A 60,948-nucleotide genomic window follows, 5' to 3' on the forward strand; every position below is an offset into this window, starting at 1 on the left:
TTATCCCTGTTTCGTACAGCAGGAGTTCACTCTCATTGCCCTGTAGATTTCTCAGCCTCAGCACTCTTGGCGTAGGGACTAGACAATTCTTTGAGCAGGGGGCTGTCCTGTGCATTGTACGATGTTAAGCAGCATCCGTGGCACTACCAATTTGATGCCAACGCACCTGTTGTGCTACCCAACTCAGCCGTGACAACCAAAAATGTGTGCAGACATTGCCAAATATCCTCCAGAGGGCAAAATCACCCCCTATTGGAAACCACCGAGCTAAATTAATTAAAATGATTCTATTCAAACATTTCCCACTCATAAACGATATTTCAAGGTCTAAACAGCTATGAGAGCTAAAGAAATGTGAAGAAGGAGAGGTCACTTAACAATGTCTAAGAAGAAATCTTCTTTACCTCAAATATGTTTAAGTTATCTGACTCTGCATAGAAGATGAGGTAACATGATCCAACCAAGCTTATGCTTTATTTTCCCAGATCTCTGTTTTTTTTTGTGTGTGTGTGGCTGTTTGTCACATTCTGGTAATTTTTTTCAATGTTTTTGATGAAAGAATTTTCATGTTTTCTAGTTCAAAATGTTGCTAGATTCAGGAGTCTTTTCTAATTCTCCCTTTCATTTTTCCATGCAGAATAATATTAAGTAACTCAGAGTGAAATCCAAAACAAAACAAATCTAAACAAAACTTCTAAACATACTGCCTTTTGTACAATATATTTATCTCACAGAGACAGGGTTTTCTTGGGGTCACAGAACCATCATGGCCCAAACCAACAAGATAAGATGGGGGGGGGGGCAATGACAACAATGACAATGGTAACAGCAACAAATTGCTTAGTAACAGGAGCTCACATTCACAGAATCATGTTTGAGCACTGTGGGATGGACTTCCCGTCTTTTGTTTTACTAGGTCAAACAGCCAGGAAGCTGAGAGCGGAACTCCCTGACACCAAAGCAGGTGTTTTTAAACGTGACTGTGTTTAGTCATTCACTGGGTATGTCTTGAACCCTGATCATGTGCTGGGCACTGTGGAAAGTACCCGGAAGGCACTGAGGATCCTGTGATTAGCAAAATTGTCAGAATCCCTGTGCTGGTGCTTTTATTTATTTATTTTTTTGATCGAAGTTAGACATTAACAAATAGTTATATCAAACAATGTAAAAACTTCAATTTCTGACAAGCATTGTAAAGAATGAGTGCAGGGGGTCAGGGTCAATGTAGAGGGGAGACCCAAGTTAAATAACCTGTCAGAAATGTCTCCCTGAGAAAAATAATTTTTAATAAGAGTGCAACTAGGAAATAAACTCACTGCCTGGTGAGTTCCAGGCAGAAGGTGAGTTTGTGCCGAGTTGGTCCTGAATGAAGGTCCATGTGGCAAAGCAGAGAATATAAGATGCGCACCAGGTGACATATGGAACTGTCCTATCATTATATTGTACACTGGAAACTAATATAACAGTGTATGTTAGCTATCCTGGAATGAAAATAAGAGCTTTATAAAAAAGGTAAAAAAAAAAATGATTAAAAGTCACGACATCCATTCCGTCTATGTATCTAGGTGAGAAGCTGTTAATGAGGGAAAGCTGTGGGAGATCTGTGAGGCAGAAGTAAAGCCAATGCCATTATGCTTGGGTAGTTGTGGCCTCCTTTACAGTGTTGGTTGGATAGAGCAGTTCAGCAGACTTCTCTGGTCCCACTTTGGCAGTCTGACAAGCATAGCCTTTTGGACTTGTTCAAAGCTTCACTTTGTCCATCCTCACCTGTGCTTTGGGCTGATGCGGTTAGTGATTTTAATCCTTCAAGTTATCCCCTTCCAGACCTTCACATGCCAGTTTTCCTACCCATTTTTGTCACTTATAGTCATGTAATTCCTACATAAAAAACATTCTCTCTGTAATGCTTGGTAGTGGCTCTGTTTTCCTGACAGAATTCATACCAATTCACCAAAATCGTATGAGGACAAAATTCTAATAAAGAATAATTTCAACATTTTTTAAAGTGTTTACTGTCCCTTCCCTCTACATTGTTCACATAGTACGAGCGCTGGACAAAAACAGATGAATAATTTCATTAGAATATGGTGTCTATAGATCATTTTTTTTATAAAGCCATCTTTTTGTTATACAGAAGCAAAACTCTAAGGCCTCGTATACATTCTAATCCTGAAATAGACATTTTTGCATGCATATAAAGTAATAAAAGAGAAAGTAAATATTAATAGGAACAACATAAATGATAATACATTATTACAAATTTTGTGCCCTGAAAATTTTCCTAAAGGGAGCATGTATTTAATTAACAAGATCAAGAAATGTTTTGATTTTTTAGAGTTAATTAAAAGTTACCAATTTTTAAGTGATCATGATAAGCTTGATAGGTGGTAAGTCTTTTATATATATTATCTCAAGCCTCACGAGTCCTTATGAAGTGGGTATTAATGTACCTATTGAGAAGATGATGGAGGAGGTCACACAAAACTGAAAGCTGATGAAGGGCAGTTGATTTACGTAAGTGTTATGTGGGCAGCTCCTTCTAGTGGTTGTTTTTCCTCCACTTTCTTTTTTTTTTTAAAGATTTTATTTATTTATTCGACAGAGATAGAGACAGCCAGCGAGAGAGGGAACACAAGCAGGGGGAGTGGGAGAGGAAGAAGCAGGCTCATAGCGGTTTCCTCCACTTTCTTAATTTGACAGAGTTGTGAGGTCGATTAGATGCCCTTCCTGCTCCTTATTAGGACTTCTAGATCATTTATCCCTTTTTTTTTTTAGCCCCCCCCCCCCAGCCCTCCCATAAAAAACACAAAATGACAGAACAATAACAAAACACAAAGTATCTTTGAAGCACATGTCACTAGACTTCTATTAGTCATTACTCCCTCTTATTCCAGGGGTCCTAGATCTCACGATCCTTTCATTCACTGAAGATTTTAGCACCTGATTCTTCCCCACTTTACTACTACTCTTGCTGTTAATCTTGGGGTCTTTAGCATCCAGTAGATAGCCATCTAACACCCTGACCTCTTGGTCCCTTGACTCTCTCATATCCAAAGTCTTGTCAACCATCTCACCTCAGCCTAGACATTTTTCCACTGGTAACTAAACCTCCCCCATAATCTCAATTTCAAGCATCTGACACAATCAGTCCTTCTCAAGACCTCCTCCAAGCTGCCAGAGCAAGTGGTCAATTCTCTGTCCTCATTTTATGTTTCAGCAACACTTGACAAAACTTATCACCCCTTCCTTCCCTTCCTTCCCTTCCTTATTTTATTTTTCTGGCTGCTTCTCTGTCACACACTCCTTGTTTTTATCTCACAAGTAATTTTTTTCAGCTTCCAATTCCATATTCTCTGTTTACTTTTTAATTTGTAAATACTATAGCTTCTCAGTTGTAGAGACTGCTTTTTAAGATTTTTCTTTCTTTATTCGAGAAAGAGAGAGCACAAGTGGGGGGGGTGGCAGTGGGAGAGGGAGAAGCAGACTCCCTGCTGATCAGGGAGCCCCCACATGGGGCTTGATCCCAGGACCCTGGGATCATGACCTGAGCCAAAAGCAGATGCTTAACCTACTGAGCCACCCAGGCATCCAAAGACTTTTATTTTCTTTATCCTTGGAATTCAGAAATTCCAGGATTGGTCGAAGTTTTGTCTCTTATGATGAAGAAAATTTTCTTATAGTAGTCTTTGATTATTGTTTAGATTGCTTTTGCTCCTGTTCCTCTATCTGGAACTCCCAAAATGTAGATAATACACCTCCGGGACCACTCTCGGTGTCTATTTTCTTTCATGTTGTCTCTTTGTTCTTTTGCTCTGCTTTCAAAGACTCCTTGGTTCGATTTTTTCTTTTTTTTTTAATTTTTTAATCTAAATTTAATTAGCCAACATATAGCACATCGTTAGTTTCTGATGGTTTGATTTTCTTATTAGTAATCAGTTTTAAGCAGTATCCATTCTTCCTCTTCAGTACCTCCTTTCATTTTATACGTCAACATATGCATCTTTTTATTTTGAGACTATTTTTGTGTCACAGGATAGTCCTTTTTCATGACAGCATTCTCTTCTCATTTAATTAGAGCAAAGGTACATCCATTCTCACTAAGGATGTGAATTAGAATTTCCTAAATTGCTGTTCTACTCCCCACATTCTCCTTTTTTCAATTTTGTGTATTAACCCTGATTGTTTAGCATAGTCAAACTCTTTTGAATTATTGATTCACTAGACACGTCTAAATATATTTTTGTATGTTTGGTTGATCTATTCTCTCATCATGTCACTGAAAATCCAGATCAGTGGTCCTTAATCAAAGAAGCACTACTGAATTAGCTCCATTCAGGTGCCCACCATTGAACCAGGGAACTGTGGACAGTGGGAAAATGACCTATGAAAGGTTATAATTCAATCAGCCATCCATCCCAAATTGGTATCACATCTTACAAATATTATAGATACCACAGGTTATTTGTTCATTCATCTATTTATTCACTCATTTAATCAGTATTTATTGCTTTTATGTTATGTAGCAGTTGAAGTGTTAGGGATACAGCAGTGAACAAACCAGGTACAAAGACCCATTGCATGGCTCATTCTAATAAATGAAGATAGGAAAAAAAATAAACATATGAATCAGTAAAATATATCAGATGATGATAAATGCTCTGGGGGAAAAAAAGGGGAGAGACAGAAATTTAGGTCAGAAAAAGAGGGAGGTTTTGTAAATTGAATTAGAGAGTAGCTATGTAGATATTTAAAGGAAGAGCCCTGCATGTAAAAGGAGCAGCCATGTACAATGTATTGAACCAGAGCACTTTGGCATGTTCAAGAAACAGCAAGAAAGCAGCAGCGTGTGCTGTGCAACAGTGTGCAGAGGAGTTGGCGAAGAGAAAGGGAGCCAGATTTATTGAGTCAATATAGGAACTTTGGTTTTTAGAGGTCTTTTAAAGATTTAGCGAAATCACTGAAAAATTTGAGGCAATGGAATTACAGTATCTGACTTATATTGTAAAAAGGATAACACTAGATGCTGACAGGGGGCAAGAAAGAAAGGGTGGAGGCAGAGAGACCTATTGGAGTTTCTTCAAATAATCGACTAGAGATGATGATGGCCTGTACCAGGGAAACAGGTGGAAAAGTGCTGAAAACAGATTCTGGATCTATTTTAAAGGCAGAGCTGTCATTCCCTATATACATGTCATTAGATAAATAAGCACATGGATGTCTAATATGGAGAGCAAAGTTGTTACTAGAAGTGAAAGAAATTGGAGGTAGAATGAAGAGAAGTGAGAAAACACCCTTAACCCAGTTTGGTAAAGTTTATCTAATATTGGTATACTCAGATATCTAAGATAATAAATTCATGTTTTCTTAGCTTTAGTTTCTCTAAAAGCAGAGCCTGAAAATAACAGTTTGCTCACTGGTGCTTTAAGTGGGAATATGATCCTAGGGAGCGGGAATGAGAAACAGAATGAAATAGGGAAGGGAGGGAAGTCAATAAAAGAATGGGTTATCAAGCTGGCAACTTCTAGTATAGAGCTGTCTGCTTCTACTGGGGTCTTTGAGGAGTGTTACAAAATACATTTCAGAACTGTTATCCCAAGAAGTTGAAAAAGGAAAGCATTTACCCATCAGCACCCATCCCTTATTGACGAAAGAGGTCCCATAGGTGTTATCTTCCAGTTTGTACAAGAATGAGTGCTAAGCACTAAGGTAGATCCAGACTGCAGCATCAAAAAAGCCTCGGGGAAGGAAAGAAATGGCATAGGGTACTGGCCCAGGACAAATGCTCACCAACATGAAGCCTGTCCCAGCCTATGTGGAACTGGTTGCAATAACAGGACCTGATTATGAGGCAGAGCCATGAGAAATCTGAAGTGGTACAAAAGGGCTGCCTGTAAAACTCACACCACCATCTGACACACTTGCCCTCTCCATTAGGATCAGTTATACAATCCTCTTCAAGGTGTTCTTGGCTGGAAACTGCAAGGATTTCATAAAGCAGGCTTAGTGGGAAAAGCTATCTCCTGCTTAAAACAGCAGGTTTTGAGAGCATAATTGATTCTTCACCTCCTTCTTGTACCACTCATTCTAGACTTCTTTAACCCTCAGCCAGCACTTCGGATGTTCTAAGCTGCTTGTGGGGTGAGCTAAATTTCTCTCTGGGAAGTATGAACCCTTAGTTAGCGTGATTACCCTTTGTTGGGTAGTGGGTGCTGCTATTGCAGTATGAAATCAGTCAGAAAAAAAACTAAGCTCTGCTCTATGTTCCAAATGTACTCCTCTATGTACCCATTATATAACTCCAGCTCCTCATCGTAATTAGGGTAAATTATTCTGGTTACATATTTCTGCTTAAAAAGTTATCCTAAAACTTAGTGGTTTAAAACAACAAACATTTTATTATAGCCAATGATTTCACAATTATCTATGTCAGAAATTTGGGCCAGGGTTGGCTGAGTGACACTTCAGTTCCAAGTAGTTCCAACTGAAGATACTCTGGTATTCAGCTGACAGATGGTCTAGAGGGTTCACGATGGCCTCACTCACATGCCTGGGTCCCTCTGGGAATGTCAACTAAAATGTCTACATTAGTTTCACCTCAGCATAGGTGTATTAATACGTTGTACTTCTTACATGGCATATTAGGGATCCCAAAGAACACTGTAAGCCTGTTATTTTTTCTTTTCTTTTTTTTAGATTTTATTATTTATTTATTTGTTTGTTTGTTTATTTATTTATTTATTTGCGAGAGCATGTGGGGGGGGAGGGGCAGAAGGAGAGGGAGAAGCAGACTCCCTGCTGAGCAGGGAGCCTGATGCGGAGTTTGATCCCAGGACCCCGAGATCACAACCTGAGCCCAAGGCAGACACAGCCAACTGAGTCACCCAGACACCCCTATTTTTTTCTTTTCCTGGGTTTCTAAGCAACTAACAAGAGTCAGCAATTCCAAAAGTCTTGTAATTTCATGGAGCCATACTGTTTAAAACCTCACAGCATAAACCAATGCTCATCTTCCATCCTGCATCTCATCTTAATTCACTTACATGTTAGAATTTATTACGATCCCACCTATCACCACAAATAGACCACTTATAACTCTCTGATGAGTTAATGATCCAGTATGAATGCCACCATGAGGGCTGCTTGCTACGATTTCCATTACCAGCTGTCTTAGTCTGGATTCCCCTAAATTCAGAGCCTGAGACAAAAGCCTGAGTGAAAAGAGCTGTTTTTAGAAAAATGATCCTAGGAAAGGCTATAGGGATTAGGACAGAGGATCAGGGGAATAAAACAGAAAAGGAGGGAAGGTCAATGAAAGAACAGTCAATGAAAGAATAAATCTTTGTGTTAGTCACCACTGTGAGTAATTGCTAACTGATCTCATCAGAACTCTCTGAGATACTTGACAAAAAGCATCTCAGAATGGAACACACAGAAAAAAAAAATAAGAAAGCATTTCCTCATTGGCTTCCATCCCTATAAATGTACATTTTGGGGTTGTACACGAAAGAGTATGGAGTAAACCTTCATTAGAGCCCGACACTGTGAAAGCACAGAAGATGAGAAGCACCAGCCCAGGTGAGAAACCACCAGTGACACCTATAAAAAGCTACTGAAATGGTAACAATGTCAGAGGCTAGAGTAAGATATGAGACAAAATTTTGGAATCCTGTGTAAGAAATTTTCAATACATCTGAGAACCTCAATTCAGGGTATGAAATTTTATGACTGTTCTAACTCCAGTGTTTTGGTTTTTCTATTTATAAAAATCAAATTGAAAATGTATTGCTGCTGCATGTAGGGATGGCCCAAAAAGACACTGATGTAGAGAAATCTTGCCTGTAGATAGAGTTTCAAACAACAGGCTATCAGTTTTGTATAAAGGAAAAAGTGGTCTGAAGTAACCATATACATAGAATCCTGAGCAGTGGCAATGGTTTATCTAGTTGGCCACAGCTTAGAAGGACCATCACTGGATAATGAGAGATAAGCAGGTCTGTGGATTCACCTGGAGAGTGGGCATACAAGGTCTGTGGATCTTTATGTCAATATTCACCAAAGACTATACACTCCATAGAGACACTGAGCAATCAGGTGGCTAGAATGACCCATCCGGTAGATTTGAGTTACTTTTTCTCCTCAGCCACCCATTTCTTCAGAGTAGACTTGGTAGCAGGGATAGAGGCTTCATATGAACACAATAGTCTGGACTACGTCTCACCAAGGCTAATCGTATTACATGTTAATGTCTGATCTAAAGGCAACAGAACTCAATGCTGAGCCTTGAATGTGTTACCATCTATTCCGGATACCAGCCAGCCAGTGAATGACAAGGTGATCACACCAGTCCCTTTATACCCTGAAGGAGGGAACAATTTTTCTTACTGGAATTAATGTGAATTCTGGATATGGGCTTGCCTCCTCTGCTTAGAGTGCTTTGGCTATCACCTGTTCAAGGACTCATAGTGTCTGGTTTGTTGTCATGGGATCCTATTAAACATCATCTTAGACAAGTTCCTGACTTTACAAGAGAAAAGTAAAACAATATGAATGTAACCACAGAATCCAATAGTCCTTTCTTATACATTATCCAGAAACTGTCCACCTAATAGAACATTGGAACGGCCACTTAAAGATGTAGCTATGACACATTGAGATGCTCGGCACTGTCATTCAAGATGCAGTATATAATTGGTGAACTAATGTCCACTGTATAGCACTGTGTCCATAACAGCTAGCTAGAATAGAGTCCGGAACCAAAGGATGGAGGTAGGAGTGCTCCCAATGACTCACTTGGAAATTTGTGCTCTACTGACCCACTACTTAAGTCTCTGATGGACTAGAGGACCTGGCTCCCAGGGTGAGAGGTTAGCAGTAGTTCTACCAGGGATCACAGTAAGGTTCCACTAAATCTAAAACTATGGCTGCCACCTGATCATTTTGTGAAATTCATGCTAGTAGATTACCCAGCAGGCAATTAAGCAGATTGCTCTGCTGTACGCTTAAATGACCATTTTCATGCTAAGATGGTACATAATGGAAGGACAGAGTAGATCTAGAACTCAAAGGATTCACTCGGATACTCTAGGTGTTTCCATGGCCTATTGAAATGCACTGGCAGCAACCACAGCCTAATTTGAGCACAATAACAGGTTTTATGCTTCCTCAGGAATAAAAATGTATATTCCCCCTCCAGGAAAGCAACCTAGATCAGCAGAATTGCTGACCAAATATGAACAAAATCTAGAATGGATAGTAGAGGGGGAGACACTGAATATCAATCATGATTGTGAAATCAGTTGTAAAGGTGAGGACTGTATCTTTGACTATTGTGTGTGTGTGTGTATGTATGTATGTATGTTGAAGAAGTCATGACTGGCCACTACACTGAAGAAGCAATGATGTAAGAGAGTCAACTTTGTACGAGATATGAGAGGATATGAACAGTGCAAAATACAGCCTTACAGATACTGTGGGTGCCCCATCCATGGCCCCTTATCACTCACCATTTCTGAATTGCCAGTGGAACCTTACTATATAACCTGAGACCCTCCATCTGAGGGTCTGCTCTTGACCTTCACATGGGCCAGGCCAGGGAACTCACAAATTCCAGCTTCTCCTGGAGAAGCAAAGGATTTAGACCCCACTAGTGCCCAACTTTTAATACTTCCACCTAAGAGATCTATGCCCAAAACACCTAGCTTTAAAAGCCACCAGTGCTTTGTATCCATGAGAACCACAGGCTATAACAAATTCAGAGACGGTTCTTAAATGGTTCAGGTGAACTCAGCATGGCTAACTCCCAAGGCCCAGTGCTGAGGCAACAAACTGAAATGCACCAGTCTTTCCATGAAAGAATCCTATTAGTTTATTCTAAAGCTTAGGCCTCAGGGGCAGGCTTCTAACTTGAAACACATCTAGGGGCTGATTACAATACTCTCCAGAGACTATGGAGGGCAGTAGATGCCATCTTCACCCTCTCACTCACTTCAAGTCACAGGTATCTCCCAGAAATGGGCTTCTGTACTTGTCTGGTGCCCGTTTTTGCAGCTACTGCCCAGAGGACACTCATTGATCACTTGGCTCTGGTGGCCAGCAGAACTTACATTCATAGATTTTCTCAAAAATCGAGAAAAAGTTCTTAATTGGATACTCTCCCACATAGTGGAGCACAGAGACAGCAGACATGAACGCCCAGTCTTTCAATGAAAGAGGGCTATTTGCTAATATTAAAAGCTCTAGCCTGAGGAGCAGGCTTCTAATTTAACATACTTCAAGAGGCCCGCTGCAATCCTTTCTAGAAAGCAGGAGGCAAGCAGGCACCACATTTGCCCTTTCCTTCTTACCCTGTCCCAAGTCAGTGGTGTTCCAAGAAAGGACCTCGTACATGTGTCTGGTACCCTGGCTTTTGTGGCTGCCACCCAGACAGAGGACGCATTCCTTAATAGTCTGGCTCTGGTGGTCAGTTGAGCTTATGTTCATGGAATCAACAGGATGGTATCAAACAAAGAAACAGTTCTTAAGTGGCTATCCCCTCAGGGCTCAGTGCAGAAGGAGCAGACAGAAACACCCATCTTCCAGCATTCCCCTAAAAGAAGTATACATGCATACTTTAAAAGCTTCTGTTTGAGAGCTTGGCTTCCAATCAGACTGCATCTAGGTGCTGACTGAGAGCCTCCCCTTTGGGACACTGACAGGTCTTGGCACAACCTCAACTACTGGAGCCACTAAGAAAAAAGAAGGCTGCTTAGACAATCACAAAGATTTAAGCTGGGGAAGGGTTAAACAATACGGTTTTCCTCCCAAACGAGAAAACTTCTTCAAAACTGGGATAGATGACTATTTTATCTAACTCATAAAAACCAACACAGTGAGTCAAGGAAAATGAAGAAACAGAGGAATATGTTCCAAATGAAAGAAATGATAAAATCTCAGAAAAAGAACTTAATGAAACAGAGATGAATGAGTGATTTACCTGATAAAGAGTTCAAAATAATAGTCATAAAGATGCTCACTGAGGTCAGGAGAACAATGCATGAACAAAATGAGAATTTCAAAAAAGAAAGAGAAAATGCACGAAAGTACCAAGCAGAAATTTCAGGGCTGAAAAGATACAATAATTGAACTAAAGAATTCAATAGAAGTGTTCAACATCAAACTAGGTAAAGCATAATGAAGAACTGGCATAAGACTTCTGGGGAATATGGCAGAGTAGGAGGACCCTAAACTCATCTCCTCCTATGAATACAACTAAATAACACTTGCATAAGAGCAAACAACCCAGAAAAGAACCCAAAGACTGGCTAAACAAACTCTACAACTAAATGTAGAGAAGAGGCCACATCAAAGAGGGTAGGACAGGCAAGGACTTGATGGGAACCTAAACCCCATGGGTCTTGACCTCTGGAGGGATGGAGCCATAGGTGTGGAGAGGGACAGAAAACAGACTACCACACCAGGGAGTCTGCAAGGGTAAGAGGAATCCCCAAAGCATTTTGCTTGGAAAATCAGAGGGGCCAAATTTCTTGAGTGCTTATGACCAGTGGGACTTAAAGCCTAGAACTTAAAAATCAGTGGGCTTGGCTCTGAGAGAGCCTGGAAGGTGATGAGAAGCTGAGCCCCTGCCCTTAAAGAGACAGCAAAGCAAACAGCCCACCTAGATATGGCTTGGAAGCAGCAGCTTGGAAGGCACCTGGGGCTTACAGGAGCGAGAGTTAGTTACTTATCTCAGAGTTCACTGAGTGACTTCTCTAGGAACAAAGAAGCTGGCAGGCATCATTTCCCTCTCCCACCCTCATCATAAATACACAGTCACCTAGGGGAACCAGTGTGACACTGGCATTCACTACCTAACTTGCTTACACTGTGCCCCACCCCCTCTAGCCAGGCCTGCCTCAGTCCTGGTCCTGCAGATCCTCTTCCTCAGACAACTCACACAAACTCTGCCAACACTGCATCTCCTGACATCCCAAGGAGAACATGTTTACTTTGTTAAAACTGCATGCCCCACACCTGCATGCTTTGCAGGGCAGACCCAGCAGGCCCCAGACCCCCCAGTGTATATGCATCTACCGTAGAGGAGGACCAGCACCACAGTTGCCTCCCCCCACTTACCAACATGTGCTCTCTGGAGCAGCCCCAGCAGCCTCAGTGTCCACACAGTTTCATGTCCCCTGTGGAGGAGGACCAACACCACCTAGTTAAAAGTGCACAACCCACCCACTATTTTCATGAGCAAGAGGCAGAGCTGACTTTCCTAACATATAGAAAGACACAGACTGTTAGGTAAAATGAGGAGACAGAGGATTATGTCATAAATGAAAGAAGAGAACAAAACCACAGCAAGAGACCTAAATGAAGTAGAGATAAGTAACATGCCTGATAGAGAATTTAAAGTAATGATGATAAAGATATTCACTGGACTTGAGAAAAGAGTGGAGAGCATCAGTAAGATCTTTAAGAAAGAGGTAGAAAACATAAAAAAGAATCAATCAGAAATGAAGAACATAATAAATTAAAAATACACTTGATGGAGTAAATAGGCTAGAAGAAGCAGAGGAATGAATTAATGAACCAGAAGACAGAGTGATGAAAAGTAATCAAGTTGAACAAATGAGAGGAAAAAGAATTATGCAAAATGAAAATAGACTTAGGGAACTCAGTGACTCCATCAAGTATAATAACATTCATATTATAGGGGTCCCAGAAACAGAAAAGATAGAAAAGGGGGCAGAAAATTTATTTGAAGAAATTACAGCTGAAAACTTCCCTAATCTAGGGAAGGAGATAGATATCCATACCTAGGAGGCACAGAGATTCCCCAACAAAATCAAATAAAGATGGACCATAACAAGAAAAGTAGTAATCAAAATGGCAAAAAGTAGTGGTAAAGAAAAAAAATTTTTTTAAAGATTATTTGTGAGAGAGAGAAAATGCAAGTGGGAGGGAGGGGCAGAGGTAGAGGGAGAGAGAATCTCAAGCCAACTTTGCCCTAAGTGCAGAGCAGGACGCAGGGCTCGGAAGCTTAACCAATTGCACCACCCAGGCACCCCAAAGAAAAAATTTTTAAGCAGCAAGAGAAAAGAAGACAGTTACATGCAAGGGAAACCCCATAAGGCAATCAGCTGATTTTTCAGCAGGAACTGTGCAGGCCAGACGGGAGTGGTATGATATAGTCAAAGTGCTGAAAGGGAAAGATCCATAGCCAAGAATACTCTATCCAGCAAGGACAGAGTTCAGAATAGAAGGAGGGATGAAGAGTTTCTCAGACAAACAAAAACTAAAGAAGTTCATGACCACTAAGCCCATTCTATAATAAATATTAAAGAAGACTCTTTGAGTTCAAAGGAAAGGTCAAAGTGAGAATATGAAAAGTAGAAAACACAAAAGCAGTAAAAATAAATATTTCTGTAAAAAATCAGACAAGGGATTCACAACATAAAAGGTTTTAAGATATAATACCATATACCTAAAATGTGGGAGGGGGGAGAAGAGTAAAGAATGGGTTCAAACTTCAGTGACCATCAACTGCTATATGCAGAATATATTACATATAAACCTAATAGCAACCAAAAATGAAAAACCACCAATAGATATGCCAAGAATAAAGAGAAGAGAATCCAAGTATACCACTACAGAAAGTCAGCAAACCGTGAAAGAGAGAAAGACAAGAAAGGATCAGAGAAAAACTATGAAAACAAACAAGTAACAAAATGGCAATAAATACATATCTATCAATAACTACTTTGAATGTAAATGGACTAAATGCTCCAATCAAAAGACATAAGTTTACAGAATGGAAAAACAAAAAACAAAAAAACACAAGACCCATCTACATGCTGCCTACAAGAGACTCATTTCTGACCAAAAGACACCTGCAGATGGGAAGGGCGGGGATGGAAAAATATTTATCATACAAACAAATGTCAAAAGAAAGCAATGCTTAAAGCAGACAAAATAGACTTAAAAGCAAGGACTGTAACAAGAAACAAAGAAGGTCGGGCGCCTGGGTAGCGCAGTCGTTAAAGCGTCTGCCTTCGGCTCAGGGCGTGATCCCGGCGTACCGGGATCGAGTCCCACATCGGGCTTCTCCGCTATGAGCCTGCTTCTTCCTCTCCCACTCCCCCTGCTGTGTTCCCTCTCTCGCTGGCTGTCTCTCTGTCACATAAATAAATAAAATCTTAAAAAAAAAAAAAAAAAAAAGAAACAAAGAAGGTCACTATAAAGTAATAAAAGCACAAGAGGATATAACAATTGTAAATATTTATGGACCCAACTTGGGAGCACTCAAATACAACAAAGGGTTAATAACAAACATAAAGGAAATAATCCATAGTAATAAAATAATGGTAGGGGACTTTAACATCCCACTCACATAGATGGATAGATCATCCAAACAGAAAATCAACAAGGGAACAGCGGCTTTGAATGACACACTGAATCAGATGGATTTAACAGATATATTCAGAACATTCCATCCTAAAACAGAATACACATTCTTTTCAAGAACACATGGAACATTCTCAAGAAGAGATCACATACTAAGCCACAAAACAAGTCTCAACAAATTCAAAAAGATCAAATACTATGCATTTTTTCTGACTATAATGCTATGAAACTAGAAAGCAACCAACATCAAAAAAAAAAAAAATCTAGAAAGACCACAAATAGATAAAGGTTAGGTAACATGCTACTACACCATGAATGGGTCAACCAAGAAATCAAAGAAGTCAAAAAGTACACGGAAACAAATGAAAATGAAAATGCAATGGTCCAAACTTTTGGGATGCAGCAAAAGCAGTTCTAAGAAGAAAGTTTAGAGCAATACAGGCCTACAGCAAAAAGAAAGAAAAATCTCATATAAACAAACTAAACTTACACCGAAAAAAGCTAGAAAAAGAACAACAGAAACCCAAAGCCAGCAGAAGGGAGGAAATAATAAAGATCAGAGGAGAAATAAGTGATGTAGAAACTTAATAAAACAGATCAATGAAACCAGGAGCTGGCTCTTTGAAAGACCAAGAAAACTGATAAACCTCTAGCTAGACTCATCAAAAATAGAGAGGACTCAAACAAAATCACAAATGAAAGAGGATAAATAATAACCAACATCACAGCAATACAATTGTAAGAGAATATTATTAAAAACTATATAACAAATTTGACAACCTAGAAGAAATGGATAAATTTCTAGAAACATGTAAACTACCAAAAATGAAACAGGAAGAAATAGAAAATTTGAACAGACCAATTACCAGCAATGAAATTAAATCAATAGTCAAAAAACTCACAACAAACAAAAGTCCAAGACTACAAGCCTTCACAGGTGAGTTCTACCAAATATTTAAGGAAGAATTAATACCTATTATTTTCATAGTCCAAAAAATAGAAGAGGAAGGAAAACTTCCAAATTCATTCTATGAGGTCAGTTATCACCCTGACACCAAAACCATATAAAGATACCATAAAAAAAAAAGGAAACCACAGGCCAAAATCTCTGATGAACACAGATGCAAAAATCTTCAACAAAATACTAGCAAATCAAATCCAACAATACATTTAAAAAAACCATTAACCATGATCAAGTGGGATTTATTCCCAGGATGCAAGGATGGTTCAATATTTGGAAATCAATCAAAGTGATACATCACATCAATTAAGAGAAAGGATTAAAAAAACATATGATCATTTCAATAGATGCAGAAAAATCATTTGACAAAGTACATCCATTCATGATAAAAGTCCTCAACAAAGCAAGTTTTGAGGGAACACAGCTCAACATAATAAAGGCCACATATGAGAAACCCACGGTAAACAACATCATACTCAATGGGTAAAAACAGAGCTTTTCCCCTAAGGACAGGAATAAGATAGTGATGTCCACTCACCACTTTTATTCAACATAGTATTGGTGCAAGTCCTAGGCACAGCAATCAGACAACAAAAAGACATAAAAGGCATCCAAATTGGTAAGGAAGAAGTAAAACCTTCACTATTTTCAGTTGACATGATACTATATATAGAAAACCCTAAAGATTACACCAAAAAACTACTAGAGATGATAAATGAATTTAGTAAGGTTGCAGGATACAAACTCAATGTACAGAAATACACTGCATTCCTATATCCTAATAATGAAGGAGCAGAAAGTGAAATTAAGAAAACAACTCCATTTACAAGTGTACCAAAAAATATATATATCTATATAGGCATAAACTTAACCAAAGAGGTGAAAAGTGTATTCTGAAAACTATAAAACACTGATGAAAAAAATTGAAGATGACACAAATGGAGACATTCCATGCTCATGGATGGGAAAAACATTCTTAAAATGTCCATTCTATCCAAAGCAGTGCAATCCCTATCAAAATACCAACAGCATTTTTCACAGAACTAGAGCAAATAGTTTTAAAATTTGTGTGGAACCACAAAAGACCCCAAATAGCCAAAACAACCTTGAAAAAGAAAAACAAGACTGGAAGTATCACAATTACAGGCTTCAAGTTATATTATAAAGCTGCAATGATCAAATAGTATGGAACCAGCATAAAAACAAACACATACATCAACAGAACAGAATGGAGAGCCCAGAAATAACCCCCCAATTATATGGTCAATTAATCTCCAACAAAGGAGGAATGAGGGCTCCTGGATGGCTCAGTCGGTTAAGCACCTGACTTTGGCTCAGGTCATGATCCCAGGGAGCCTGATTCTCCCTCTGCCTCTTCCCTCTGCTCATGCTCTCTCTCTCAAATAAACAAAATCTTAATTTAAAAAAAAAAAATCAAAGGAGGAATGAATAAAGAATGGGAAAAAGACAGTTCATCCAAGAAATGGTGCTGGGAAAACTAGACAGCTACATGCAAAACAATGAAACTGGATCACTTTCTTGTACCATACACAATAACACATTCAAAATGGATTACAGCCCTAAATGTGAGATGTGAAACCATAAAAATCTTAGAAGAGAACACAGGCAGTAACTTCTTTGACATTGGCCATAGCAACATTTTTCTAGATGGGTCTCCTGAGGCAAAGGAAATAAAAGCAAAAATAAGGGCACCTGGGTGGCTCAGCTGGTTAGGCATCTGACTCTTGGTTTTGGCTCAGGTTGTGAGATCAAGCCAAACTCTGGGCTCCATGCTCAGTGTGGAGTCTGTTTGAGATTCTTTCTCCCTTCCCCTCTGCTCCTACTTCTGCTCGTGCTCTCTCTCTCACTCGCTCACTCACTCTCTAAAATAAATAAATAAATTTAAAAAGGGAAAAATAAACTTGGGATCACATCAAAACAAAATGCTTCTGCATAGTGAAGGAAACAATTGACAAAACTAAAAGGCAGCCTACTGAATGAGAGAAGACATTTGCAAATGACATATTCTATAAAGGGTTAGTATCCAAAATATATAAAGAACTGATACAACTCAACACCAAAAAGCCCCAAATAATGCAATTAAAAATGTAAGCAGAAGACATGGAGAGACATTTCTCCAAAGATGACAGATTGCCAACAGACACATGAAAAGATGTTATACATCACCCATCATCAGAGAAATGCAAAACAAAATTACAATGAGATACCACCTCACAACTCTCAGAATGGCCAAAATCAACAACACATGAAATAAGCATTAATGAGGATGCAGAGAAAGAAGAACCCTTTTGCACTGTTGGTGGGAATGCAAACTGGTACAGCCATTGTGAAAAACAGTATAGAGGGTCCTCAAAAAATTAAAAATAGAACTACCACATGATCTAGTAATCACACTACTGGGTATTTACCCAAAGGATCCAAAAATACTAATTCAAAGGGATATATGCCCCCATATGTTTATTGTAGCATTATTTACAATAGCCATATTATGGAAAGAGCTCAAGTGTTATCTGACAGATACATGGATAAAGGAGACATGGTATATACATACAGTGGAATGTTATTCAGCTGTAAAAAAGAATGAAATCTTGCCGTTTGCAATGATACAGATGGAGCCAGAGAGTATAATGCTAAATGAAATAAGTCAGAGAAAGGCCAATACCATATGATTTCACTCATATGTGGAATTTAATAAACAAATGAGCAAAAGAAAAAGGATAGAGAAAAACCAAGAAACAGACTCTTGACTATACAGAATAAACTGATGGTTACCTGAGCAGAGGTGGGTGGGAGGATGAGGGAAATACGAGATGGAGATTAAGGTGAGCACTGGATGATATATGGAATTGTCATATCACTATATTGTACATCTGAAACTAATATAACACTGTATGCTTTTCTTCACATTTTTGTTTATTTATTTGAGAGAGAGAGAGAGAGGGCACAAGTGTGAGGCAGGGGGAGGGGCAGAGGGAGAGGATCTCAAGCAGACTCCACACTGAATGCAGAGTCTGACATGGGGCTCAATCCCATGACCCTGAGATCATAACCTGAGCCAAAATCAAGAGTCGGACACTTAAGTGGCTGAGCCACCCAGGTACCCCTTTCTTTCGTTTTGTATTAAATTTTTATTTTAATTCCAGTATAGTCAACATACGGTGTTATAGGGGTGCCTGGGTGGCTACATCAGTTAAGTGTTTGACTCTTAATTTTGGCTAAGGTCATGATCTCAAGGTGGTGAGTTCAAGCCCCATATCAGGCTCTGTGCTGGACAGGGAGCCTGCTTAAGATGCTCTCTCTCTCCCTCTGCCTCTCCCTCACCCTCTTCTCTCTTCAATTTAAAAAAAAAAAAAAAAGGTGAGAAAGGATCAGCAAACTCAAAAAGATAGGGCAGTAGAATTCATCCAACCGAGGAGCAGAAAGAAAAAAAACGAGACAGGATGGAGATAGCTTAAGGAGCTTACAGGATAGCAGCAAGCTGACCGACATTTGCACTGTAGGGATCCCAGAAGGAGAAAAGAAAGACGAAGGACCAGAAAACTTATTTGAAGAAATAATGACTAAAAACTTCCCTAACATGAGGGAGAAAACAGACTCCCAGATCCAAAAATCCAGACAGTTCCAAATAAAATGAATCCAAGGAGACCCGCAAGACACATTATAATTAGCGGAAAATTAAAGACAAGGAGAGGATCTTAAAACCAGCAAGAGAAAAACTACTTGCTAGGGAACTCTTTGCGGGACCATCAGCAGATTTTTCAGCTGAAACTTTGCAGGCCAGATGGGAGTGGCAAGATATATCCAAAGTGCTGAAGAAAAAAAACTACCAACTGACAATACTCTAGCCAATAAAGCTGTCCTTGAGAATGTAAGAAGATGAAGAGTATTTCAGACAAGCAAAAGCTGAAGGAGTTCATCACCATAAAAAGTTGAGGGTGTTTCTTTAAGCAGAAACAAAAAAAAAAAGCACTAATTAGTAACAGGAAAACATATGAAAGTATAAATCTCAGGTAAAGATTAAGGTAAATATATAGCTAAATTCAGAATAAACTAATGTAGTGGTGGCAAGTTAGTCACTCATAAACCTAATATAAAGGTTAAAAGAAGTGGTAAAAATAGATAACTACAATAATTTGCTAATGGATAGACAAGATAAAAATGTGTAAACTGTAGTGTCAAAAACATAAAATGTTTTAGGTGTGAGGGAGTAAAAATATAGAGCTTTAGAATGCATTCAAACTTAAGCTGGTTTCAACTTAAAATATACCATTATCACTCTGTTTTATGTACTCACAAGGCAAAAACCCATAGTAGACACTAAAAAGATAAAGATAAAAATATTTTGAGCATACCATTACAAAAAATCAAGTCGCAAAGGAAGAATGCAAGAGAAGAAAAAGAAATATGTGAAGATGGTCAAAAGGTATAAGCTTCCAGTTACAAGGTAAATAAGCATGGTGACTACAGTTAGCAATGCTGTACTGTAACGTGCTAAGAGAGTAGATCTTAAAAGTTCTCATTATAAGCAAAATTTGTACCTATCGTGGTGATGGATGTTAACTAAACCGATTTTTTTTTTTTAAGATTTTATTTATTTATTTGACAGAGAGACAGCCAGCGAGAGAGGGAACACAGGCGGGGGTAGTGGGAGAGGAAGAAGCAGGCTCCCAGCGGAGCAGCCTGATGTGGGGCTCGATCCCAGAACCCTGGGATCACGTCCTGAGCCAAAGGCAGACTATTAATGACTAAGCCACCGAGGCACCCCACTAAACCGATTTTGATAATCATTTCATGATATACATATATATCAAATCATTGTTATACACCTAAAACTAATACAATGTTCTATGTCAATAATATCTCAATAGTAAGAAAAGACTTAGAGTACTTTTTATCATTAATATCTTCGGTGGTTGATAGTTGTACATAAAGCTAAGTTATGAAGCTCTGAAAAATGTGCCAACACTATTAGATAATGGTTGAAAATAAAGAAGACAAACCAAAAAAAAATATTTACATGCTTGGGAAAATGGATTTAGGGTTGTGGGAGAGGCAGCAGATTGCACTTATCAAGATAGAAATTTCCTCATAGAGATTATGATGTGTTTGTCTCTTGCTTGTCTTTGAACACTGCAGTATATGGTAGGTATTCAAAGTATTTAGTTTGAGTATTTGCTTGACTTGTGAAAGATACAGTTGCAAAAAACTGTTGACCCAGTAATGACTGATCATTTTTCAAGTTATTTAAAACTTGTCAGCATTTATCTCCTTAGAAAGTTAATTTTCTTTCACTGAAATTATACAGCAATTTATTCTGTGTGTAGCATAGAATGGCTGCATCCTGGGGTGCCTAGGTGGCTTAGTCGGTTGAGTACCCGACTCTTGATTTTGGCTCAGCTCATGATCTCAGGATCATGGGATCGAGCCCCAGGTTGGGCTCCATGCTCAGCAGAGAGTCTGCTTGGATTTTCTCTCTCTCCCTCTTCCTCAATCCCTCCCCCAGCCCTGTGTGCTCTCTAAAATAAATGAATAAATCTTAAAAAAAAAAAAAAAAAAAAGAATGGTTGCTTCCTCAAAAACAAACAAAAATGGTACAATCACAAAACTCAGACATACTTTGGGGTTATAGTCACTGTAACTGTGGACTTATTATGGTTCCTTACAGCCCTGAGGACCAGGCTCAGAGTAGCAAAAAAAAAAAATTACAACTGATATCAGTCTCAAAAATTACAAAAACAAGTCTCTTCCACTAACAACATGCAGTTTCTGAGAATTCAGGGCAAACATCCAGCCATCCACCAGAAAACACTCAGGAAATTACCGTTGAAATGACTAGTCACTGAGCTTGCCTTGTGGTTTTAGTTTCTGTAGTCAGGTTTTGAAGACTCTTCTTACTTTTGGTTTGTACTTCATATTCTAATCATTTGTCCATGATGGTCTGGGGGAGGGGGTGCTGGTAAGAAATCCCCAGGACTAGGAAAGAAGTAGATCAGAAACCAAAAGACCTAAAGTGAGGGACAAAGAACCCTTAGCACATTCTCAGGGAAGCAGCTTTCTTACCAGCTCTAAAGGATCTCTGCTACTGACTTCACAGTTAAGGTAAGACTGGGGCAAGGGTGGAAAAGATTTGCAAAGTTCAGAATGTTTTCAAAACTTTCTATCCAGGATAGGGTGCAGCCAAGCCTGATGTGGACCATTAGACACCATTAAAGACTAAATTGTGATGTTAAGGCAGGTAGCAGAATTCATTGAACCCCAGCTACATCTGCTTACTGCTGAATCAGACACAAGCACGAGTGGGGACTAAACTGACAATCTGAAATGTCTTAACACTGTTTTCCTTTCTTTGCCACCTTGAGAAATACGGAGATCATAACCGCCACTTAAGTCACCTTTTTGATAAAACCTGATTAAGTTATTTCAAACTGCAGTCTGAAAGTTTGAAGAACTACAACTGTATTATTTTTATGAGAAAAAGTAATGAATGAGATATAAGGTAAATAGTTTGCTTACATTGTTAAAAACGGGAAAAGAAAAAAACTGAAACTAAGAGTGAACAATGAAGAGGTTTAATGAAAACAGCTATATACTTTTAGTCATAGTCTCGTACCTAGTAAGATGGATTTCTTCCTTTAGAAATAGCCCTGGATTAATGAATTTTTATTTTCTGGCACACACTCATTCCTTAAGGTTTCTTGTGCTGGATTCTGTTTCTACTCTATTGTCTCTACTACTATGAATCATTTCATTTGAGTTGCCCAACTTGACCCATCAATACTGTCTGGCCATTTTGTTTGCTCCTCAGAGCTCATACCTTTGAATTTCTTATTACACATGCTTCATGCATCTTCTTCTTGTTTGATTTCCACTTATCTCCTTGCTAAAAGCCTTTCCTCCTCCTCCAAACTCAAACCAAAAACAATGCAAAACAAAGCAGAACCAAAACAATAACAACAAACAAACAAAACCAACTAGAATTGTATGGCTGATAAACAGAGATGATTTCCTCTAGAAACCCCGTCATTAGCACTACTGAATATTTTCCCCTGTATTTCTTGGCATTTTCCTTCTTTATACTTTTTTCCCCTTCTCCTTCAGCTCTTTTTTCTAAGCTAGAAGTTATACTGGTGTAAATAAATATTTACTTACCTCTATTTTTTCACAAATAGGCTTAGAGTGTTGAGTAGAAATGCCAATGTCATACAAGTAGCCAGTTGTAAGGCTAGTATTGGAAATTAGGTCTGCCTTACTTCAAAGCCAAATTGTGTGTGTGTGTGTATCCATTCTTGCATTTTTAAAAAAAGATTTTATTTATTTATTTGAGACAGAGTGAAAGTGAGAGAGATCACAGAGGGAGAAGGAGAAGCAGACTCACTACTGAGTAGAGAGCCCGATGTGGGGCTTGATCCCAGGACCTTGGTATCATGACCCAAGCCAAAGGCAGATGCTTAACCTACTGAGCCACTCAGGTGCCCCCCTTGTATTGTTTTTATTTACGAAAGTTTAGCAGGCTCTAACAGAGTTAAGAAGGATGCATCTCAGAGCACACATCACAGGCTGGGCTAGGAAAGGCAGAGCAACAGTTAATTATATATGGGTTGTGTTCATGTTGAATCTGCAAAGATGTTTTAGAGATTGGGCTCTCCTAAAAGCATTAAAGATGTCACCCAGATAACATCAGGGAGCAATGTGCAAAATACTTCTATTACGATAAATACACAGTGCTAATGTTATTCTTTAGGAGGTCTGAAAATTCAGACCGATTAGTTCCCTCTCCCATTAGTGGCATCACCCTAAGGCACAAGAGCTTGTAAGCCTCCAATATCTGCAAACAGATTTAGATTGTGTATCTTCTGCTTTTCTAGCTAACTGTTGTAGATCATCACTGCCAGTTCCCCATATCTTTGTAATCTAAAAATGATCATGACCCCTGCTCTATATAAATCAGGCAACCAGAAACCTACAAATGTACGGTACCAATACTGTATTGGAGATGCTTTAGAATGGAAACAGACTTGGCATTTGAATCTGTAAAATCATGGAATCCCTCCTTGGGTTCAGGTTGGCCTGGGCATTTCCTGGCTCCCATGTCCATGGTGCTGTGCCATTTGCAAAGGATCACCTATGATCTGCTCTTAAGCAGTTTGTTGTCACCTGAATAATCTCCAAAGCATCAGGTATGAGGAAGAGGGGAGAATAGGTTTTTATAATTTTTAAAAAGTAGTTTCTACCACTGGCTAATAAGGGAATCCATAACTTTTCATTGTAAGATTTTAGTGAAAGAAAAAGTCAAGCAAATATTGGATTTTTAGCTTCTATAGTAAATAACCACTTCTAAAATGGAAGAAAATTGCTCTTATAATAAGGCAAGGCAAAAAAACAAATATTTGCTTGAGTCTCAGCCTAAAAATGCTTTATCAGCAACTCTTCAAGTTATAGGAATTGATGCCCAGAAGTCAATGGCCAAGTATTATTTACGAAGGTATTTTCACTCACTCTCTCATTCATAAAACAATCATGCATTGAAGTTTTGACTGAAGAAGGCACTACTATAACTATACAAAAAATTCTTTAAAAGTACAGCTATGAGGGGTACCTGGGTGGCTCAGTCGGTTAAGCACCTGACCTCTGGTTTCGACTCAGGTCATGATCTCAGGATCCTGAGATGTAGCCCCAAGTTGGGCTCTGTGCTGGGCATGGAGGCTGCTTGAGATTCTCTCTCTCCCTCTCTTTCTGACCCTCCCTGGCTTGTGCACCCTCTTTCAATAAGTAAATAAATAGTTTTTTTAAAAGTACAGCTATAAGAAGTAAACAATTATGATTTGTTAGATTATGCTCCATAATGACCTGGCAGGATTTAGTATAATACAGTTTGACTAGACACAGCCCTACATTAGAGGGAAGCAAGTTGATAAAGGGTAAAAGCAAGAAATATAACAAATGGTGGTCATAAAAATTCAATGTAAGGATTCAAGGAGGTAAAAACTAGGGAACACAAGCAAGCCAAAAAACCAAAGGGAAAGAGCCAGATTTAAATTAGCAATAGGTAAAACTCAGGAAATGGATTTCCTTATGCCCACCAAATACTTAAGAACCAGTGGGGTAGCCTATAAGAGTCCTCAAAAGGGCCTAGAACTTATTTTACTATGATCCTCTTTGCTGTCCTTTTTTCAAAAATTTCTTCAGAAATTTTGGCCATTTGGGGAAGTAATATGTCCCCAAGTTCAGGAAGCAAAATGACTCTTCTGTAAAACTGGAAATTTCAATCTATCTCATCTCTTCCCTTGCAGACCAGGGAACACCCTGAACATGGCCTCAGACAGCCACATGCCGGCCCCAGTGTGCCTCATTGAGAACACTGGGGGGGAACTGGTGGCTAATCAGGAAGCTCTGGAGATCCTGTCAGCCAATAAGAATCCTCTTGTGGTGGTGGCTATTGTGGGCCTCTACCGCACAGGCAAATCCTACCTGATGAACAAGCTGGCTGGAAAGAACAAGGGTGAGTAGCACCAGCATAACTCTGCTGAGTCCCTTCTGTCCACCCACACTGCCAGCATGGAGCATGGTGATGCAAGGAGAGAAAGTCCGAGATAGGGAGTAATACTGAAAGCTACTGTTTGGGCCACAGGTGGGTACTTATCTTCTGGGAAAAAAAGGCAGAGGTCTGTTCCTGACATATCACCTACTTTTCTTCTCTTAGTTTCTCCCTGGAAAAAGCATATTTTCCTATCTTAAGGAGTAAGACATCAATAAAATAATTTCTATACATGCAATTATAAACCACTAAAATTTTAGGCATGTGACATTCCTGTAAAAAGGAAAAACATCAAATTTACAACCGATGGTATTCAATACTCTCATTTTCCCATTCCTCTATTCTAATCCAGGTCAATACTGGTTATACTTTTTGATGTGTCCTCATCTTGCATCCTTAAACCCTAGCTCAGTTGCCAAGAAGGTCTCCAACTTTCAGATCCCCTCCTCTGTGACTACGTCTCCCTTCCCCCTTGCAGGCTTCTCTATCGGATCCACAGTGCAGTCTCACACCAAGGGGATCTGGATGTGGTGTGTGCCTCATCCCAAGAAGCCGAACTACACCCTAGTTCTTCTTGACACAGAGGGTCTAGGAGATGTAGAAAAGGTAAGGAACAAGAATTCCTTTTGATTCCTCCTCACCTCTGAACATTCTTTACACAGGGAGGTTTGGTTTTGTTTTTGTTTTTCTGAATTTGCACTTCTGTTTGACAGAGTATACTTTTTTCCCTTTCTATTTTTAATAGTCAAAATTTGGAAATCTGAGGTGAGAAAAATGTATTTGTAAGCCAGAATCATGACTGGGACAAGACACTGAGATAGAGCTAGGCAGTTAACTGAAATGTGGAAAGGATGGCACAAATAAAACCACTGTCACGAGTCTGATCCTACAGAGAAGAGTGATTAGTAGTGAGCTCCGGGTCAGAGGATCCCGGGTTCAAAAAAGGGCTCTGGCACATGTCACCCTCTGACTCTGACAAGCAAATCTCCCCAGATCTTTCATTTTCCTTTTGGTCTTATCCAACTTAGCACTTGAATAGTAAACACATGGGCTTTTTCCACTTCTATGCTGGTATCTAACCCCCACTGTGTGGGAGTTAGGAGGAAGACTTGCCAGTTTTCTAAATATTCCCATCAAAGCTGATTCCAAGCTTCCAAAGTGAAGTGTCTAAACTCAGGGTTCAGAACAGATGTGGACAATCAGCTCTTGTGAGCTCGTAAGAGCTGGCTCTAGCACCCAATGGAATCTTCCCCTTGCACTTCCCTTATTTTTCATGTTTTCATCTTGCTTTTCATTTGCCACTAAATCAAAATGCTTACCTCACTTTGTGCTTTAGTTTCCACATCTGTAACATGAAAATAGTGGTTATAAACATATCTCACAGCATTGCTTTAGTATTAGACAAAATCAGTAATGTGAATTGTCCTGTGTATAATAACTAGTCCATAAAATATACATATTATGTGTATAGGCCAAATTTATTTTACACAATTGAAGATCTTGATTTTTTCCTTTTATTTTTTAATTCCAATATAATTGATGTACAGTGTTACATTAGTTTCAGGTGTATCATATAGCAATTCAACAAGTCTATACATTACTCAGTGCTCATCACTGTTAAGTGTACTTTAATCCCCTTCACCTATTTCATCCATCCACTACCCCTCCCCCCCCCCCCCCCCGTGTGGTAATAATCAGTTTGGTCTCTATAGTTAAGAGTCTATTTTTTATTTTCATTTGTCTCTTTGCTTGTTTTGTTTCTTAAATTCCACATATAAGTAAAATCATAGGGTATTTATCTTTATCTGACTTATTACACTTAGTATTATACCCTGTAGGTCCATGTTGTTGCATATGGCAAGAATCCATCTTTTTATGGCTGAGTAATATTCCATTGTATATACCTATACCACATCTTCTTTATTCATCAGTTGATGGACACTTGGGTTGCTTCCATATTTTGGCTATTATAAATGATGTCACAATAAACATAGGGGTTCGTGTATCTTTTTATATTAGTGTTTTTGTATTCTTTGGGTAAATTCCCAGTAGTGGAATCACTGGATCATATGGTAGTTCTATTTTTCATTTTTTGAGGAAACTCCACCCTGTTTTCCCCAGTGGTTGCAACAGTTTGCATTTCCACCAACAGTGCACAAGGGTTCCTTTTTCTCCACATTCTCACCAATACTTGTTTTTCTGTTTTTGATGAAAATCTTGATTTTAAGTGCTCTGGTTACCACATTAACTTTGACTATCCACTGCAAATACCTAACTAGTTATAACAAAAACTAGTGAGGGGGGAGGAGTTAAGATGGTGGAGAAGTAGGAGGCTTCTGAGCTTGTCTCACCCCTTGAACATGGCTAGGTAGTTATCAAACTAGTCTGAACACGCAAGAAGTCAATCAGAGGTCTGAGAGAACAAAAACTGCAAGTCCACGAGTAGAAAAGCGAACACCGTTGGAAAGCCTTCAGGGAGCAAAACAGTCCACCTACTGGAGGCTGGAACTGCTTATACCAAGCCCCATCCCTGTGCCCCTGGAGAAGCATTTCCACAGAAACAAGTCAGCCTGAGAATCAGCACAGCAGGCCCCTCCCCCAGAAGACCAGCACAAACAACTACGTTGCACCAAATTTATTGATCATGAAGTGCTGCAAAGCTTCAGTTCCAGGGGAAATAGGATTGAGCTTCCTTTTTACTTTTATTTCTTTTAAATGTGTTATTTTTTCATTTATTTTCTTATAGTTCCAAATCTTTTATTAATCTTTTATTAACTTTTAAAATTATTATATACTTTTCATATTTATTTTATTTTTTTCTACTTTCATTTTATCTTATTTTATTTTCCTATTTTAGGATCTAGATTCCTTTAACAAGCAGACCAAAATACACCCAGGATCTAGTGGGTTTTTTCTGTTTTCTTTTTTTATGTTTTTATTTTCCTTCCATTGTTTTTTGTTTTGTCTTTTTCTTTGTTTGGGTTTTCTTCTGTTGTGGTTTTTTCTCTTTCTTCTTTTCTTTTCTGGACAAAATGACGAGATGGAGGAATTCACCCCAAAAGAAAAAACAAGAGGTAGAACTCACAGCCAAGGATTTTATCAATACAGACATAAGTAAGATGTCTGAACTAGAATTTAAAACAATAATTATAAGGATACTAGCTGGGCTTGAAAAAAGCATAGAAGACACTATAGAATCCCTTACTACAGAGATAAAAGAACTAAAATCTTGTCAGGCCAAAATTAAAAATCCTATAACTGAGATGTAAACATAAATGGACACATAAAAACAAGGATGGATGAAGCAGAGGAACAAACCAGTGATACAGAAGGTAAAATTACGGAAAATGAAGCCAAAAAGAAGAGGGAAAGAAAGGTAATGGAACATGAAGGTAGATGTAGGGAACACAGCACCTTAGTAAAATGTAGTAACGTTCATATCATAGAAGTCCCAGAAGAGAGATAAAGGGGCAGAAGGTGTATTCCAACAAATTATAGCTGAAAAATTCCCTAATCTAGGGAAGGACACAGACATCAAAATCCAGGAAGCACAGAGAACACCCACCAAATTCAACAAAAGCCCGCCATCTAAAGGTGTATCAAAGTCAAATTCACAAAATAGATAGACAAGGAAAGAACGGTGAAAGCAGCAAAGGAGAAACTGTCCTTATCTTACAAGAGTAGATCAGGTTGTTAGGGGATCTGTATACAGAGACTTGGCAGAACAGAAAGGAGTGGAAGGAATATTCAATATGCTGAATGGGAAAAACATACAGCCAAGAATTCTTTATCCAGCAAGGTTGTTATTCAGAAGGGAAGGAGAGTTTTCTAGACAAACAAAAACTAAAGGAGTTCATGACCACTAAACCAGTCCTGCAAGAAATTTTCAGATTGACTCTTTGAGTGGAGAAAAAAAGACCAGAAGCAACAAAGACTAAAAAGGACCAGAGAACATCACCAGAAACACCAACTCTACAGGTAAAACAATGGCACTAAATTCATATCTCTCAATAATCACTCGGAATGTAAACAGACCAAATGCTCCAATCAAAAGACATAGGTAACAGAATGAATAAAAAAGCAACATCCATCTAAATGCTGCCTACAAGACACTCGTTTTAGACCTAAAGTCACCCACAGACTGAAAGTGAGGGGGTGGAGAGCTATCTAGCATGCTAACAGATGTCAAAAGAAAGCCAAAGTAGCCATACTTATAGCAGACAAACTAGATTTTAAAACAAAGACTATACAAGAAATGAAGGAGGGCATTTTATCATAATGAAGGCGTTGATCCATCAAGAAAGTCTACCCATTGTAAATATTTATTCCCCCCTACTGGGGAGCACCCTAATATATAAATCAATTAATAACAAACATAAAGTAATTCATTGATGATAATACAATCATAGTAGGAGACTCTAACATCCCAACTACACCAATGGACAGATCACCTAAGCAGAAAATCAGCAAGGAAACAATGGCTTTGAAGGACCCATTACACCAGATAGACTGAACAGATATATTCAGAACATCTCATCCTACAACAGCAGAGTACACATTCTTCTCAAGTGCACATGGAACGTTTTCCAGAACAGATCACACACTGGGTCACAAACCAGCCCTCAACGAGGACAAAAGGATCGAGATCATACCATGCATATTTTCAGACCGCAACACCATGAAACTGGAAGTCAACCACAAGAAAAAATTTGCAAAGACCTCAAATACATGCAGGTTAAAGAACATCCTATGAAAGAATGAATGGGTTAACCAGGAAACTAAAGAAGACATTTAAAAAACACATGGAAGCAAAGGAAATTGAAAGCACGCCAGTCCAAAACCTTTGGGATGCAGCAAAGACAGTCCTAAGAGGGAATTTTATTGCATTACAGGCCTACCTCAAGAAGCAAGAAAAGCCTCAAGAAACAACCTAAATTTACACTTAAAGGAGCTAGAAAAGGAACAGCAAATAACACCTAGAGCCAGCAGAAGAAGGGAAATAATAGACATTAGAGCAGAAATCAATAATACAGAAACAAGCAAACCAGCAGAACAGATTAAGAAAACTAAGAGCTGGTTCTCCAAAAGAATTCATGAAATTGATAAGCCCCTACCAGACTTACCAAAAAGAAAAGAGGAGGGAGCCAAATAGATAAAACCACAAATGACAGAGCAGAGATCACAACCAACACCGCAGAAATACAAACAATGACAAGAGAATATTATGAAAAATTATATGCCAACAAACTGGGCAATCTGGAGGAAATGGACAAATTCCTAGAAATTCACAAACTACCCAAACTGAAACAGGTAGAAACTGAATATTTGAACACACCCATAACCAGCAAAGCAACTGAAAAGTAATCAAAAATCTCTGGGCTGGATGGCTTCCCAAGGGAATTCCGCCAGACATTTAAAGAAGAATTAATGCCTATTCTTCTCAAACTGTTCCAGAGAATAGAAATGGAAGGAAAACTTCCAAATTCATTCTACAAAGCCAGCATTACCTTGATTCCAAAAAACCCACAAAAAGAAGACTTACAGGCCAATATCTCTGAGGAACACAGATGCAAAAAGTCTCCATAAAATATTAGCAAATCGAATCCAACCGTACATTAAGAGAATTATTCACCACAATCAACTGGGATTTCATCCTGGGCCGCAGGGCTGGTTCAATATTCCCAAATCAATCAACATCATACACCACATTAATAAAAGAAAGGATAAGAACCAGATGATCCTCTCAACAGATGCAGAAAAAGCATCTGACAAGATACAGCATCCATTCTTGATAAAAACCCTCAACCAAGTAGGGATAGAAGAACACACCTCAACGTCATAAAAGTCATATATGAAAGACCCACAGCTGATATCATCCTCAGTGGGGGAAAGCTGAGAGCCTTTCCCCTATGGTGAGGAACAAGACAAGGATGTCCACTCTCACCATCACTATTTAACATAGTACTGCAAGTCTTAGCCTCAGTAATCAGACAACACAAAGAAATAAAAGGCATCTGAATTGGCAAGGAAGAGGTCAAACTTTCACTATTTGCAGACAGTATGATACTCTATGTAGAAAACCTGAAGGACTGCACCGAACATGGCTAGAAGTTATACGTGAATTCACCAAAGTAGCAGGATACAAAATCAATGTGCAGAAATCTGTTGCATTTCTATACACCAAAAACAAAGAAGCAGCAAAAGAAATCAAGGAATCAACCCCCTTTGCCAGTGCACCCAGAACGATAAGATACCTAGGAGAAAATCTAACTAAAGAACTAAAAGATCTATACTCTGAAAACCACAGAACACTTGTGAAAGAAATTGGACACAAAGAAATGGAAAAGCATTCCATGTTAATGGATTAGAAGAACAAACATTGTTAAAATATCCACATTACCCAAAGCAATCTACACATTTAATGCAATCCCCATCAAAATACCATCAGCATTTCTCATAGAACTAGAACAAACAATCCTAAAATTTGTATGGAACCACAAAAGACTCCAAACAGAAGCAATTCTGAAAAAGAAAAAAAAACTTAAGGCATCATGATTCTGGATTTTAAGCTATACTACAAAAGCTGTTATCATGAAGACAGTATGATACTAGCACAAAACAGACACACAGATCAATGGAACAGAATAGAGAAGCTAGAAATGGACCCACAACTATATGGTCAACTAATCTTCGACAAAACAGTAAAAAATATCAAATGGAAAAAAGTCTCTTCGACTAATGGTGTTTCAAAAACTGGACAGCAACATGCAGAAAAATGAAACTAGACCACTTTATTACACCTAACACAAAAATAAATTCAAAATGGATAAAAGACCTTGATATGAGACAGGAAACCATCAAAATTCTAGAGGAAAACACAGGCAGAAACCTCTTTGACCTTGCCCGCAGCATCGTCTTATTGGACACATAGCCACAGGCAAGGGAAACAAAAGCAAGATAAACTATTGGGACTTCATCAAGATAAAAAGCTCCTGCACAGAGAAGGAAACAATCAACAAAACTAAAAGACACCCTACAGAATGGGTGAAGGTATCTACTAACAACATATCTGATAAAGGGTTACTATAAAAAATCTACAACGAACTTACCAAACTCAACACCCCAAACACAAATAACCCAGTTAAGAAATGGGCAGAAGCCATGAATAGACACTTCTCCAAAAAAAAAAAAAAGACATCCAGGTGGCTAATAGACACCTGAAAAGATGCTCAACATCACTCATGATCAGGGAAAAACAAATCAAAACCATGATGAGATAGCATCTTACACCTGCCAGGATGGCTAAAATTAACACAAAAAACAACTCTGTTGGTAAGGATGCAGAGAAAGGTGAACCCTCTTGCACTGCTGGTGGGAATGCAAACTGGTGCAGCCACTCTGGAGAACAGTATGGAGGTTCTTCAAAAGGTTAAAAATAGAACTACCCTATGATCCAACAATTGCACTACTGGGTATTTACCCAAAGGATACAAAGATACAGATTCAAAGGGATACATGCACCCCAATGTTTTTAGCAGCATTATTAACAATAGCCAAACTACGGAAAGAGCCCAAATACCAATCAACTGATGAATGGATAAAGAAATAATGGTACACATATACAATGGAATATTACTCAGCCACCAAAAAGAATGAAATCTTTTTTTGCAATGACATGGATGGAGCTGGGGTGTATTATGCTAAGTGAAAGAAGTCAGTCAGAGAAAGACAAATACCATATGATTTCACTCATATGTAGAATTTAAGAAAGAAAACAGATGAACATATGGGAAGAGGGAAATAAGCCATAAGAGTCTCTTAACAATAGAGAACAAACTAAGGGTTGATGGAGGGAGGTGGGTGGGGGACAGGTGGTGGGTATTAAGGAGGGCACTTGTTATGATCAGCAGTGGGTGTTTAGGTAAGTGACCAATCACTGAATTCTACTCCCCAAACCAATATTGCACTGTATGTTAACTACGTAAAATTTAAATAAAATAATAATAAAATAAATTTTAAAAAAAGAAAACTGGTGAGTTAACAATATATGGTTCTGTATAAATTTATCAATGCTAATAGAACTACACTATTCAATGTTCATATGTTTCTCATAATCATTTTTGCTTATCTTGTTTAACATTTGTAAGTCAAGGGCCTATTTTTAATGATTGCTCATCTAAAAATACCATGAGACATGATTGAAGTTTGTTCTTTTAGGGTGACAAGAAAAATGATACCCAGATCTTTGCACTGGTAATACTACTGAGCAGTATCTTTGTATACAATACTATGAACAAAATTGACCAGAGGGCTATTGACCTATTGCAGTATCCTTTTGTGGTCCAAGATGGCACCAATGCCGAGAGAACAATATTTACCAACTGTGTTTGTTGAGTTTGTGAATCAAACACAAAAATGAAAACATGTAAGCATTAAAGGTATAATAAAAAGAGTCCTTAAATTTACAGATGAAATAAGGAGTTAAGACCCAAAGGGAAAATAAAAGTATAGGGAGACATGGAATTAAATATATGGGCTTAGATGAAGTTCTATTTCCACCGAGTTTTCCTTAACTGCATCCCAGCTATGTGACAGAACTGTCAAATCTGCTCAGGAAAGTATCCTCACCTGATCTTGAAGGGGTTGAAGATGCAACTAACCTTGAGAGCTTCTGTCCAGACTTCGTGTGGACTCTGAGAGATTTCTACCTAACCCTGGAAGTAGATGGGCAACTCATCACAGCAGATGAATACCTGGAGAATTCCCTGAGGCTAAAGCAAGGTAACAGGAACTTCAGTTTTAGAAAGAGAAAAAAAGAAATAAAAGAAATAATTTCTCAGGTGTAGGTGGTTAAATTCATAGTTTCCTATATTTACTCACCTGGCTAAACTACCAAACAAATACTACTTTATAGTGAACTAATAGACTCAATATAAAATTGTATTACTCCTCTGTTCTTGGAGCAAATTTTTCTTTTTTCCTTTCCCTGATTAGTTACCTTTTAGCTTTTTGCTTAGAGTCTGTGAAGATGTACTGAAATAAATAACATCAGGTGGAAGGCACATTTATTCGAGGAGAATAAGTTAACACAAATGTTAATCTTATACTAAATAAACTCTATTTTTCTTTCCCCAGGCACTAATGAAAGTGTCCAAAATTTCAATTTGCCCCGTCTATGTATAAAAGAATTCTTTCCAGTAAGGAAATGTTTTATCTTTGACTCTCCCACTCACCGGAAGAAGCTTGCTCAGCTTGAGACACTGCCTAATGATGAGCTAGAGCCGGAATTTTTGGAACAAGTGGCAGCATTCTGTTCCTACATCTTCAACCATTCCAAGACTAAAACTCTTCCAGGAGGTATCAAGGTCAATGGACCCCGTGAGTATCTTTTTTAGGATTTTCCTTCAATCCAACATAAAGAATGGGACACTATTGTAAGTTTCTCCTTCCACTGTCAATGTTGAAAATGCATAGTCAGTTACTACCAAGAAAATCATGTGTATCATAGTTATTAAATTATTTCTAGTGTTTAGTAATCCCTTCAAAGTAGGAAAAAATAGAAATGTAACCTGAAAAAAAGGTCAAGTTAAAAAAGTTCTCCCCATAAGTGGTCCACCATTGAACCCACATGGGTTGGCACCATTTGTTCAACCAATATAGTAGATACTTATTATATGTCACAGTCTTTGAGAGACACAAAATGAGGACCACATATACATTCTCTGTAGAAATGAAGGGAGTTCATATGAACATTAAACAGAGGCCCAGGTTGTCTAGAACCCTAAAAGAAATCTAAGCAGACTTCTAGATCCAATTTCTCCTAAAGTCTGTATGTCTCAGAAGTCTGTAAATTATTACGCCTTCTAGAAGGAAGTTGAGTGCAAACAAAAGTATGCAAAGGACAAGAAAGACAAACAGGAAAGTTTCAACAAAGGGTAAAGGAGACCTGGTCTAATGTGCTCACTTTGTGCTTTTTCAGAGCAGGATAACACTTATCAGAGTGAAAGACGAAAGGGAATTCTGAAGGGAACAGAAACCTAGAGGGAAAGAAAGGGAAGAGTAAAGAGGTAAAAGGCCTATAGAGCATCCTAATCAAACAAATATGCCCATGTTTACATGACCATTTTCTTATTTCTCAATGAGAAATGGATGAAATGTAGATGATCACATACATCTTGAATTTTCCCCTTTGAGTACTCTTTTCCCAAAGAAAGAACAATTTTTCTTTTGGTCACACAGTTTCCCAAAGGACCTTATTTGGACCACATGAACAGTGCGCAGAAAGCTGAAAAAGTGCAGGCAATGCATTGTGAAATTAACATTCATAGAATTACCCTGTTTAGAGCATGCCTTCTTTCTTGCAAATAACACAAGCATATCTTCCCCCTGTGAAGATCTAAAGAGCCTAGTGCTGACCTACATTAATGCCATCAGCCGTGGGGATCTGCCCTGCATGGAGAACTCAGTCTTGGCCTTGGCCCAGATCAAGAACTCAGAAGCAGTAAAAAAGGCCATTGCCCACTATGACCAGCAGATGGGCCACAAAGTGCAGCTCCCCACAGAAACTCTCCAGGAGCTGCTGGACCTGCACAGGGAAAGTGAAAGAGAGGCCACAGAAGTCTTCATGAAGAACTCATTCAAGGATATGGACCAAAAGTTTCAGAAGGAATTAGAGGTAATTATCATCTTTTTTTTTTTTCTCTAGTTCATGGGGGCTTATAAACAATAAGAGGCAAAGTTGCTTTTTATTGCTATGAAAGGCAAAATGGGGACTCAATAAAGAAAAGCAATCCTTACTAGACTAGAAAATAATGATTATCACTTACCTGATCAACATATCACCTATTCTGAAAACAAACAAACACATAACTACTCTGAACCCTACAGATTCTGAAACTTTCACACACACACACACGACTCACCCTACCATGGTACAACCATGGACTAATTTTTTTAAGCCATCTTTTCCTTAAAACATTTTATTCATAAAGTATATTCAGAAAGTATTCATTAACTTTCCTTTTTTATTAATCAAGCACACAGAATTGCCAAATGGGTCTACTAAAAGATTATATCTCCAGGTTTGATAGCATACACTACATCTGCATTCCCCCTACTCACTGGGAATCTCAGGCTGAGTGTCATACTAAAACCAGAAATGCTGTAAAACAGCAAGTTGCATTTAAAATCATGGCATGTTGGGACACCTGGGTGGCTCAGTCGGTTAAACATCTACCTTCGGCTCACATCATGATCCCAGGGTCCTGGGATCGAGTCTTGCATTGGGCTCCTTGCTCAGTGGGGAGCCTGCTTCTCCCTCTGCCTGCTGCTCCCTCTCTCTGGCAAATAAATAAATAAAATCTTTTTAAAAAATTTAAAATTACGGCATGAGGCTAGAGATCTGTAGTCTAAAGATGATATCTAAAGCAGAAATAGCAAAAGAAAGGTTTCAGGGGATTTCAAACACAAAAGCGAAGTCATTTTTCTACAGTGTATCATCTTTGGAACTTTTCTAGGCTAGGTAGGAAGAATATAGTATTACTTGTAGTCCTCTAGTTTCTATAAAAAAAAAAAAGATTCTTTTTGAGAACCATTTCTAGAAATGCTGAAGTGTTGGCTAACATCTTTTCCTTGGACCTCTGTCCCTCTGAAGACTCGACTAGAAGCAAAAAAGAATGACTTACATGAACAGAACATGGAGGCATCATCACACCATTGCTCAGCTTTACTTCGGGCTATTTTTGGTCCTCTAGAAAATGAAGTGATGCAGGGGATTTATTCAAAACCAGGAGGACATCGTCTCTTCATTCAGAAGACAGAATTGCTGAAAGCAAGATACTACTGGGAGCCCAGGAAAGGAATGCAGGTATTCCAAGTTTTATCTGTCAATTGCAGGAAACTGTTAAGGGGCTTCTTTCAAAAACCAGTGAGGACAGGAAGAAAGTATTCTCTAATGATAGCTGTGGAATCAAACCATATCACCATAATCACCAGACTTTCACTGCAATCATGAACATTCATTTATAATGAAGGGACTTTCTTGGTTACATGGCACAGAATCTCAGTAACTGATGTTAACTAAGAAAAAAATGATAATTCCCTGTCTTACATAAACTAAAAGCAAAACATTTAAATGTCATTGCAAGGATAGCTACGTTCAGGAGTTCAAACAACATCATAAATTTTAACCCTTCCTTCTCTCTTTCCAATCTCCACTTCAGTTTTTTGTTCTGTTTTCCTCACTAATGGTTTCACTCTCAGGCAGGCTCAGCCCACACGGCAGCAGCGTGAGACCAACAGCTCAAAATCTTAACTAGTCTTTTGTGCTCGAAGTCTTGGGGAGAGAGCATATCTTCCCAGCATCCATATTAGTCTTTCAGACACCCAGAGTGCAGTCTTTTCCCACCTGTACCCAAATTCTTTGCATCGAGTGGCCTTGGGTGCTCTGACTGGCCATCCCAGAGCTTGGGGCCACCCCTGAGACAAAAGAGGCTTCGTTGGGAGTGTTACCAAGTACAGGGCTGAACACTTCCAGGAAGGAAAAGATCCATGGATGAAAAAGAAATAAAGGTTTATAACATTCTTAATCCCCATTTGCTACTTGTAACTGCATGTTTTTGGGGTCCCCAGGCTGAGAAAGTTCTGCGGGAGTATTTACAGTCCAGACAATCTACCAGCGATGCTATCCTACAGATAGACCTGGCTCTCACACAGAGGCAAAAGGAGATAGAAGGTGAGAAGGAAATGGTTGGCATGCAAGATACATCTTTCTACACATTTTAAATGAATTTCACCTGGCTCAGCTGTGATCCCTAAATCAGAGCAAGAATGGCAAAGAAGATTCCTGGCTCCTCGGGCTGAATCTGAGTAGGGCACGTACTGTCAGCTGCAGTATGGTTCCCTGGAAGGGAAACAGTTCCAGGGAATTTTCTTTATGAGGTAGTAGCAATAACAAGAGTGGGAAGCAGAAGGAAGAGGCTCTCTAATTCTAGAGATGGTTGTCATTTTCTTCTTTTTCAGAGGCACGTATGAAAGCAGTGGCTGCGACGTTTGAAGCACAAAGGCTGGAGGCAATTCAGAGGTATAACCAGCAAATGATGGAGCAAAGGGAGTGGCTCCATCAGCAACGAATGAGACAGATAGAAATGATCAGAGAGTACCAGTTCCAACAACAGCAGAGGGCCCTAGAACGTCGATTCCAGGTATTTTTCAAGTATTCCGTCTCAGGATTTTAATCATGTCTCCCCTCCCTGTATCGATGAGAGCATGAAGCAGTGACAAGGGAGAGAGGCAGCACAGTATTATGGCACTGGTCAAGGACTCTGGAGTCAGACATTGTGGGTATGAATCCCAGCTCTACCTCCTACGATATACATGGTTTGGGCAAACTATCTGTCCTCTCTGTGCCTCAGTTTCCTCTTGTGGAATACAGAGACAGTAATAATGCCCATTTTATAGGGTTATTTTGATAATTAAATGAGAACATTTGTGTTTAGAATTGTGCCTGTTCTAGAAAGAGCACTAAAATTTGTTAAATAAAAGCCCAGGACCTTTCAATCCCCTGGCAATTAGGTTTTTGTTATTGTTGTTATCTTGTTTATTGCTCTAGACAGTCTTCTTCTTTGGTTATGATTACCTTATTAAATTAATTCATCCTTTTGTGTCTGTGCCTCTGTCCTTGCCTTGATCATCAGTGGTTCTAAAGGCCTTTAGCTTGCAGTTTATTTCATTCAGTCCTTTACTATTACCATCACTCAAAAAGCAGTAGCTCCTATTAACCAAGCACTGTACAATGCACTTTGCATTCATGCTCTCATCTATCCTGTTCAATATGAAGCAGAAATATTAGGTGTGATGAGAAAAATGAAGTTCCAAAGAGAGCTAACTCAATGCCAATATCAGCTTAGCAAATTATCTAAACTGCCTTCTGAGAAAGCAGGATCTGCAGTGGTTTGTTTCTACAGACCTGGTACGAAGATCTCAGGTGGATACCCTTATGAGACAACCCTTCCCCAGGGGGTCCAGTCTACCTGCACATCCCAGTTTTCCAGGCGCTGCTCCAAGACTTTCTGAGATTACAGCCCTGCACCAAGGGGCAGTATAGTTAACCTGGGGTTCTTGATCTCCTTGCTGCCCTTGTACTTCTGCCCCCTAACTGTGGAGACTTAGAACAAATTGCCTCAGCAAAGGCTCAGACTCCTCGCCTGATTGTAGAGGTCACCTAGACACCCAGCCTCTCCTCTTCAAACTAGATCTGGCATTCCTCTCTGTGTAGATGAGAATTAAAGTTGGGCTGTGACAAAGGTGTCTAGGGAGGATGTATAAAATAAGGGGACAAGGGTAGGGGGCCTCAGGATATAATTCCTGGGACACCAATATTTCAGGGATTGGGAGATGATGATGTTTCTGGAGCTAGAGAAAGAGGTAAAAGGAGAGGGATGACAGAAGTAGGAAACCAGGAATGAGGAATGCACATGAATGGAAAAGAAGCGACTATCTTTTGTTACTTACTGACAGATTTAAATAAACAAAGAAAAGTCACTGATTGGGCTTTTTCCCCTCAAGTGATAAAGACATTACTTTCTGCTAAGCTCTACTGTTTTATTAACACTCTTTAGGAAAAGGCTGAAGATCTCAATAAGGAAATCGAAGCTGAACACAGAAGCCTTCAAAATGAAGTCGAGAATCTCCAGAGGAATGCTGCTTCACAGGATGATACATGCATCTTACTCTAAAGAGTTAAACATCAGAACTAACTCTTCTTGTTCTCTTTCACTAAAGACACAAAAGGATGAGAAACTATAGAACCTGGGACAATCACCACTTAAAGAAACTTCATAATTACTGTATCAAACTTCTGTATAGTTATAAAGATATAAGGCTTGTAATTAGTAAAATGTACATTTCAGTAATTCCATAGTTTACATGATGATCACTTCCTTTAAGAGACTGTGAATTGTATAATAAGGGAATTTTATCACTGTCTCTATTTGGGGTGATACTGGATTGGTTCCATCAGGGGAAACTGTCTTATAACCCAATTCCATCCCTCCAATTTTCCATTTATGGATTGAGGGGATTGGAAGTGGCCTGAGGGGTGTTATCCACAATGGACTAAGTCAAGTACAATTAGGCCAAAGTCATGGGCTTAGATGGGCATCACTCTTACCAAGTGGTCTTGTGCTGGGTGCCATCAGAGGGAGGCACCAATAGTAAGGACTACTAATCTAACTTCTTAGTGGAAACAATGTATGGTTCTCATGTGGATGGACATTGCTCAATCTATGGGCAATGATGTGACTCCTGGGTACAGTTAGTAAGCAGTCTGCTTAAATTCTAAGCTGTAAACAAAACAAAAACAACAAGAAAAAAAAAAAAGCATGGTAATGAAATAGGGATACTCCATAAGATGGAAAGAACTACCAGCATAGACATTGTGTCATAGGCTGAGGCCTAAATAAGACTTTTCCTTGTTCATCCTCACAAACGGCATAACTTAAAAAGAATATTTTATATCACGAAGCAATTTGTATTGGGCTTAATAACTGTGTGTCACATGTTTATAATCCTTCAGAGCCTATAAATAAATGGTATAAGGAATGCTGGATAAGGTGCCAAAAAATCTGATGGGGTTCATTTCATTTTATACTTGTCTTAGTGCTTAAGTTACATGATCTTAATTCTTTGCAATCATATATAAAAGCCTACTGATTTTTTTCTAAAATTATGGATTGTTTAAATATATTTGTACATACTTTAACTATAAATAACAATTAAATTTTTCAAAAACATAACTCTACTACTTTGTTTTTATCTTCTGGAAAAATTGGAAAAATTTGGAAGGTCATAAATACTGAAGACACAACTGTACCCTGAGGCTATCCACTTGCACGATTGCTCTCTCTCTACATGTAACATGTCCTCTGCATAGCATGGCATTCTCACATGACCAGTTTCCAAGACAGTGTTTCAAGTAGCAAAACTACAAGCTTAAGATCTTAAGACCCAATTTTGCACTCGACACCCCTTTTGTTGCATTCCATTGTATCAGGATAGTTGATAGGGACAGCCCAGATTCAAGGCAACGAGAAATGGAATCTACCTCTCTATATGAGGTGTGGCAATACATTTGCAGACATTTTTAAAAAGATCTATTTATTTGGGGCGGGGGGGGGTGCCTGGTGGCATCTGCCTTTGGCTCAGGTCATTGTTCTGGGGTCCTGGGATCGAGCCCCATTCCCGGCTCCCTGCTCAGCAGGGAGTCCGCTTCTCCCTCTATCTCTGCCATTCTCCCTGCTGTCCTCTCTCTCAGATAAATAAATAAAATCTTTTTTTAAAAAAAGATCTTACTTATTTGGGTGCCTGGGTGGCTCACTTGGTTAAGTATCTGACTCTTAATTGGGGCTCAAGTCATGATCTCAGGGTTGTTAAATTGAGCTCTGTGTTAGGCTCCCACTCAGTGGGGAGTCTGCATAAAAGACAAACAGAAACTAAAGGAGTTCATGACCACTAAACCAGTCCTGCAAGAAATATTAAGTGAGACCTTGAGTAGGGAAAAAAAGAGCAAAAGCAACAAAGACTAGGACGGACCAGAGAACATCACCAGAAACACCAACTCTACAGGTAAAACAATGGCACTAAATTCATATTTCTCAATAATCACTCGGAATGTAAACAGACCAAATGCTCCAATCAAAAGACAGAATGAATAAAAAAGCAACATCCATCTAAATGCTGCCTATGAGACACTCGTTTTAGACCTAAAGTCACCCACAGACTGAAAGTGAGGGGATGGAGAACGATCTAGCATGCTAACAGGTGTCAAAAGAAAGCCAAAGTAGCCATACTTATAGCAGACAAACTAGATTTTAAAACAAAGACTATACAAGAAATGAAGGAGGGCATTTTATCATAATGAAGGCATTGATCCATCAAGATCTACCCATTGTAAATATTTATTCCCCCCCTACCAGGGAGCACCCTAATATATAAATCAATTAATAACAAACATAAAGTAACTCATTGATGATAATACAATCATAGTAGGAGACTCTAACATCCCAACTACACCAATGGACAGATCACCTAAGCAGAAAATCAGCAAGGAAACAATGGCTTTAAAGGACCCACTGCACCAGATAGATTGAACAGATATATTCAGAACATCTCATCCTACAACAGCAGAGTACACATTCTTCTCAAGTGCACATGGAACGTTTTCCAGAACAGATCACACACTGGGTCACAAACCAGCCCTCAACGAGGACAAAAGGATCGAGATCATACCATGCATATTTTCAGACTGCAACACCATGAAAATGGAAGTCAACCACAAGAAAAAATTTGCAAAGACCTCAAATACATGCAGGTTAAAGAACATCCTATGAAAGAATGAATGGGTTAACCAGAAAATTAAAGAAGACATTTAAAAAACACATGGAAGCAAAGGAAATTGAAAGCACGCCAGTCCAAAACCTTTGGGATGCAGCAAAGACAGTCCTAAGAGGGAATTTTATTGCATTACAGGCCTACCTCAAGAAGCAAGAAAAGCCTCAAGAAACAACCTAAACTTACACTTAAAGGAGCTAGAAAAGGAACAGCAAATAACACCTAGAGCCAGCAGAAGAAGGGAAATAATAAACATTAGAGCAGAAATCAATAATACAGAAACAAGCAAACCAGCAGAACAGATTAAGAAAACTAAGAGCTGGTTCTTCAAAAGAATTCATGAAATTGATAAGCCCCTACCAGACTTACCAAAAAGAAAAGAGGAGGGAGCCAAATAGATAAAACCACAAATGACAGAGCAGAGATCACAACCAACACCGCAGAAATACAAACAATGACAAGAGAATATTATGAAAAATTATATGCCAACAAACTGGGCAATCTGGAGGAAATGGACAAATTCCTAGAAATTCACAAACTACCCAAACTGAAACAGGTAGAAACTGAATATTTGAACACACCCATAACCAGCAAAGCAACTGAAAAGTAATCAAAAATCTCTGGGCTGGATGGCTTCCCAAGGGAATTCCGCCAGACATTTAAAGAAGAATTAATGCCTATTCTTCTCAAACTGTTCCAGAGAATAGAAATGGAAGGAAAACTTCCAAATTCATTCTACAAAGCCAGCATTACCTTGATTCCAAAAAACCCACTAAAAAGAAGACTTACAGGCCAATATCTCTGAGGAACACGGATGCAAAAAGTCTCCATAAAATATTAGCAAATCGAATCCAACCGTACATTAAGAGAATTATTCACCACAATCAACTGGGATTTCATCCTGGGCCGCAGGGCTGGTTCAATATTCCCAAATCAATCAACATCATACACCACATTAATAAAAGAAAGGATAAGAACCAGATGATCCTCTCAATAGATGCAGAAAAAGCATCTGACAAGATACAGCATCCATTCTTGATAAAAACCCTCAACCAAGTAGGGATAGAAGAACACACCTCAACGTCATAAAAGTCATATATGAAAGACCCACAGCTGATATCATCCTCAGTGGGGGAAAGCTGAGAGCCTTTCCCCTATGGTGAGGAACAAGACAAGGATGTCCACTCTCACCATCACTATTTAACATAGTACTGCAAGTCTTAGCCTCAGTAATCAGACAACACAAAGAAATAAAAGGCATCTGAATTGGCAAGGAAGAGGTCAAACTTTCACTATTTGCAGACAGTATGATACTCTATGTAGAAAACCTGAAGGACTGCACCAAACATGGCTAGAAGTTATACGTGAATTCACCAAAGTAGCAGGATACAAAATCAATGTGCAGAAATCTGTTGCATTTCTATACACCAAAAACAAAGAAGCAGCAAAAGAAATCAAGGAATCAACCCCCTTTGCCAGTGCACCCAGAACAATAAGATACCAGGAGTAAACCTATCTAAAGAGGTAAACTAGCTATTTACCCAAAGGATACAAAAATACAGATTCAAAGGGAAACATACACCCCAATGTTTATAGCATCATTATCAACAATAGTCAAACTATGGAGGGAGCCCAAATGCCAATCGCCTAATGAATGGATAAAGAAGACTGGTGTGTGTGTGTGTGTGTGTGTGTGTGTGTGTGTGTGTAATGGAGTATTACTCAGCCATCAAAAAGAATGAAATCTTGCCATTTGCAACAACATGAATGGAGCTAGAGTGTATTATGCTAAGTGAAATAAGTCAGAGAAAGATAAATACCACGTGATTTCATTCATATGTGGAATTTGAGAAACAAAACAGATGAACCTATGGGAGGGAGAAAAAAAGAGAGAAAGAGAGGGAAACAAACCATAAAAGACTCTTAGAGAACAAACTGAAGGTTGATGGTTGGAGGTGGGTGGGGGATGGGCTAGATGGGTGATGAGTATTAAAGAGGGCACTTTTTGTGATGAGCACTGGGTGTTGTTTGTAAGTGATGTCTCACTGAACTCTACTCCCAAAACCAATTTTGCACTGTATTAACTAAATTTAAATTTAAAAAAAGAGAAAAAAGCTACATGATCCAAAAAAAAAAAAGAAAAGAAGGAGGAGAAGGAGGAGGGGGGTGAGGGGAGGAGGGGGAGGAGGAGGAGGAGGAGAAAAGAAAAAGAAGCTATAGGATATCATTATGGGTGTCACATTGGCATACAGGCTGTAGTTGCTCCCAAGTGCTCAGCATGCCACATGCACATCTCAGATCGTGCAGTCAGAGTAGAGAACCTGCATACAACCTCCCCGTCACCTAGAGAACTTTGCCTAGGACAGGATGCCAGGCAGACCTTCTGAGTCCTCTTTTATTTATGAGGAATTTGAACTGAGAGTCATGTAAGGTCATAGGCCTTAATTTATTTACACTTGACTAAAGTAGAGGTCACACAATAGAAGAACTGCTACTAAACCGGCATTATATTGAGTACTTTATTTTCGGCTTAACCACTTACCAATATTCATTGACATTGTCCCCATTTTCACTCACTTGCTATGTGTCTAAAAGTGGTTTCTGTTCATATTGTAAAAAGTCTAATTTTCAACTGCTTATACATGTGTGGTATGATAGAGTTAAAGTCTCTATGCTTACCTGGGTTACATCCAAGCATTTATACATTGACTAAACTATCATTGAACTCTTTAAGTCTTCACAATGTAGAAATCCAGGCCAAAGGTTTTCATGGTATTATGGAGATCAGTATATATATAGTTTTCAAGAGTTTCACAATGCCTCTCATTAGCAGGTATTATACACTGTGTAGTTAGTTATATATATACACTGTGTTGGCTGTATAGATATATATATATATATACTGTGTCCATTTTACATATACTGTGTAGTTACATATACATACTGTGTCAAGTCTATATGTATATACACACATACATCACATACATAGATACACACACACACAGAGTAGTAATCATTCAAGCTGAAGTACATTAGGTGATACATCAGACCATCTTCAAACTACAATGATTTTTAAAACAGAAATAGCTTTCCAGAAGTGTTTTTCTTCAACCAAAGTGGAAAATATGTTTATATATATATATATATACATATTTCTGTGATTATAAAAATAATTAAGTCATTGAAAAGAAATTCATAATGTACATAAAAGTATAAAAACAAAATATAACCTCTAATCGTTTGAAACTAGCAAAACAATGTATGGAATACACTTTGTTGTAAAACATATTGCTGAGTTAGAAACACTGTTAATTTTGGATTATATATTCTTTTGGGAATATATATTTATTTATATATTATTGATTTATACGTTTTTTTTCCAGGAACAGAATATTATACACACCATGAATTATTCTTAATTGACATTTCCAAATTTATGTACAAACAATAAATTTATTGGAAAGCAGTTTGGAGGATGCACAAGAAATTCAGTTCTTCTATATACAAAGTTCACAAAACATTCAATTGTCCCTGAAACTCTTTTTAGTTCCCTGGAATAAACGATAGACGGTATTGATCATAAGAAAAAGCAGCTGATTTCTCAGCATTAGACCAATTTCAAAGTAGCCCTGCCCTACTGTCACTTTCAGTCTCAGCTATATTAATAGAAAATAAAGTTTTAAACTTTGCCTTGAAATTGGAACCACTTTTACATTCATGGAGAAAGGAGTAACTCTGGACCTTATCAACTATAAGAAAGTTATCAAACAGAAATTTAAGGAGACAAGAGGAAAGACACACAGAATCAATGAGTTATCATCTCCCAGATTAGAGTGGAATATCAAACTCTTTCGACACACTGATCAGTCATTTTAGGATCTGAAACTATTTTCTTTTGGCTTGGGTAAGAATTCTAATTTATACCACGCTTTAAACTGTCCAGTGATCCCCCAAGTGTCCCAATTTTATTAGATAACTTTGACATAGAAGAGGTAGCAGTTTGAAGCATGTTTGTTTTCTTTTGCTTTGTGATTAAGATTGATAATTAAAGATCTCAAGGGCCTTTATATTAATATAAGGACTTCTAAGAGAAAATTTTTTAACTTTTCAATTAAAGTATAACATGGAAACTGTAAAATGTTCAGCTAAAAAGTGTATAGTCAGTGAAATATCACAAAATGAACATATCTCTATAATTATTACCCAGATCAAGAAAACAAAGACCATTTTTTCCAAAAAAAAGGTAACATTCACAAGTTATGGGGATTAGGGCATGGATATAACTTTGATAGGCCGTTTTTTAAATATATACCACTATTCTAGTCTGAATGGGCACTTAAGATATTACAGTAGCTATATTATAAATACTTCTGCTAATGATTATTCTGCTTTGTTGGGTAGATGCATACATGTCCATTGGATGTATAATTAGGAGTGAAATGGGCAGGCAACTGGCTACTTAGTTCAACTTTAGTAGATGATTCCAAACACTTTTTAAAAATGACTTTAAATCATCCTCAAAATTATAACGATTTCTGATAGGAATCTATTTAAAGCACCCCCACACACACCAGCCAAGTTTACAGACAAAACTCATAGGTTTCTGTACTTGGCCCTAACTCTTTGTTTTTCTAGGTCATGGTGCCCTCCATTCTTAGAAAGTAGACCCCAACTACAAAACATATTCTTCTCTAGCCTGACCACAACCCACAACCCAGACGAGCCCCAGACAGAGCCCTCAAAAAAAAAAAAACAACAAAACCAGCCACCTCCTTCTCTACCTGGCCAAGAATCGACCCCTCCCCACACCCCAGCCCTGGACACAACTGCAACCTGCTCACATCCTGCAAAACCCCTTAAAAGGCCCAGCCTGACAGAAACTCAGGAAGGACATCTCTCTTGATGTTGGCCCTCTCCTCCCTTGGAGAGTGAATCAACTCTGTCCTGCTTGTTGCTCTACTCTTTGTGCAATTCTTTGCCACCCATGTCACCAGCCACCCTAACGTTTTCTAAAACAGAAGTAGCTTTTCAGGAGGAGGAGTATTTTTAGGCCATAACAATGTGTGTGTTTAATTAGCCTATTCGTAGTAAATATATCTGTTTACAAATGATATCTTCCCACAAAACAGCAAAATAATGTGTGGAATACATTCTGTAATACATTCATATTTCTGATTCAACAGGAGGAGGAGGAAAAGACAGAAGGAAAAGAGAAGGAAAAAAGAAGGAAAGGATGCTGATTCTGCCAAACTTCTCTGAAGCATGCTGGGCATGCCATCTCAGCAAAAAGGGGCAGCACTATAAAAATAGCAGCTCTCCTCAGCTACAAGGGGTTGATGCTGCTCTCCTTCAAGTTTGGGCATTGCTCCCACGATGGGAAGGATTCCCACACTGGAGAAGGATTTTTTCCCTGCTTAGCTGGTCCAATCAGTGATCTGACTCCAGTGTTGAGGTTCTGGCTGGTGCACCTCAAGTAATAGGGGAAAGCCCATCTAACTACCAGACTCCAGGATGTCCCAAGACCTTGAACCCTTCAAAGAGCACTCAGGGGGAAACTTAGATCAGGGAATTCAGAGCCTGTATACTTCCTAGTATGAGTCTTTTTCTTAGATGATGCTGTATCTATTAACTCTGTTGGTTTTGAGGGCCTTAGAGCTATAATAATGACAAATAGGCAAAATGCAAGTCAATTGCTTTTAACAGTGGGTTTTAACCAACATGATGCCACAGTCATAAACTGGAAAATTCCTTAACTTAAAATGAACTATCCTTGAAACGTTTTGGAAATATATTATGGGCACATCCAACTTTACAGCAATCTACCCACACGCAATATCCACCATCTGGAAACCAGTGTCACAGGCCAAATTAGCTATCTGTTGTTTTAATTTCACAGCCTGGACCTTGGGACCAGAGATGAAGATGCTATTCCCAGTTGGCCTTACTTACAAGGTACCAAGTCTGTTCCTGGGAAACGGGGTCAGGGCAAGCTGAGGAAAGACCCAGAGCCCAGGCACCTGCAGGTAGTACCTGTGGTCACCATCAATGATGTGTCATGAAATGAACATAGAGAGTTAGGGGTGAAAGAGGAAAAAAGGTAGAGTCAGCGGAACAAGGAACTGGAGTGCCTCTTAGTGACATAAAAGATCTTTTTGTCTTTTTCGTATTTACAAATAGGTGATACCATATTTGGAAGGAAGCTATTTTTGTTCTCTAAATGTCCATTCTACAAATAGGAAATCTTCCTAAATTTTCATTTTAGTGGTGTGTCATTCAGCTCCCATAAGCTTGCTGCTGATAAAACCCTGGCTGAGGAGAGCAGGAATCCTCATTATTGCTCCCAACATGGCCTCCATTGTCACTCATTATTTGGTGGCCTCCTTACCCACTTGCAAATGTCATCTCTCCACTAGGCCTTCTCTGACATTACCCGGTGAGAAGGAGGAAGGGTGCCTCATGATCATGCAGTAAGAGTGGGAGTCTTAATTCCTAGTGGATATTCTCTGACACCTGTTCAGGCAGTGGGTAGCAGTACCTCTTCACAGCCAGGAAAGGGCAGAAGTCTAAGCCTTTCCTTGTAAAGGGAGGCTGGAGGTTAGTCCACAGATTTTACTGTGCCACTGGGCTGGAATAAAGCACTTTGTCTAGAATTTTCTTTGTCTTGCCAGGTTGCCTCTTTCCTAGGCCTCTGGCTAAAGAAAATGTGCTTTGATGAGGTTTTTGTTTGGGAGCTAATTGATATTTCTGTGTTGTCAGCCTTTCCAGCACCAAAACTGCTACACATCTAATTTGCCTTCTCATCCCCTTCAGGAATCTTCTAAGGTTTGTTATGCATACAATAGTCATGGTCATTAGTGGTACTTAATGGGGGGGGGAGAGAAAGCATTTCTACTTTATCTTTCTGGAAACAGAAGTCTTCTCTTCAACACTGAATATTTCCAATTTAAGGTAAAATAGAGGGGAAGAAAAAAGGAAAAGGGGCAGGAAAAAATCATCTCTTGACCCCATATTTCAATCACAACACAATCTTTTGCTCCTTTTCAAAGCAAAATTTTGATAAATTGCATTCCTTTGTTTTTGAAAATTATGAAATATGACACATACATAAGAATGCATAGGACATATAAAATACACAAAATAAATATAATTTTAAAACAAATACCTAAATTATAGAAATTGAACATTCCTAAAAGCCTAAAGGTGCATTCCTAAAACCCTGACAACCCTGCTAAGAGCCAACTAATATCAACAGTTTCACAATTCCTTTCTAGGATTTTACCATGGACATCTGAGCCCTAAATAATATAATTTAGTTTGGCCTGCTTTCAAATGCAATTACATTGTATGTATTATTTTGTGTCTTGCTTCATTTGTTCAATAGATATTTGTAAAATTCATCTAGTCTGTGGTGTGTACTATGAACTATAAATATTGAGTTGTACAAGGATAATAATTTATTCATTCTACTATTGATAAGTATTTGGATTTTCAGGTTTATCTTTTATGAAATATTAAGGATTTGTTGAACATAGGTATAAAACCCCCTTCTTACAATCTAACTACTTATCAGAGAGTATGACTGTACTCCACATCAGACATCAGAATTTTTAACTTCTCTTAACATGGTGACTGTGTGCTCATATCTCACTGAGATGCTAATTTGCATTTTCCTTACACAAATCAGATAGAACATCTCTCTGTATGCTTGTTTGCTAGCTCTTTGTCCTTTTTTGTGAAAGGGCTGCTGATATCTTTATACTGGGTTGTCTATCTTTTCCTTGATTTGTAAGAGTTCTTCATTTATTCTGGACGTGAGTTTTTGTTGGCTTGATGATTTGAAAATATCATTTCTCATTCTGTGACTTGCATTGTTAACTTTTATGGTGATTCTCATGAAAAGAATTTTTTAATCTTTTCATGAAAGAATGGTAACATTTTATGGGTAGTGGAGCCTCTGTGTGTGTGTGTGTTCTGTAAGAATTATTTTTCTTGTACTAAAATGTTTATCATTTTCCCTTCCACACTTAAGTCCAAAATCCACTGAGAACTTTTTTCCCCATGTGGTAGGAAGTACAAGTGTAAAGTATTTTTCTGGAGGATCACTCATTTTCTCATCAATTTCCCCACCCTTATGAAGAATTACTCTGTCATCTCTTACTATTTGTTTTAAAGATTTTATTTTTAAGTATACCTAACATGGGGCTCAAACTTACAACCCTGATATCAAGAGTCACATGCTCTACCGACTAAGCCAGCCAGGCACCCCCAGGGTTACCTCTGTCATAAGTTAAGTGTCAATATATGAGTTTACCTGTTTGGGGGTTCTCTCCATTGTTCTTTTGGTCTATTTACTCATCCAGGTGCAAATATTACAACATATTACCTACTAAAATTTTAATAGTTTTTATTTCTGCTCTAACCAATCCTAGAATGTACTTCAAAAGTATCTTGACTTTACTTGATCATCTCTGTTTACAAATACATTTTAGAATCATCTTATACCCCAAACAATCGTTTGTTTGTGATCACTGGATTACATTGAATCCATTAAAAAATATCTCTATCAGTTTTATTTTGAAATCAACATTTATATTCATCTTGAAATTTTTTAACTAGATACAGAATTTTGGGTTGCCATTAGTTTTTACTCAATACTTAAGAGACGTTTTTCCACTTTCTCTAATTTGGACAGCTTCCAGAAAGAAATCTCTCACATTCTTCCATTTGTTTCTCTGTATGTAAAGTTTGTTTCTCCAGCAGCCTTCAAGAACTTTTCTTTATATTTAGATTTCATTATTCTGCCTATAGTGTGCCTAGTTGTGTGTTTGTGTTTATCCTGTTTGGGCTTCCCTGAACTTCTGGATCTGTGGGTTATTGTCTTTCAGTAATTTTGGAAAGTTATAAGTCATGTTCTCTTTCCTTTCTATTTCTTCTTTTGATATTGCAATGACATGTACAATAGTACATGATCACTGATACCGAGCTTTTCATTTATAGCATTTCCATCCAGCAGTAGTTTCCATTTCTTTACTGAATATACACATGTGATTGTACATACCACTCCCTTCCCCCATTAGATCCCTTAATGGGGGATCCCTAACAATAATCATAATGTTTTAGAGGCCTTGTCTGATTGTTCCAATATTTGGTCTATCTCTGTTTCTGGTGTTTTATCTCTTCGCAATGGATAGTTTAACTTTTTCTCTGTATCTTTTTTTTTCTTGCATGCTGTGCATTAAAAAATAGTTGAGATTGAGATAATAACATTTATACCTGCAAATGGGACCTCTTTTATGTTACGATGTTTGTGGCAAGCATTGACTCAATGCCATTGTAGTTCAGTTGGCTCTGGGTTTTGTTTTTTCTATAGCTACCTTCAGTGTACCAGAAGCCTCAAATTTCTCCAGTGGAGTTCTCCTACTACATTGTTCTTTATGTAAGGCCTGAAATGCCAGAAGGTTTGTGTTGGTATTGCTGTTCCTCTCCCAGTTTTAGTAGCCCTAATGCACCTATGTCACATGGGTCTTTTCTTTAGACTCTTGTTCCTACCCCAGTGATAGGCTGCTGTTACCTATAACCCAGTTCAAGGTTCCTGGTGAAGGTATAGGTTAGCTCTGTTCTCCATGCAGGTACTGCTGTGCAACCACAAACTGAGGAAGGCTTCAGTGGCCCACCCAGCCCAGCCCAGGGGCCTCCCTCATGTCTCTTACCCCCCACCAAACTTGCCTGGAAGCCACTTTTATGGTCTTTCACCAAACCTTGTGTAGCAAGATATTACAATACGAGACTCTTTGTGTCTGAGTATTTTCACTAAGACCCAAGGTTGAGTACAGTAGGTGCCAAAAACCCCACAATTTCTAAAACAAGATACTAGACCATCTTTTCTGGAGTTCAACTAATAGAATATGGAAACACTTCATTTCAATTAAATGAAGCCTCATTAACCTCTATCAGTTTAGGAAATCATTTTGACAATTCTTATTTTACCAATAAGTCCTGTGACTGAGACTTATTGACTATAATTTTAAAAGATATTCTTCCTTGCAACAATTACAAACCATGGAATCTGGAAGAAAGTTCAAATTTATTTTTTCTTTCATTACCACATATTTTTAAAAATCTTGTTTATAGTCCAAAAAAAAAAAAACCACTAAATAGCTTTAGATGTTTTCTAGAGTGACATCTTGATAACCTCATTTAAAAAATGAAAAACAAAAACATAAGTGGGGGTACACTTCCTGGATCCAGTTAGGAGAGAAAAGACTGTCCTTACTCATGTGCCCACCCTCCTCCTACCTCAATGTCTGTGTCTCAGAAGGTACAGGGCCATTATACTTAGTCCAGCTTGGGTTCAATGCTCCAAATGGCCAAGTTTAATGTCAGGACCCATAAAAATCTGTCTCTGATATTGTTGCATATAGAGTTATAACAGACATTTCACTTCTAAATATTATATGGTTATATTTTGCAAGATGAGTTCATACAACCCAGCTAGAGATTATATTTTTCTAGCTACACTTCCAGCTTGGTGTGGCCATGTGATTAAGTTCTATACATAATATGAACAGAAGGATATGTATGTCACTTGTGGATCTGGGCCAGAGAACTCTGAACCTGTACTCCGTGAATCTCTTTTCTTTTCTCCCGTCCGGATCACAGATGTGGCAGGAGGGTAGCTTTGATCTTGCAGATGAATACAATGCCATAGTGGGTACAGAACGAGAGGATGCAAAGAACCTGCATCCCTGAATGATCGCATGGAGGAATGTTTCCATTCAAGCCAAGAGCAGAAGGACTACAGCATGCCTTCTAAGCTGCACCAAGAGCATCCTGAATAAGCTTTCTCCAGTATCCCCCTCTCTATTCTCCCTCTTCTCCTGCCATCAAAGTGATGGACCTCAAGCACAGCTCTGAACATGCTTGATAATCTTCAAAGACTACCTGCCCCTGGAATAAAGTCTATGACCGAGGTTGTAATTGACCTTTCAACCTCATACTCAAAGAGTCCAGTGCCTACAATGGACCCTGGCTGATTCTTAGCATTTACTCACTACCATTGTATATTTGCTCATTCCCTTTCTTTGCTTTAAAATACAATTCATCCTATCTCTTTAATGAAATCAGAGTCATCCTTGAAGATCCAGCAGAAATGGTACCTTCTCGTGAAGACATCTATAATTTTTCTAAGTATAATTAATTGTTGCTTTTAAAGAGACTCAAATATTTCATTTGTAACATTATATTAACACTGATCATTTTCTCATTTTATTTACAGTATTTGCCCCTTCAAGGTATAGTTTCACCAAGAGTGAGAACTTTGCCTTGGTCATTTTTAAGTATCTATTAACAATGGGTCCCATCTTGGGTTACATGCATTAGTAAAACGTGCCCTCAAGTGTTGCAAGGAAAAAAAAAATTCATTGCCCAATCTGAATAATCCAAGTAAAGACAACTGGAAAAAACCAATAATCTAATTTCACCATGGATATTACATAAGAAGAGTACATTTTAACATTCAGTATTAGCAAGGACAGTATACAAGCTCACTTTAAGGTCAACTTTACAATAAAAATGTGATTAATAGAATTACATAATATATCAAAGGAAAAAGATTTTAAAGCTTCAATATGAAATTCTACTTATACAGTGGGTTACACTATTATGAGACAAGTTTCTCATATTGGGAACTTTAAAAAGGTATGGAAGTGAATCTCTAGTATCTAAACATTGGTACTTAGTTTTCACCTCATTATTGTCAGAGTCAATTTCACAAAAACATATTGGTGAAATTGGGTAAGATCCTTAATACCTCTCAATTCACTCAGAACATTCTGGACATAGGAAAACAGCTGATGAACCAGAGACCACATCGTTCTCGCAAAACAGCTCCTACTTATATTCATCCAGAAGACAAGATGTCATAAAAAACTAATTTAATTTCAATTCTTGTTCTATTGCTCAGCATAAGGGAATAAAATTTTAAGATGCATTAAAATGATTCATCTGTATGCCTCAATTTTATATGCTGGAATTATTGCTCATACTGAAATTCAAATACGATAGGAAGTACCCTAATAGAAGTAAAAATTGGAAACTAAGATAAAATGTTTGCAGCATTTGTCAGCTTTAAGAAAATGTTGTTTATGATTCATTTGTTCATTTTAAACATTCACTTTTGAGTTTTTATTATTATTATTTTAAAGCAGAACCCCAAATTATATAAGCTTCACGACATCAAAACCCATATGTTCCTTAGAATAAGCAGAGCAAAAATCAAGAAAAATATGCAACAAAATCGTAGAGATTATCTCTGGACCATTGTCTTTTTTTTTTTCATGTAGTGTTCACTGATTCATTAGTTGGGTAGAACACCCAGTGCTTATCAGATCACGTGCCCTCCTTAATGCCCATCACCCAGTTACCCCATCCCCCCACCCCCTCCCTTATGCATCCCTCAATTTACCTTTTTTTTTAAGCTTTTATTTTTTTCAAGATTTTATTTATTTGGGGGAGGGGGGAGGAAGAGGGAGACGCAGACTTCCCGCTGAGCAGGGCCCTGGGATCATGACCTGAGCCCCAGGCAGATGCTTAACCAACTGAGCCACCCAGGTGCCCCTATAATACTAGTCTTATACATATAATATGTAACTTATAATACTACAATGCTTATGTAAGTATTTTAATATTCAAAGAATATTCATGCTAACTACAAGAATACTTTTTTATTTTTTTTTATTTTTTATTTTTAAAGATTTTATTTATTTATTCGACAGAGATAGAGACAGCCAGCGAGAGAGGGAACACAAGCAGGGGGAGTGGGAGAGGAAGAAGCAGGCTCCTAGCGGAGGAGCCTGATGTGGGGCTCGATCCCATAATGCCGGGATCACGCCCTGAGCCAAAGGCAGACGCTTAACCGCTGTGCCACCCAGGCGCCGCAAGAGTACTTTTTCAAATAAGAAAGAAAAAATAAGAAATGAGTAAGTAAATATTACCAAAAACCCACACAAACCCAAACAAACCCCAAAGCTGTCCCCTGACGAGGCACCCCGAGAGACAGGCAGCCAGCGGCCACCACCGCTCCCGCATTCCCGCCTGCCGATCTTTCCCGGACGGAGGCCGAGGAGCCGACTGCGCACCTGCGGGCCGGGCTTCAGCGCCCAGACAGCCAAGGCTCAGGAACTGCAGGCACCTGCTGCGCACGCCTTGTCTCAAGCGCCCAGCTCTCCTGTCTCCACAAAACAGGGGAGACCCCCCGCAGTTAGAGCCGCAAAAACTGCATGTATGTTCGATTCCGGTCCTCCGCATCCCCCACCCACGGCTGCATGGCTGTAATATCCGGCAGCTCTCCCGCTTCCAAAGGGAACAGGCGGCTTCCTGAGAAGCCAGACGCAGGCGGAGCACCTGAGGGGCGAGGGAGAGCGGCTGAGAACTTGTCCCCTGACTGCAGTGCCCGCGCCACGTCAAGTTCGCTCCTAAACTTGGTTTTGCGGACACGTTTTGGTGAACAAACTAACAAGAACAGCACAGGCCCAAGCGCAAGCTCCGCGCTGCCCCGGGGAAGGCGGCGGGAGGCCGGCGCGGGGAGCTTAGCTTCAGCCGCTCAGCGTGTCCCGTGGACCGGGGCTCCTGCGGGGCGACAGCGCGCGCGCCGCGTCTCTGAGGCATCGTTCCCCCTCAGGCATCACGGGGAGCCGGGCGCGGGAGTACTGGTGCCTGCAGCCCCAGCTGCGGAAGGGGACTAAACCTTTCTGCAGCTGGATGGGGGCACCTCCCCCCACAACCGCCGCGGGGGGCGCTGGGTGGGGTCGCTCCTTCCTGGGGCGTGTCCTGCCTGCCCCCTGCCGGGGACCGGGAAAACAGCCTGGATGGCCCTTGCCTCCTCACCACTTAAATCCCGGAAGATTGTTTCTGGCTTATTTTGTATTAAGTATATTTAATTACATACATTCGACAAAGCTGTATTATATGGAACAATCCGGTCTCGTTTACACTAACCAACTGTTAAAAATATAAAGTTCACTCATGTTTATTTATCATGTACTTTTTAAATACATGGTCCATACACAAACGACATCAGAATGACCGGTGGTAGTTGTTGCAAATACGGATTTGGGACATTTTTAATCATCACTCTAGATGCTTCTTACGGACAATAACTTTTGGAAACTGTTGACTGTCTACAGAACTAATAGAATGACCTCATTCTACTTGCTTAATTTGGAGTTAAAAGCTTCTTTGCTTGTCTACCTCAGCCCTCCTTTGCAGGCAAAACAAAACCAAGCAACCAACCAAACAAAACCAAACCTACAAGTTCGTAAACTCATTTACTCCTTCCCAAAGCTTTCTGAAATATTAACTCTAAGAAAAGAACTCTGCAATTTTCCCTGCTTATAACACACCAAGAAAGGACTCATGTTTTACTCCATACTACTCCTCAAGAGCTAACGTAAAATAAGATACATTGTTCAGAGGAAGTCTGTGAAACCAATGTTTTTTTCAGATAAAAGGATTTTCAGTAAATCCAGATTTCTTGGTACTTTACAGCTTACAGAGGCTTATTGACACATATGAACTCATGGGCTCACTTGCTTATTGGAGAAACAGTATACTGATTCTGGGAATTTATAAATAATGTATTAAGAAACTATTTGTCATTAACCAGTCAGTAATGAATCAAGAAAGAATAACTATTTCACCCATAATGCTGATAAGAACATTGAGGCTTATAGAGGTAAGATCCTTTCTCAAGCTCTCATAGGAGTGATTTGAACTGAAAGTTTGAACTCTTTGACAGTCTGACTCCAGAATGTGTTAGGACAGCCCTAGATGGCACTGGCTTCCTCTTGCCTGACATCCTCCAAGGGTGCCCTCCCAGTCAGCCCTTGCTGATGACTCTCTCTTGCCTGCTCTTCCTCTTGATGGGATGTGCCCTATCCTTACTTGAAAGAGAGCCAAATTCTTTATCTCTTCTCTCAAGATCACTTCTCCATCCAACCTGCCTCCAAAGCCCACAGATTTACTAAATCTATCCTGAGCAAGCTCACAGATCACCTTCATTTTGTTTCTTTCTTAGAATACTCTCCTTATAAGTTCAATGCTCAATATGCTGTATCCTAATTTCCTGCTCATTTTCTCCAGAGCACTTCCCACCACCTAACATTTCCGGTTTCTTAGTGCTTCATGAGGCAGGGATTTGTGTTGGGGTGTGTGTGTGTGTGTGTGAATCCTGGATACTGAGCTTCTAGAACAATGCCCAGTACATAGCAAGTACTCATTGCGTATTTGTTGATGCATACAAAATGCCAAACCTAATGTTATATCTGGTCCTTCTACGTGAACTGTCTGAATATATTTAATATTATTGATCACTGCTTCCTTCTTGATACACACTCATCCTAGGCTTCTGAGGCATGTTCTCTTGGAACTCCTAGGACCTTCTCTGACCACTCTTCAGTTTCCCTCATGTCTTATTCTGTTTGTGGTAATACTCAAAATATTAGTGTTCTCAGGGCTCCATCACCAGTCCTTTGCTTTTCTCATTGTAATTTTACGCATCCTCTGGGCAAAGTGTTATTACAGTTTTCCATGCATAAACTACAGTCTTACAGATACACAATGAATGTGTATCTAACTTCCCAGGCCAAACTTTTTCCTGAGCTGCACATCAGTTCAAGGTAGCAATGTTTATTTGGTATCCTGTATGAACTGAGAATTGGCTTCTCATCTTACTGAGATGAGAACTTACTATCAGGAGATACAAATGAGCATGATAAACTGTGAATAAATGCTTTTCTAGCAGTAGATACATGTATTCAGGATTATACAATTCCATTTGAATGTTCTGTGAGTACGCAATTAAACACGTCCAGAAAAAATTCAACATCCACTGAAAAGACACTGCTATGATTATTTTTGTTACTTTTTGACATCCACTTATTCAAGCAAAAAACCTAGGAATCATTTAGATACCTTCTAATCGTCTTAATCCTTTAAATCATTCTATATGCTGTTACTTTTCAATTTTAACTATCTTTACTAACTTGCTCCTTTTAGAAAGTTTTCTTGGTTCAGTCTTCCTTCAGTGATATTAGATTATCCTTCTTTTTTGAGTATAGTTAACACACAATGTTACGTTAGTTTCAGGTGTACAACTTAGTGAATTGACAAGTTTATACATTATGCTTTCTTCACCACAGGTGTAGCTATCATCTGTCCTGTTCCATGGCTATTACAGTACCATTGACTATAGTCCTTATGCTGTGCCTTTTATTCTGACTTATTCCATAACCAGAAGCCTATAACTCCCTCTTCACTTGGATTTTCCTTCTTTTTATTTAGGCACTATCCTGTGCATATATCTCTCATGCTGCTTTCTCTACTCAGGGTACAATGATGTATTGTCTGTCTACTTCAATACAACGTAAGTTCTAGAGTTATTCATGGTTGCTGTGTAAGACACTGGTATTTATCTTGAGCACTCACTCTCTCCTTTTCTCATTGAAAAAGAACACCTGATTTTTACCTGGGCACATGACACACAGGTTGCAGTTACAATTAGAAATTAGAATTTCTAATTTAAGTAGAATAAGAAATTACAATAGAGACACTAAGTGCCCTGGGCTTCTTTGCAGATAATCTTGCCAGGATATATGTTATTATGCATAAATCAATCATCTAGGAAATGTACTTAAAGGGAGGATACATTGCCTCATTTTCCCTATACTCTTCTGCTGAGTGCAAGGTACATGTGAGGGTAAGAAAATTTTACCCATTAGGTGGCATGTTAAACAACAGCTAAGCAGCATATGAAAAGAACCGGGGCCTCTGATGCTACATAAAGCACAACCAGGGCTTTTCAACTCTTGTAAGGGGGGGGGGGAACACATTAGGCTACCCAGGCCAGCTGAATGGGTGTGGACTGCACATGCATTGGACTCAAAGGAGGGGAGCCGGGGACTTCGAACAGGACAAGTGTCAACAAGGCCTTATCACAGGAGCAAGCTCTTAAGGGTGTAAAGTATCGACCTAATTCCAAGACCTGACCTATAGAAAAGCACATACTCTCCTTGAAGGCAAAGCAGGAGGAATCAGATCTCAACCCAGTATAAGGCAAGGTTAGCTGACGAGGAGTTTCATCCAATAAAACAAGCCTGGGACCTAATCAGAAAGTAGGTCCAAAAGGGGGATGACTATAACCCATTTGCAGCAGCCCTTTCAGAACAACTGTTGGGGAGTGACCTCCCTCTACCCCTGAGACAATGCAGGTGGTTGGAGCCATGCTGGAATTTCACAGGCAGGGAGGACCCCTGGGAGCAAGCAGTGGGTGTGAACAAGGCAGCCCACTAATCACAAACCCTGGCTACTCAGTGGGGAATATATAGCTCCTGAAGGTAGAACTGGAGTTAGTGACATTGCCAGGGAGGGGCGGGGCCTGCTGGCCAGGTGATCCTCCAATAAGTGACACCTGGGGCCCCTGGCTGCTGGAAAAGCCCGGGACTTCAGTACTGAGCAAGTCCAAATGAACTGCTGACAGTTTAAAGCCACCCCCTCTGAATGATTTTCACCAAGTGGACTTCCTCCACCCTGGAGTCTACGAGGGGGCTGGAGACCGGCCCAAGCGCCACAGACCAAGAGGACTTAGGAGGGCTTAGGCTGCCCCAAGGCTGCCTACTGCCTATGTGGGGTCCCCGTGGGTCAGAGTAGCCATGCACCTGGAGCAGGGCAAGTGTTGGCAGAGGCTGACTCACAGGACACACTCCTGGAAGTACAAGGCATCTGACTAATTCCAAGCCCTAAATTACACAAATGCGCATACTCCCCCTGAAAGGAGAGCTGGAGAAATCTGGACTGCCTTACCTGGTTCCGGATGACCTGGCTAGCGTACTGATCCTCCATTAAGACACACCCGGGAGAGAAGTCGGGACTCCATCAGGCAGCAGGTTCGAATGGAACCTAACACCCATTAGCAACCTCAGAAGGATTTTCAGGGGATAGGTTGCCTCCAACCTGGAGGCTACGCAAATAGTCGCGGAGAGTGTGGCTCTACTAGTCTGAAGACCCTCCGTGCCGCACGCAGGCTCACTGAATATTTAGTGCGCATGCGCAGTCTGAGTGCATGCGCAGTCTGCAAAGAGCCAAGAACCAGCTGCGGATAATTGGCCAGCTAGGCATCTGCCTACACGAAGTCTACCGACCCAGTGGGGAATAGTTCCCTTGAAGCCAGAGCTAGGGCAATCTCCAGTGCCTTCCCAGGTGGGGCAGGGCTGCCTGAGTTTCCCTCCCGTAAGAGACTCCTGGGAACCTTGATTGTTGGAGAATCCTGGGACCCTATCAGGCAGCCAGTCCAAATGAGGACTCACTGTCGCCAGTTTAAAGCTACTGCCTCAAAAAGGTTTCAGGATATGGGCTGTCTCTGGCCTGGAAGCTACGGAAGTGACTGTGGATGGACAGGAGTTCTGCAGGTATGAAGGACCCTGGCTGCGGTATGCTTACTGCGCATGCACAGGCTCTGCACCGCGGCACGGTGCCCCGGCCAGTGTCTGGAGAAGTCGGATGTCGGAAACAGGCTTTTGGGGGTGCTTAGCATCTGTTTAATCCCACGCACTAGGTATCCCATGGTGACTATCCCTGCTGAATATCCCTGGGAATCCTGGTTCCA

The 60,948-nt window shown here is 39.3% G+C and overlaps 1 protein-coding gene across 1 annotated transcript; it reads left to right on the top strand.

Annotated features, from left to right (window-relative positions):
• Nucleotides 1-21,298: 21,298 nt before the first annotated feature.
• GBP5 (guanylate binding protein 5) lies at nt 21,299-40,693 on the top strand. The gene is made up of 11 exons (XM_026497651.4): nt 21,299-21,466; nt 24,658-24,866; nt 25,381-25,508; nt 33,120-33,229; nt 33,487-33,683; nt 34,038-34,280; nt 35,297-35,577; nt 36,556-36,768; nt 37,533-37,635; nt 37,923-38,104; nt 39,521-40,693. Exons 2-11 carry the CDS (start codon nt 24,677-24,679, stop codon nt 39,635-39,637), a joined length of 1,764 nt encoding a protein of 587 aa, XP_026353436.1. The 5' UTR covers nt 21,299-21,466; nt 24,658-24,676; the 3' UTR covers nt 39,638-40,693.
• Nucleotides 40,694-60,948: the final 20,255 nt, after the last annotated feature.

The sequence above is a fragment of the Ursus arctos genome, unplaced genomic scaffold, assembly GCF_023065955.2.
Source record: "Ursus arctos isolate Adak ecotype North America unplaced genomic scaffold, UrsArc2.0 scaffold_12, whole genome shotgun sequence".
Lineage (NCBI taxonomy): Eukaryota > Metazoa > Chordata > Mammalia > Carnivora > Ursidae > Ursus > Ursus arctos.

Bases quoted from the DNA above. Each gene is read 5' to 3' on its own strand.
- GBP5 (XM_026497651.4), top strand. From the start codon at position 24,677: ATGGCCTCAGACAGCCACATGCCGGCCCCAGTGTGCCTCATTGAGAAC. The intron at 24,867-25,380 runs GTGAGTAGCACC...TCCCCCTTGCAG, and splicing joins GCTGGCTGGAAAGAACAAGG to GCTTCTCTATCGGATCCACA. The intron at 38,105-39,520 runs GTATTTTTCAAG...AACACTCTTTAG, and splicing joins CCCTAGAACGTCGATTCCAG to GAAAAGGCTGAAGATCTCAA.